Genomic DNA, 72,089 nt, shown 5'->3' on the forward strand with positions numbered 1-72,089 from the left:
CCTGCTGCAGTTTCATCGTCTTAAAAAAGAGTGATCTGCCCAACTTTACGAAAACCTCTCCTCGAGTATAAAAATGAGTTTACGAACTATAAATAGGTTGAGTGATGGTGGATAATGTACAAAATAATACCATCGTCTACAGAAGGCCATAGTATAAAGAGTCTTTTAATAATGTCTTGCCCTAATACTTTTAAAATATGATTCAGCATAGGAATATCTATGATATGGAAAACTTTGCAGAACCACATATATTGAGTAAGGTTAAAGACCATTGCACATATGAATTTATTTAGACAATGCTTTCTGGGGTCAGTTTCATCTCTCTGCTCCTATCACATGCCTGCATAAGCAAATAAAATTTCCTAGATATATCCACCTTGATTGGTCTTTGCTGGTCTGTGTGCATTTGCATCTGTCCATGAATGAGTCCATTTCAAGCACATGTACATGTCTGTGCATGGGTAGAAAGATAAGCTTAGCAATTGTGTGATTTGTTTCTGCTTAGGCAGTAAGTTACTAATCTCCTGATTGGAACCAGATTTGTATGAATTAGGAGTTGAAATTGGAACAGTCACTGCTGTGTGCAGGATGTAAAGTGAATAAAATGAATGGGGTATTAACCTTCAACCACTGAATATTAATCAGCTTTTCATAAGAAAGAAAACACAGAGCTTGCCACACTAAATATTTTCAGCGCTTATTGACAGGATATGATTTCTTTTCTCCCTTAGCCCTGTTACTTCCAGGCAAGGACCTGAACACCGGACAATAGCCTGCTTGACCCAGACTGATGTATGATTTGAAAAACCCCACGTACTGTGGGTAGGTCAGACTCTATGCATGTGTGTCTTTCAGTCACTCCTACGAACACTGGCCAAACTAAGCCCAAAGGAAATTCACAGAAGGACCATGGACAGGAAGCTCTGATGACCACAAAATGAACATGTAAATGAAATACATTTCCCATTGTCCTGAAATGGACTTGCAATTGCGGGATGACTCTGGATGTTTGGATGAGATCTTCTTCTATGCCAAGGGGGATTAAAAAAGAGAGGGAGTCATGTATGGAATCATGGAATCTGGGTGAAAACAAACTTGCAATGGTCTTGTGTGTGTGTGTTTTTTTTTTTTTTTTTTTAATTTTTATTTATTTATGATAGTCACACAGAGAGAGAGAGAGGGAGAGAGAGGCAGAGACACAGGCAGAGGGAGAAGCAGGCTCCATGCACCGGGAGCCCGACGTGGGATTCGATCCCGGGTCTCCAGGATCGCGCCCTGGGCCAAAGGCAGGCGCCAAACCGCTGCGCCACCCAGGGATCCCTGTGTGTGTTTTTTTAATGTGGTATTGTAATTGCTTTTATGTGAGAAAGTGAGGTCTTGGATATAAACCTATGTAATGATAACAAAGCGTATTTATATCAATATCTATATTTATGCATATCTATCGCCATAGCAATCTTATGGACAAATAGAAATGTACATGTAGTATATTTACATAATGTCACTAAAGAAGGCAATGGATTCTTATTTTCTGAAGGTATTTTGAAATGACATATATTTTATTTAAACATTACATATCTATATCAGTAAAACTACGTGCGTAGTACTACAGAAGCATACATTTCACGTAGCTAGGTTTAGGTAGAAATTGGGCACAATGTTAAAAACTAAGGAGGGTGAAAGGGGAGGGGGCAGATTTCTTCCATATCCAGCTCAGGCAAATCCCTTCAAATATTTCTCAAATATTTTTGAACATATTGAAATATTTTTTCATTTATTTGTAAATCAGTAGGTACCTCTCAATCTCAAACATTTTAGCATAGTATTAAGTAAATGATTTTTCCCCTTGGTGATCTATTTTATTTTATTTCATTTCATTTCATTTCATTTTACTGTATTTTATTATTTTATATTGTTTTTCCCTGTAGGTGAGCCTTTCTCCGTCTATACCACCTAGTTTAGACCTGCCCTCATATGCTGCCTGCCAATAACCCTTGATCCAGAACCCTGAAGTAATCTCATATGTAATGTCCCATTTAGCATTTATATAATGAAATCATTTTACTCCTTTTCACTGGCAATGACACTAGAAACCCATCCATTAGGCTAATTTCACAAAGGTGCTGATGACCAATAATAGCTTAATAGGTTTCCTGTAGGAGGATTCTTTAGAATTCTAAAGATACTTCTTGCCCAGTCCCATGATTTCCAGCCCTTAGTTATTCAAATGATCAATCTAGGCACCGTTGTTAATTTGCAGAGAAAGTTAAAAGTGCTAATCAGCTAACCTGAAGGTAGGGGGAATAGCCTGGATTATCCAGATGGGCCCCTGGAGTCATGTGAGCTCATAAAAGAAGAGGAAGAACATCAAAAGGAAGAGATGCAACAGAAGAAGTAAGCACAAGAAAGCAGGTCAAAGGGGGGGGGGAGGGCTAAAACGTGAATTTGGACTTGACTTGCTGTTGCTGGCATTGTAGAAGAAGGAAGGATGCTGGGAGTTGAGTGCTGCTGGCGCCCCCCTGCTGACAGCCAACAAGGAAACTGGGGCTGCAGTCCCACAACCCTGAGGAGCCGAATTCAGCAACAAGTGCATGAACTTGAAAGGGACTCTTCCCCAGAGCCTCTGGCGAGGAATGCAGCCCTGCCAACACCTTGATTCGAGCCTAGTGAGACCCATGTTGGACCATAACCTCCAAAGACTATGAAGTATTCATTTGTGTTGTTTAAAACCACAAAGTTTATGGTAACTTCTTATAGTAGCAATAGAAAACCAATACAGGCAACCCCCAAAGACCCCTGAGCAAAAACCTGATTAACCCAAATGAATCAATCTCAAGAGCACCCCAGAAAGGCCTGAAAAGAAAAAGATTGCTATGGATAGGGCATCCCTAAGTCTCATTGCTAGATTACCTGTGTTTACAATTGCCTTTAAGAGATCATAGTTCCTCCTCATCTATGGAGGAGCTCGTTACAGCATGGTTAACTTTTTTATAATAAAATGTTGACCAAAAGACCTGTGCACAGGTGACAAAGCAACAATAACTGAAAGTAAGAGAAAATCCTTAATAATGAGGCCACAAGAAAGTACGTTGTGATAGTACATGTAAAGGGAATATAGTAATTTACCTGAGTTTTTTGTAGCCCAAGGCATGTCATCAAAAGGCAGTGCTGGTTGTCTGACTCAGTGATAAATCAGACCAAAAAACAAAAAAACTAAAAGAAGGAGAGAGACGAAGGGAAAGAGAGAGAGAGAAATAGATATCCAGATACTTGGAACAAGGACTTTGGTTTAGATTACTTTAATTGATGCTTCCATAATTCTGTATTGCAATTTCCCCCAAGATCTCCTGGCCACTTCTTAACATCAAACAGCCCTGGTACTGACAAGCCTGGGTCTGCCTAAGCAGATAATATCAATTTGTAATCCTGGAAGGCAAAGTGAAAAGCCCTAGGAAGAAAATGGAGTGACTCAGCATGCATATTGAGAATGGAATCCAGAAACTCAAGGCACAAATGCCCAATTACGCGAAGGGAGCCTTATTTGGAGCATGTTAGAATCCTTGCCCCCTTCCCACCCATCTGAATTCCATTGGCATTGCTAGCATCTTCTCTTCCGTCTACTGGGTTTCTCCCTTTCTGTCATCCTCAACCAACAGCCAAACATCTCCAATCCCCAAATCTTGAGGCAAATAACTGTTGCTGGCCACTGGGTTTCAGGATTTGACCACAGACCCAACCCTCTTCCCAGCCATCTCATTGAAACATCCAGAGCTGGAGGGAGATTCAAGTGGTTTCTGCTAAAGCAGTTCACGAACATCCTGGTTAAAGGCTACCCAGCACATGGAGGGAACCCTAAAAAAACGGTAGAATGGTTGATACAACATCTTAGCTGAGATCATAAAGATGTGGAATGCCCCTCCCTTCACCTTTTAGAATGAGATCCATAAAGAAGTAAAATGATCTGGAAGGCATCCTTCAAACACGATGGATGTGAAATGTCCACTTTCGGCATTTCTATAAATTTTTAAGCTTTAGCCAAGGATTTGCATCTCAGTCTATGAGAACACTTAAGTCTCTAACTGAGCTTGAGAAAACCCTTTGAACTGATAAGGAGAAAAGAAATAATTTCATACAAGGTCCCTACAGGAAAGAGAGAGAATGCACTGGACAAAGAGTTGGAGTCGGGATGCCTGGGTGGCTCAGCAGTTAAGTGTCTGCCTTTGGTCCAGGGCGTGATCCTGGAGTCCCAGGATCGAGTCCCATGTCAGGCTCCCTGCATGGAGCCTGCTTCTCCCTCTGCCTATGTCTCTGCCTCTCTCTGTGTCTCTCATAAATAAATAAATAACATCTTAAAAAAAAAGAGTTAGAGTGACATCAGACACACTCCAACTTATCCCCCTACACTGTCTGCTTCTAACATCATCTAGTCTCCATCAGTTAGAAGGACCTGCTAATGGAGGAGAAAGAAAAGGAAGGGATTCTTGATATTTATGTATTTGTGGCCAGAGAAAGCCATGCGAGGCTCCTGGGATGCCAACATCTATAAGCCTCTGATCCTCTCGACTTTGATTTGATAGTCTTTGGAAGCCAAAAGTAAGGACAACCCCCCTAAACAATGACATTGGCTAGCCCGAATCTCAGCCCTCACTCTCCACAACACTGGACATAACAGTGATCTCCAATGGATTGCTACCATTCTCCATGAGTTGGCACAACAGGATATAAAAGTGTAACCTCTTGTCCCCTAGACTACCTCCTTGTGATATCATTTTTAGAGCAACATTTTTTTCAGTGGCTCTACAAGAGTATGGAAAACTGCCAGCTTCAAAAGATAATGGATTTCCTCAAATTGGGAAGTCTTCCTCCAAGTCCAGAATGATTATAGAGTGAGCATGTTCTATCCTTGGGAGCACAGGGCTTAGAAAGGGGAGGGAGTGAAGGTCATGACCCCTCTCCTACTACTATACAGTCCCATTCCAGAAGTAGAGTCCTAGGATGATTAAAATACTGTTTTTGCAGCTGTCACGCAAATGCTATTTAGAATTCGTATTCTGTATCCCAGGATTTAATGCAAATTGTCCACATAACGGAGGGTCAAAATGATAATTTAGATGCAATTAGCCAGATGTGTTGGAGTGAAATTTCTCCACAACCCCCCAAAATTATCTGAATAATTTACACACACATAATCACCTTACTCCAGTGGGAAAATAGTATGCCCTTGTTTATTTCCCCCAAATACCTAGAGTTTCCAACAGTGTTACATCAAGAAAGTGCCAAGTCCAGGGAAGCAAATAAGATAACTCTGTGAGGCCAAGCTGTCTCCCTTTTAAATGCAGACAGAATTAATTTGTTTTCATTAACTCCTTATCAAGTTACCTGACTTTGATTCCCAGCACAAAATGTATTTCAAAAAGGGGGGTGGTGGTAGTGATGGTGGTAGATTTTCAGGAAATAGCAAGTTCTTTTTCTACTGAGATAAAAATCATTTGGCAAGCCAGGGTGAAATACTTCTGGTTTCCAGTAGAAAGAGAGAAAAAGAAAAAGAAAAAGAAAAAAAAAAAGAAGAAGAAGAGGAAGATGCTAATGAACCACAGAAGAAAAAGAAGGAAGTACTTTTTTTTTTTTTTTAAATAAGACCTTACTTTTGAAAACAGCTCAGTTTGCAACCAATTTTTGAAGAAATGTCAAAGTGATTCCTTCGGGAGCTATGTCAGGGCTAAGCCAGGCTGTAGGAGTGCAATAAAGTGAGCAATTCAGATGACTTTAATTAAAGGGCCCAGGACCATCAGCACTGACCTTACAGACACAGCCTTTTATCTCCAAAAAGGATGAATCTGGTAAGAGCCAGTAATACAGGGCAAAGGGATGGAGCCTTGGAACCTGGGTGCTCAAATGCCTTGTGAGAGTAACTGTGTTGGGGGGACAGCAGGCTGCTCCTTGGGAAAGCAGTCTGTTTTTATAATAATGCATTTGAAAGAAGAAGGGGGCTAGTGGGGGAGGATGGGACTCACAGATGTCTTCAGGGTTCACTTGCCCTCTTAATTGTAAGGAGCCTTTAGAACCCTTGGCCTCCCAAGTGGTCACCCTCCTCCCATGCTCCAGGATTCAGATGCTTATGTGAGAAGAGATGTTCATCAGGAAGGTCTGGGAAGGAGGTAAGAAGGGAAGCTTGGAGCCAGGGTGATCCCTGCAGAGGATCAGCCCTTGCTTGGAGCCACGTTCACACCAAGAACAGCAAGACCCCTTGGCTCTGTTCTTAAATGAAGACAAGCCAGACATCAAAGTTGCTTACAAACCTGCCCAATAAAAGCAGATTAGAAGCTATCGGTGAAAGAGGTCATCAGCCCAACTCCTACTCCAGTGAAAAAACAGGTCCTCATCAGTTGGGACTGAGGTGGGAGACCCAAAGCAAGGACTAGGAATCACAGGGTCTGGAGGAGAAGAGGGGATTGTGGAATGTTACTGTTTGCATTTGTCCAAATCCAAGAAGGGGCTACCAGCTTTTTCTCCCTTCCTTGTGGGAGGGATTAAGACAGTCGAGGTCCCCAAACACTGAAAAGATTATAGTCCTCTCTATCCCACTGTCTGTCTTGCTATCTTTCTATCTGTCCTCTGTCTGCCATTATCTATCTATCTTTCTTTCTTTCTTTCTTTCTTTCTTTCTTTCTTTCTTTCTATTTCTCTATCTCTCTATCTCTCTACCTATCTATCTATCATCCACCTATCTACAAAATTGTGATTGTCAGGCTATTCCCCAGTATGGTGGGTTTTTTCTTTCCATGCACATGGTGGTATTGCCAATCCCTACCTCCCTGAAGTCAAATATGCCATGGGATTTGCTCCGGCCAATGGAATGTGAGTGTAGGAGACGCTAAAGATGTTTTCAGGCAGAGTACTGACTTTAATAGCCAATGCGCAATTGCCCTTGTTGTCTCCCCTCTGCCAGGAGGCCAGGGCTGCTCTGGTTACCATCCTGCTTCCCAGAGCAAAGACAGAGTGGTGCAGAGCCACCCCACCTCAGTACTCACAGCCCCTGCTGGCTGACCCACAGCGAATGTGCTATACAAATAAAAAATATGTCTTTGTTATTTTCAGCCACGGAGATTTTGACATTGTTTTTTTGTTGAGGATACAAAAAAAATATACAATAATAAGAAAGAAGTCTGCAAGATTTCCTTCCCGAGTGACTACTTTGATAACTTGGCACTTCTATGAAGTAATCAAATCCTTTCAAGAATTTCTCTCCTTTTTATGCTTATGCTATTGCAGTGGTGTGTTAAGTATGCGCCTCATCTCTGTTGAGCGATCCAATCCTTCTCACATAGAAACTCTGTCCTGCGGTAAGCACAGCAGACCTCACGGGCTTTTTATTTTTTTAATATCAATTAATTAATTAATTAATTAGTTAATTAGTTAATTTGAGAGAGAAGGGAGAAGGGCAGAGGGAGAGAGAGAGAATCTTCAGCACACCCCAACTGAGCATGGGGCCCAACGTGGGGCTCCATCTCAGGACCCTGAAATCATGACCTCAATCAAAATCAAGAGTCGGTTGTTTAACTGACTGAGCACCCAGGGGCCCCTCACCAACTTTTAAGTACTACACTGAGATCCCTCTACTGTTATCTGCCAGTCACATGTCCTTGGAGAGTTTACTCAAACTCTCTAAATCTCAGCTTCCTTAGCTAAAAAATTAAGATTGTAATTCCTATCTCTCCGATTTATTGTGCCACTGGGAAAAGGTATACAACTTGTAGTGATACGCCCATTCTACACCCCCATGCTCCCTCAGAAGCATTTACCTTCCATAGAATGGGGATGACAATACCTCCCTCCCTCCCACCCAGTAAGGAAATTGGCCAACCTAGAGCCCTTACAGTAAATCCATAGCTATTGATATAATCACTATGATCGCCATTATATTAATAAATCACATGGGACCTAATATGTATTCAATAAATCTTAGCTGCTTCCCTTGCCCTTCATGTTTAGGAGTGGGGTCATTCAGAATAGCATTATCCATAGCTAATCAGGAGGGTGGCCAACAACCTAAAAAGAGAAAAGAATTTTTAAAAAAAAGAGTCTCTGCTTTAGACCCATTTATGACGAGACATGTCTGGATCCTTAGGATGCCAGGTTTTTTCCATTCTGCAAACACATGGCTTCCATTAGTTGACTGATACTGACACATCGGAGGCTTCCAAAGTCCTCTGGGCCTCTGATGAGTGAAAGGTTTGCATGCCCAACAAGGAAAAGGCAGCCTCTGCCGGCGTGAAAATGCTGCCAGGGGTGGGGCAGTGGAGGTGTTGAGTTTAGGTAGGAGACCAAATCTGGCTCTGTTTTTAATGACCATCCTGTCCACACCTGAAAATAAACTAGCCACACCTGGTGAGATTCCTAACGCTCTGGAGCTCCAATGTTGATGTCAGTGTGCATACAGGGCCTCCATTAATCAGAGTGAGTGTTGTGTGGTGCGTGCTCACCAGGGGCTGCAGAATAGTGAATAATTTGCAGTGTGCACACACTGTCTCTCCTGAGCTTTCTCATCCAAAGCAAACCCAAGCTCCAGTGTTATGCTCCTTTTAGTTTGTGTTCTAAGTTCACTGTTGTTTGGACTTAGGAACAGTCCTGAATTCTAATTAGTTTGCAGTTGGAGCCTGCATAATGGTAACTCTATCCTTTGCTTAGCCGTTATCATCTGTTTCCCGTCTTCAAAGCTGCATGGTCCATTTTTGTACTGCACAATAGTGATACTCGCGATCTTGTTTCTTGTTTGGTGTCTCACAGCAACAAGTTCTATTTAAAAAGTTGGTGGCATCGTTGATCTGAGAAATTTGGGGCAATTCTCTGCTCTAAATTGCATACCGAGGGGATGATTCCAAGAAAATAAGCCTTTTATTCTCTATTATGGAGAGGATCTTGATTACACTTAGCCAGGACAGACATGTTACCTCTCAAAATATTTGCAGCTTCAAGCTGTGCAGCAAAGGTGAGCAAATAAAAGTGTAAGGAAGGAACAGTGAAGGTACATTTGCCTAACACTTCAAGCCAAGCTTATGTTTTCACACGTATCAAATCACTGGATTCTTTCAACAGCCCTGTGGGCTAGATGAGCAGTTACTCTTCACCCATCTTAGGCAAGCCGGGACAACTGGTCACCCTACAGAAGGTAAGTACTTTCTCCATCCCATTTTGCAGATGAATGAACTGAAACTTGAGGAGTCCCAAGGTCATACAGCTAGCCAGGCTAGTGGGGAATTTTATTTTTTATTTATTTATTTTTTTTTTTAGAGAGAGAGAGAGAGAGAGCACATATGTGTGTGCATGTGCATGCACTTTTGGGCTGTGGTAGAGGGGCAAGAGGGAGAAAGAATCTCAAGCAGTTTCCATGCTCAGAATGGAGATAGAGCCCCAATGCAGGACTCTGTCTCATGACCCTGAGATTAAGAGTCAGGTGCTTAACTGACTGATCCACCCAGGTACCCCTGGGCTTGTTGGGATTTTTAAATCTATGTTTTTAAACCATTAGAAGATACTAGCTAAGAAAGAGCTTCTTCCTATGGGAGGAATTTGTAGTACATCCGCAAAGGAGTGAAGTTAGCTATTGTTCTCCTTATTAAATAGGGCTTAAGGGCCATATGATGGCTCAGCTGGTTAAGTGTCTGACTCTTAATTTCAGCTCAGGTCATGATTTCACGGTCTTGGTATCAAGCCCTGCCTTGAGCTCTGTGCTCAGCAGGAGTCTGCTTGAGATTCTCTCTCTCTCCCTCTGCCCCTCCCCCCACTCTCATACTTCTCTTTCTCTCTCTAAAAATAAATAAAGCAATCTTTTTTTGAAAAGGGTTTAATATTGTGCTAAGCTGTGTTTCTCTGTTGTTGATATTATTCTTATTTTTCTATTCTGTTGTTGTTATACTTCCAAGTGACTTGGGGCAAAATCTGAAATGTTAATTAATAGACTTAGTTTGTAACCAGTTGTCATTCTATCTTTGAGGAAGAAAAGACAATAATGTTAACATTAACAACTACTCCAAGAGTTGACATCTGATTCATTAAGAAATGAGTTCTATTATATTTTTTTTCTATTTTCCACTCAAAAGAGATCTTGACTAGCAGGGACTTTCTGTGAATTCTAATTTCAAAGGGCACCAGAGACTCTCAAAAGACATTATCTTAGCTCCTATATACTTCCCAAATGTATTTTAAAGACACATTACCTATGATATTGTCTCTATAAAACAGACTCAGAGTGGGATCCCTGGGTTGTGTGAACCAAAGGTGTCATGACCTCAAATTATAAGAAGGCCCAGGAAGAAAGTTTCCTTATGGAAAAGGATTTTTCAGCTTCCGAAACAACTGTCCATAAATGGATTTACTTAAGCAAAAGCTTAAGTACATTTCAAAAGAAACCAGTGATCATGGCTACAAGATGAGCGATACATAAATTTAAGGGGTACTTGGGGACTCTCTAAAATCCCAAGGCAAAATTGACTTTCTTAATTTGATAGAGGAATAGGTCCAGTTGGGAGCTTTGGCTGAGTCTGTTTTTGATGAATCATTTTATCTGTGGACATGCCTTATAAATTAAAACTTACCTAAAAAAATAAAATCCCTCGATGTGAGATGATTAATGTTTCAAATCTGGTCATTTGAAAATCACAAAAGGTTGGATGAAAGTGATACTGTTTTGAGGATTTTACGTTTCTTTTTAAAATTGCACAAGTTGCCGAACTTATAAAAAGTCTTTGATTCAAATAAAAAGTGAGGGCTTTTGGAGAGAGTCATTTTCTTTGTTATCAGATGCATTTTAGTGTATAGTTTTCCACTCTGGCATATGTGGATGTCTAGGCTTGCTTCCATCAATTCATTTAATCTCTGATTCATAAAAAAGCATGTTTCCTGTTTATCTTTGTCCAGACTGAGTGCAATCTGTGCTTCCTAGCTCTTCCAACAATCCCAATTTTCCAAATTTCATATCAGAATGCATGTGAGGGGGCAGCCCTGGTGGCGCAGCGGTTTAGTGCTGCCTGCTGCCCCCGGTGTGATCCTGGAGACTCGGGATCGAGTCCCATGTCAGGCTCCTTGCATAGAGCCTGCTTCTCCCTCTGCCTGTGTCTCTGCCTCTCTCTCTCTCTCTCTCTCTCTCTCTCTCTCTCTCATGAATAAATAAATAAAATCTTTAAAAAAAAAAAAGAATGCTTGTGAGGCACGGTTAATCCATGGTTATCTTGACAGATTGGGAGCTGCATATCCACAGGGAGAAAATTAAGTCACTACTCCCAAAGACACCCACTTACCAAACTCTAATTTCAAAAAGAAAAGATCAACACTTAATTTACTGCAAGTGAGTGAAGAGGGGAAAGAAAAGTTAATACAAATAAGTGCTGAGCTACAAGTTTAAAAATGAATAGAAGAAATTCTCCCAAAACATATAATTTTCATATATAAGCTAGTTGCTGAACTGAAGAAAGATTAGCATTCAACACAAGCTCACTTGAAATCAACCCAAACCAGACAATTGAACCATATTTATTACATCCATTTCTTGAAACTAAGAAAATTCATTGTGCTTCAGGGAAACTTTGATAGGCAACAGTTTGACCACAGAGACCAAACATTTTAATGTCACATACTCACCAAGTCAATATACAGATGAGAACATTGAAGATGATTTTTTGTTACTACTAATAGTCCTCAGTTTTTAATAATTTGGTCTAGAATTCATAGCGATATCACCCACTTCATTTGTATCCATCATTGCACCAAAGAGATGTCCAACATCTAATATATAAATATACAGACAAATAAATGATTTTTATGACCACAAACATTTGTTTCCCAAAACATTTGCAAAATTCTTTTTGTTAGTTTCTTGATGTATATTTAGAATCTATCCTACTCCAAATCCTTAACCCTCAGAAAATCAAGACTTAGAGAAATTAGTAATTCTCTACCCTCACCACACATGCATACACATGCATACAGCAATAACTTCTGCAAATTAGTACACTGAAGAAAAGAGAGAAAGTACAGTCTACTACATGAAATAGCTCACTTAAGTTCACTGTTCATGGGGAGCAAAGTCCTAAAAAAATAACCCCAAAGATAATATTTTTGGTTATTCATTTGTTTTTATTTCCAATTCCTCATCACTTAGTTAACATTGGTCTTTTTTAAAAAGACCAATTTATTTGTGAGGCGCCTGCATGGCTCAGTTGGTTAAGTGTCTTACTCTTGGTTTCGGCTCAAGTCATGATCTCAGGATGCTGAGATGGAGCTCTGCACTGGCCTCCATGCTGGATGTGGAGCCTGCTTAAGATTCTCTCTCTCCCTCTCCCTCTACCCAACCTCTCTCCTCACCCTCCCCACTCAAGTGTCTCTCTCTCTCTCACTCTAAAAAAAAAAAAAAAAAAAAAAAAAAAGCAAAAGAAAATAAGTTATTTGTGAATAGGAGTAATGAGTTGGGAATTGAATTCAGGTCTGGCCATTTTACCTGAGCAATGAAAACATAAATGCCATGGAGCCAGCAAAACTGTCTACCCCCTGGCAATTCCTTTGTTTCCTCCTGAGTCTGTCTAATTATACAGTAATGCTGAGTATTCTTCATTTGTAGATTAATTAGTCGGTGCCTAAGCAGTTCTTTGAACATAAAAGGCAACATGTAAATCTAAGTGTAATTATTCATCCTCAAGCTAATGATCATTTAATTAGTGTTTTCTGCTGGCTTAATGGTCCATAAAGAAGAGGGTAATTTGGGGAAGGGGCTTCTAACATTGCTATAAGAGAAGTTTAGGATTGTAGCTCTAACTAGAATGAAAAAACAATATTCAACATTTAAATGAAGCCTTTAAAATTAGAAGTGAATTGAAAATTGACTCCATCCTCTCTCTTGGTAACAGCCAGGAAGGAACTGAAAATGAAGCATATCATTTGGTTCATTTGCATATTTCCAGAATTCAGAGTCACAGTTTGATTTGGGCTAATCTGATATTTTATGGCAAAATCAAAGACCTACCTTCAGGTGAAGTTTATAGAGCAGAAAAGAGGTTCACTGTGGGGTGTTTGTATGTTATGAAGATTCTTTTGCCCTTTAAGTAAAATAGGATTCTAGTTTCCTAAATAGGAGATCATGTCCAAGTCATCAGATGGGGATGCCTGCTTTCCAGTCAGGTTATGATCCCAGGATCAGGCCCCATGTCAGGCTCCCAGCCCAGCCAGGGAGTCTCCTTCTCCCTCTGCCCCTCCCTCTGCTCATGTGCACGCTCTCTTGCTCTTTTTTCAAATAAATAAAATCAAAAGAAAGAAAGAAAAAGAAAGAAAGAAAGAAAGAAAGAAAGAAAGAAAGAAAGAAAGAAAGAAAGAAAAGAAAAGAAAAGAAAAGAAAGGAAAAGAAAAGAAAAGAAAAGAAAGAAAAAAGGAAGGAAGGAAAGGAGTCATCAGATCAAGCTAAGTGTTTTTGCAAAATACCCACGTCAGAACTTCTTACGTAGTTTTCTAATTATTTCTCTCTGTATCTCCACTACTAGATTATACACTCAAAGCCAATTTTGTTGTTGTTGGTATCAGCAATATCTGTTTTTCTTCTGCCTTGTTTTAAAAAGATTCAGGCCCTCTGAAGACTGACGTTTTACTCACACTGAGATATATTATCTTTTATTCTCTTAGGTGATTTCAGGGGCAAAGACCAAGATCATGCAGATGCTGTAGGAGTTGGTGGTATTGTAGTGAGTCAAAAAATAAAGGAGGAGAGAGATTAAGCCAAGCAAAACCCTTATCGAGTCTTTTTTTTTTTTTTTTTTGGCCTTTTTTACCTTTCTATTTCCTGCCTTATCAAGCCAATAGTCAGCATTCCTTGAGTGAGTGAATCAGCGAACAAGTAACAACTAAAAATATACATATACAACAAAACTGAACAAACATGCCTCTGGGTATAAAAGCTATTCATGTAAACTTAAACAAAATTCTATGACAAAGAAATTGTGAACATCTCTGTTACATGTTTTTGATCCAGAGGTCCCTGTTCAGATACTGGGTCATTAAAACATCATAAAGAGATTATCCAGACAACATCAATTAACCTGGCACTGCAAGCAGCTATATTGGTCTAATTGATAATCTGCATCAAGGGACTTCTTTATCTTTTAAAATTTCTCTTAGACAGGGAAGGTGCAGGGGCAGAAGGAGAGAGAAGCAAACCCCTCTGAGCATGGAGCACAACCCAAGGCTCGATCCCGCAACCCTGAGATCATGACTTGAGTCAAAACCAAGAGCCAGATGCTCAACCAGCTAAGCCACCAGGTGCCCCTCAAGTGACTTCTTTAAGAACCACAGTTTTCTCAGGTATGAAATGGAGCACTTGTCAGTTAAATGGAATGATCACAAATCTAACAGAAAGTAATTATTCAGTAAGTGTCAGCTCTTGGGATCCCTGGGTGGTGCAATGGTTTGGCGCCTGCCTTTGACCCAGGGCGCGATCCTGGAGACCCGGGATCGAGTCCCACGTTGGGCTCCCGGTGCATGGAGCCTGCTTCTCCCTCTGCCTGTGTCTCTGCCTCTCTCTCTCTCTCTCTCTCTCTCTCTCTGTGTGTGTGACTATCATAAATAAATAAAAAAATTTTTAAAAAGTGTTAGCTCTTTTAACATCAGTTGAATTTTCTTTTTACAGAAACTTTGATTCAAAATTAAGTAAATAGAGAACCTTGCTGAACATATGTGTTTCTCCATTGACAAGAATTTCCTTTGTCAACTGATAAATCAAACAGCACGTATGTGACATTGGTAATTGTATTACTGATACTTTGTCGTAGTAAGAGGCACACCCTAGGCTTTGTACATATTCAAAAGAGTTTAAAAATTCAGAAGCAATTATAAAGATACAAAATTTATTCTAGCTTTTCCTCAACAGAAGAAAAGTGAGAAGAACGCCAAAAATTTAACAGTACAATAAACTACAACATACTTGGAGGGACTATAATAATAATGATGCTATTTGAAATTTTACTTAAAAGAAAGACATTTAAGTAATAAGTGAGAGATAACTATCCTAATGTGCCCAGAAATCCACTCTGCTTTTTGGAAGGATGTTTTTCATGTTCCTTTTGCAACTCCTGGAAGAATCTCTCAATCCAATATCCTCAAAAATATCCATATATCCATCAGACAGCACAGAAGTGTCAGAAATTCCTTATCCATGAGGCTGGACATAAATACAGCAACATGCATTTGATCAGATTGAGAAATAGGTATCCTAAGAGGCTCTATTATTTATTTTTTTTAAAAAAGATTTTATTTATTCATGAGAGACACACAGAGGAGGCAGAGACACAGGCAGAGGGAAAAGCAGGCTCCATGCAGGGACCCCAATGCGGGACTCGATCCTGGGACTCTGGGATCATGCCCCGAGCGCCAAAGGCAGATGCCCAACCGGTGAGCCACCCAGGTTTCCCCTAAGAGGTTCTGTTAGAAAGTCCTTGCAAAGGATGAGCACACAGGATCTATATTGGCACTGGAGCCCGAGGTAAGGCATGGCATTCCCAAAACACATTCATCCTGCATTCTCGTGATAAGGGTTTTGCCTGGCTTAATCTCTCTCCTCCTTTATTTGTTGACTCACTACAATACCACCAACTCCTACAGCATCTGCATGATCTTGGTCTCTGCCCTTGAAATCACCTAAGAGAATAAAAGAAAATATATCTCAATGTGAGTAAAACATCAGTTTTCAGAGGGCCTGAATCTGTTTAAAACAAGGCAGAAGAAAAACAGATATTGCTGATACCAACAACAACAAAACCCACTTAATATATTTGATGAATCTCAAGAGAAGTGCTAACATTTTTCCTTTTCTGAATATCAATGCTTTCTGTTATTTCCTAGAAACTATGAGGATCTTAAAAAAATCCAAAAACAGAACAAAATTTTTATCACTGAGAATTCTTCTATTCTGAATTTTTTCTCTTTTTTTTTCTTTTTTTTTTTTTTTTTTAGAAAAGTGGAAAAATAAAAACAATACGCAACAAACAAATGAACCTGTACAAGAGATGCTGGATTCTACAACATTTACCGCTTGGTAGAGCCAGTTGGCAAAACAAGATAAAATACACGAGTGCCTGTTTACGGAAGTTACGGGCATTATGAAATGTATCGCTTGCTTTTAACATAGAAAGCCAAGTGAAATAGGGTGAAAACCTAAGCAGATCATACTCAAATAATTAAAATACAAATGTATTTTCATTAAGACCCTGATTCCAGACGGCCGCCCTCACTGCCCTCCTCCCCCTTTTATGGGAATCTCTGAAACCATTTCGCTTGGGGGAGAAAGTGGATTTTAGCAGAGTGAGGAAGAATGCCAAACATCCATGGCAACTTCGAATTTTTCCACTTTCTTTACATGTTCAATTGAGACGTTCATAAAATTATAAATGAAAGGACACATTATGAGCACTTTCTTTGAAGGGAAAAAAAAAGGGTCTTGCCTGGAAGTAAAATCTTGGAGTCTGTAGCCTTCTTCTGCAGAGAACACTTGGGAGCTTTCTCTGCCAACAGCGGGACCCCTACAAGAGTTTGCCTTTGCCTTCAGGATTCAAGAAGGTGGAAGCAATTGTTCCCCTGACTGTGGGTGAGGCATGGAGCACCAAGAGGGGGTTACGAGCACCGGGCCTGGGCTGGTGTCCCTCAGGGACTGAGGTCAGTATGTCTGGGCGCCTTCCTTCCACCTCCCTCCTCCCTCCTTTCTTCCCTCCCTGCCACCAGGGATTCCCTCCTGTTTACATTGGGGAGACTGCAACTTCTGTTTCTTAAACATTTAAAAGAAATTTAAAAGCTTATAAAAAGGCTCTTAAGATTTCTTGGACACCGAATGCCTCTTACAGAACAATATTTTGATGAGTTAAGTGTAAATGAATCAGAAACCGACGTATTAAATTTCCCTTGACATACACATCAGTTTAAAAAATTAATGGAAAAAGTGCCCAGGGCTCAAAATGTTTGGGGTTTCCTCAAACCCAAAATGCTTGAACGTAAAGAGTGGAAATCCATTTGAACCAGTCAGGTTTGCTGATTTTCCACACCCGCCCCCACACCCCCAGAGCCTTAGTAATGAAGGAGGGAGCAGCAGGTCCTGGTGGTGCTGGCTGGCTGGGGACATGTCACCTTCCTGGTCATCATGCTTTGGTTGGGGCAGAAGCCAACGACTGGGCTGATGCTGCAAAGATGTCGAGCCACTGTTCATGGAGGCTGATGCTAAAAGCTGGTTTCAAAAAAGAGACAAACAGAACTAAATAAACAATCACAGGAGATCATATATCACTGATGAAGATATTTAGATTTGAACCAGCCCCAGAAAACATAACGTGCTGCAATTTGTCCTGCAGACATTAACTCAGTCCTGGGTCCTGTAACTGCGGATCTCATGACTTCTGATGGCAAATGGCACATGGGTCAAAACCTGAGAACACTTAGAGTTTTGCCGTTTGGGTTGTTTTTTTTTTGTTGTTCATTTGCTGGTTTCGATACTGATTGTACATCCAAGGAAACACCCACAAGAGCAGAAATAACCAAAAGTCCTGAAACCAGCCTCAATCCCTAAAGTCATTGTTCTTCAGACTCTTCAAATTAATTTTTTCATTGCGTTGGTTTTGTTTTGTGAGTGAACGGCCACACTAGGTGTCAGCTAACGGAAAGGCTGAGCCAGGTGAAGAGGACACATGCTGTCCTCATGGTCATGGAAGCAATCTGATCGCTTTGGGGGGGGTGGGGCGGTGTCACAAGGAAGTCTGTGTTGGGCCACTTTAGCCCTGGCACTAATCATAGAGCCCAGCAAGGGGGGATCATGGCTTTAAGCTCATGCCTGGCCGTATCTCATGGTAACTCTCACTCCACAAAAACACGTGAAAGCCCCCTGTGAACCTCGAAGAGCTCTCTGCACATAGCTGCCTTTACTCTTATTTTCAAATTGACCTCCTTTACCCCTTGAGGAGCCTTGGCCATCCCAAGTAGTTCTACAGAAGCCTGTAATGACCTCTACTTCGGGAAGAATGGAAATACAGGAGGGGCTGTCTTCTGGTAGATATGAGCCTTGCTCATCCTTCCTCAAAGAAGTTCTCTCAAAACCTTGGCAGGGTCTTGGGGGTTGGGGAGACAGTATTTAGAGAAATATACCTTTGGAAGGCAGTGGCCCGCCTTATTTCACTCAACGTAGGTGCTGGGTAATGTTGTTCAGTGAGTGAGTGATGGGAGCAGAGGATAGTTCTCTCTTCCCCAGCGAAGTTGCATCTACAATGGAAAGCTCCAAGAGTTACAGGAGTAACAGCTTCGGGGACGCAGCAGACACAAGAAGGCTCAGAAATATACGGAGGCTCAAGGACACCCAATCACAGTCTTATTTCCTCTCCCGTGAGATCTGGGGCATGGAGAAAGTGTTTGCAGCAGGGAATAGGACAGACATGAGAAATGGCCCATTCCAGCACATTCTCTCACCCACCTTTCCCAGCTGTCCCACCACAAAGTGATTCCTTGTCACCCTAAATGATTGAGAGCAAATAATTCCCCCCAGGCTGGGCTTCTCTTGCTCCACCTGACAGTTCAAGATCAAGATGTGCTCCGCCGTCTCAGGTTTGCTGAGTGTGCTATTATTTGCTATTATTGCTAATATTTGGGTGTGCTAGGGTAGATGAAGGGGCTGGAAAAAAAACAAACAAACAAAAAAAGGATGCAGTCACCAATGTTACCAGGTGATTGGTTACTTGATTATGTGCAAGTGTGGAGGCCAGTAGTGATACCCCCACCCCGTACCCTAAAAGCTCTGATGCTGGCTCTGGGCATTTCCCCCCATGTCTTCGTCCTGTGTTCAGGGGAACCCCATTTTAACATGAGCCAAGACTACCCCCTCCCCATCCCCTAGGGGACATCCCATGCGGGTGGAAAACAAGCAGAATAAAACAAAAGAGGGGTGCCTGGGTGGTTCAGTCCGTTTAGCGTCTGCCTTCCGCTCAGGTGCTCAGGTCATGATCTCCGGGTCCTGGGATGGAGCCCCACATTGGGCCCGACTCAGTAGCCACTCTGCTGCTCCTTCTCCCTCTGCCCTCCCCCCTGCTCTGTCTCTCTCAAATAAGTCAAAAAGAGAGAGAAAAAGAATAAAACAAAAGCTCCACTTGAGGACCTGAAGATAACCTGCTGGCCTCCTAGCTCTCAGCCAGCCCTGCGGTCTACCAGATGGATTGTGGCTGTATTTGTCCTTGCACATTCAAAAGGTCACAGAAGAGGCCCTTGGGGGGCTCAGTCGGTTACGTGTCTGCCTTCAGCTCAGGTCCTGGGATCGAATCCTGCATCAGCTCCTTGCTCAGTGGAGAGCCTGCTTCTCTCTCTGCCTTTGCCTCTTCCCCCGGCTTGTGCACTTGCTCTCTCTCTCACTCTCTCCAATAAATAAATAAATTCTTTTTAAAAAAAAAGTTGGGGGGGGGAGGCCACCAAGATGAGGTCTAGAAACTCAGCTGGTGTTTGACATCTTTTGGGACGGAGACCCACCCTCCCCCCCCACTCCCCCTGCCACCCCCAGGCCGGGACCTGGTGCACAGACCGGATGCCCTTTCCCTTCACCATGGGGCCTATGGCTCCACACTGCTCTCAGTGCTAAAGCAAACAGTTGGAGCCGATGTGCCTCCCGGCCTTGGTCTTGCTGCCGCCGATGGGCTGATGGGCAGGACACCACTGCCAGGGCCTCGCTGCGGGTCAGAGCTGGTGTCCTGGGGCCACATGGCAGGGGTTCTTTCTTCTTCAGGTTTGATCCATCCTTCCTTCCGCCGCTCCCTGGCAATCAACCACCAGGACAAGGAGGGAAGCAGGCAGGAGGGACAGCGGGAGACTTCCAGAAATCTCTTTCCTCCCTTGCCTTCCCAGGTTGCCCGGTGCTGACCCTGGAGACTTCCACCTGCCCCCAGCCAGGGAGCTGGTTACTGGCCCGGAGCCCTCCCAGGCACCACCCCCGTGCTCGCTTCCTCCTCTTCCTGCCCCCAGCCTCTACCCCCCAGCCTCCTGGGGCTTCACAGCCAAATTCCTCATCTCAGGAAGAACAAGATGGAGCTGCCTTTTAGTGAGCTTTCAACGCTTCGGTCCACATCCCCTGTCGCCCCCAAACACACAAACTCAAGCAGTTGCTTTCCTTGGTATCAATTGTGAATCTAGAAGCCTGAAGGTGGTTTCAAAGAGAGCACGTGACATAGGCTTCTTTCTGCTAATAAATAATATTTGGGTGTGCTGGGGGGGGGAGTGTCCTTTGAGTTATATTTTAAAACTGGTTTAAAAAAAAATTTTAAATGTTTAAATGTGCAGTCTCTTCACCTTCCTCTGGAGTCCAACTGTGCAAATCCTAAAGTTGCAGCTTCTGCGGTTGATTAATAGAGCAGGAGAGGAGATCCACCCCCCCCCCCACGCTGCCTCCCTCCCCTCATCCACTCACCCACCCTTTCTGCTCTAAATTATGCAACGTTTCCTCCTTGCCAGCCTCTGCAGGTTGCAAGCAAAGGCTGCTGGCCATCCTGGATTATCAGGGACACACACACCCCTACCTGCATCCTGTGGCTGCGTGAGACCCCAAGCAAAGGCAGTGGTGTTCAGAAAACGTTTGTATTTTGTTCCTTTTTGCTTCTTTTATTGGAAGAATCGTTAGGGCTGGAAGGCAGGTGCACACCTGTGGCACTTGGGGTCTTTTACGAGAGTACTTACAGTGCTCGCACTCTACATGGAATCTGCTCCCTCACTGCCAATTAGTTTCACTCTGTTTCAGGGTCACAGATCATACCCCTAATCCCGGCCAGTTGTCTCACCAATGGGGCAAAAACGTATAGAGGGCCAACATAACCACTGCTTCTGGTGGAGAAAAACAACTCCAAGGGCATGTCCCACACAAAGCAGACCGTGGTTAGAGGCAGGCATAATTGCAGTCACTAAATTAGCAGGGATCTCTCAGCCAGGGGCTAATCTAAGCCAGACCTCATATAATGTCAGGCCATGAGCACATCACAATTGCAATTAAAAAGAAAAGAGAAAAATCGCCCTCGCTTCCCAAATGTTTATTTTTTAACATGGCAGGTCCTTGGTAATGGTATGAGATATTAAGGCATCTGAACAAGCAAGAAAAGTAATTTGGGTTAACCATCTTTGAAAGGCTAAAGGATTTTAAACGCATCTCCGGGGTCAAAGCCCTTTGCAGGCTCCGTCTCTCTGTCTGACATCAGTCACGTCTGTCCCAGCTTATCTGCTACCTGTTGGTTCTACCTAAGATCTTCCATCGTGCATGGTCCTCCCGTGTCTTCTGCTTCATCTGGACCTCCTGTTGCCTTCCCTTAGGTGGTTAACGGAGCCCTCCAGGTCCCCCTAACAGGCCACAGACCTTGACCGCTCCAAGTTGGATCTCTTTTTCTCTTTTTAGGTTCTCCTAATGTCCATCAGGACCTGCGCTTCTAGACTAAGCCCTAACACAGAGCCATTAACACTCACTTTCATGTAAAGGCAAGAATCGAGTTTGGAAACCCCAAACCAGTGTACTTTCTCAATGGGAAGGGTATTGAGGGAATTTTTTCTCCTGTGACGAACATGTACTACTTCTGCATTCAAAAAAATATATTTTTAGTTCAATTTCAAAATCCAATATACAAACATACCAAACTGCTTCTCTTGACTTTTTAAACTCTTTTAGCATCCCACAACCCTGGATTCACTAGTGCAATTTGTCTTTGAATTTGCCTCTTAGGTTCTTAAAAATCAAAGTGGATATCAGAGACTTGTTGTGTTTCTACAGGTCAAATCATATTACAATGTTGCCAGGAATTCGTTTGTATGGGTGAATGGGAGGCCTATCTTTCACAGTTTTCTTTTTGTTAGGGACTACTGCCTTGATAAAACGTGGGCCTTTTCTTGGCTGGGGGCCTCATAACCCCTCCGGCCATTTTACAATGAATTTTTAAAACCTCAGCCAAGCATTGGGCTCTATTGGGATTTCACCTTTTTAAATTTTGGAATAAGTAGTCTATCAGCAGGACCATGAACAACTTTTGATCATATACAGAAACCCATTGTAATAGGATTTTTTTCTGTGTTAATTTCATGATTTAATAAAGACACTTGGCACATAAATAAGACTCTCATAGACCAAGCATTTTTAACAATGAGAGGATTAAGATCAGCCTATCGGGGATATTAAGAAAAGTGTCGTTTCTAGCTTTAGTAAAACTCTTCCATCTGTTTAGAGGTAAATTCATTATTCCTAACTAAAAACCCTCCTGAAATAGATGTGGTGAAAAATGTTCTGCCCCTGTTATGAGACTTTCCAAACAAGCCTAAAATTGCTTAGAAACAAAAGGCAACAGGAAAAAGAAAGGACCATGTCTCCAGATAATGAGGTCCTGCCTTTGTGTTTTATCTGCAGAACAGCACAGTTTGAAAAGTCTGGATCCCATTTCATTTGAACTGAACATAAATGTAGTGCCTGGAATTCTCCCAAATGAATAAATTCTTTGCCGATAATTTTTAAGTGAAGAAAGATCAACAGGATAGGGGCATGAGGGAGGATTATAGGCTGCAGGGTGTGTGTGTGTGTGTGTGTGTGTGTGTGTGTGTGTGTGTTTGTGTGTGTTTGCACTGAGCAGGACAATTGGGACAATTCTGGACATAATTATTCTCTTCTTTCTTTTTCTTTTTCTTTCTTTCTTCCTTCCTTTCTTTCTTTTGATCTGCTACGCTGAATTCTGCATTTGTTGGAAAACCTCAGTAGATAGAGTTATTTCCTGTAAAACACCCTTGCTGACTATTCACTCCTGTTAATTCCTGCTCGGCTTCCCTCTACCTTCCTGAGGACAGCAGCACGACCAACCTCCCTTCCTTCCATCAGCTTCTGATCTTCTTTCTCTGTTTCTATAGGCTGGTGTCTCTCTCCTGGATGGTGGCCAAAATGACGCCAATTTATGGCGGGTAAGAATACACCATGGACCATTTCTCTCTTTAATTTTCCTCCATTTGGTGAGGTCTTGCTGAGCGCAGTCTGCAGCTTCTGTATTGAGGAAAGGGCAAAAAGCCATAGGATCATCGCGTTCACTCTTAGGCCCAAGGTCACCAAAGGAAGAACTGAATAATTTGTTTACATAAATCTTTCCACCGATCCTTGAAAAGTCCTGCAGTGAACACAATTTTCTTTCGGTGTTAATGTTCTCATGAAGCTTCTTTGTTGGAAAAATGAAGGGAGAAAGAAACAGCCGTTGGGTCTCCTCCTTCTTTGACCACTGGTAGAAAGGTAGAGAAAAAGAAAGAAAATTAACAAAGAGAGGACACACGTCCCTCCTCCTTCCTTCCCCTCTCCCCATCCACAGGCAAAATCTAATAAAGATGATTAAATTACATGTCTTTCCTCCCATTGAAATCCACTGCACACTATTCAAATATTAGAACTCAGGAAATAAGGCAGGACAAGGTCCCTCATGAAACCTTAGAAGGCAGCACAGGGGTCTGAGCTGGAGGTCTGCCTGGCTGGGCGGCTCTAATTAAGAAATCACCCCGCTGAGCAGAACTTAATCTAAATAAAATATAAAAAGGAATTCAGTGAAAACCATTACCTCCTCCCCACACACCTCACGTCCAGAATCTCCATCCCTCCGTCTGAGGGACTTTCCCTGCCAGGACTGGAGACTTCTCTTTTGCTCTGTGTGCCCCCGGCACCGTCAAATATAAAGAACCCCCTCCTGAAGAGGAAGCTGGGTCTTGTGCCGGCCTCTTGCTGCTTGGCCAGACTTTCCCAGGGCCACAGGCAGGTTTAGTCAATGTTGTTTTGGTTTAGGGGAATAGGAGATGGGTTTGATCAAGGATTGATTAAAGAGTGGGACATCTGGCCAACTTCTCCAGCGTTACTATAGCCAACTGCCAACCCACAGCCTCTCCGTAGGTGGCTGAGTTCTTCCTGCCTATCCATCAGCTGCTTTTGATGGAGTGGCCACTTGAGAGCAAAGACCAAGGCTGTTTAACTTGGTTTTTTGGTCGGTATCTTTGTGTTAGTGAGTCCTTTTAGCTGCACTGAGTCAGCCTCAGACCTCTGCGTTATCCCTCCAATAGGTGACACCTGGTTAGCCTTATTTCCATCTACACTCCATAGAAACCTATTTTGTATTCTCACCATTGGCTCCTGAAAGTGGATGAGTCTCTCTTACACATCTGTGACTCTGCATGGGCTGCCCCCCATCATGTCTGCCCCAAACAGTGATTCCTCAATAGTTGAAAACCTGTTGTAAGAACCAGATCCTCAAAAAAACAAAACAAAACAAAACAAAACAAAACAAAACAAAACAAAACAACAACAACAAAAAAGAACCAGATCCTCTCCCTAGAGGGGAAGAAATGCACATATGCATATAAACACAGGTTTGGAGAACAATTTCAGGGCCACCTTAGCCCCCTGAGGAGTCCATGGTCACCAATTTAAGGACCCTTGAGAGAGACTGTCCTTTCTCTCTTTTCACCCCTGACAGACGCTCAAAGATTCTTTCCTTTGACCAAACTTGAGTTAGACTCTTCTGACTCTTCTTTCTGACCAGGCCCCAACCTTGAGCTCTGTCCTTGGATCATTCAGGCTAGTTTCAGCAGGAATCCTGCTGGATCAGTTTTGCAAAAATCTCCCACCCTTGATATCTGATCAAATTCCTCATCCTGTACCCTAGATATCTTATCACCATGGCTAGCTTTTAGCAAAAATCCTGTAGTGTTGCTTTGGCCAGAATCCCCCCAGTCTTGGTATGTCCTCCTACTAATTTTCCACCAAGGGACCCCCACCCTGCTCCTTGGCTGTAAACCTCTGCGGGCCCTTGTTGTATTCAGAGTTGGGTCCACTCTCTCTCTCTCTTGCTACAAGATCTACATTGCAGCAGTCTCTCTTGCTTAAAGTCTTCCTCAACCATCTCTAACAAGTGCCATGAGTAATTTCCTTTCTAACACCTCCTATATCAGGAAAACCTTCACTTATCCTCAAGGAGACCTCCATGAAGTCTTTCATCACCAACCCGGAAGCAGTTATGAACAGAACCTGTGTGCTCACGGTGACCCTGGTATATACGTCTAGAATATCATATATCACAACACAGTAATTATTTGTTTATGTGTCCATCTTTCTCCGGACTAGGAGTGGGCAAACTTCCTCTTCAAGGGCCAGACAGTAAATATTTTAGGCTTTGTGAATCATGTGGTCTCAACTCTGCAAAAGCAGTCATACACAATATATCTATTAACAGGAGTGGTTTGTCCCAATAAAGCTTTATAGGCACTGCAATTTGAATTTCATACCATTTTCATGTATCACGGAATATTATTATTCTGTTGTTTACTCTTTCAAACATTAAAAAAATGTATAAACCATTTTTATCTCATGAGCCACATAAAAACAGATGAGGGGGGAGGCAAATTTGACCCACGAGACATATTTTGCTGAACCTCTGTCTAGGCTACAGAGATGCCTTCAAAAGTAAATCTTATTCACTTATAACTATAGATCCCATTATCTAGTCTCTCCAAGGTAATTTATCTTTGAGTTTCACTATCTACCACTAATTGATACAAAAATAAGTGAATAAGTAAACTACTAAATGAGCAAATGATTAGGAAAATTTCCTTGAGACAAATATTGAATAGAGTAACCATAAATGTTTCTTTTAGGACCCTGGTGAGGTTCCATGTTTCTTCATGATTAGGGACATAACACCTTAAGTGCTTAGCTACCAAGGCTCCCGTCACAAATTCTGAAAGTCTAGGATTATTCCACAAATCACTGGGGAGATGCCAAAACCTAGTGCAGTCCAGTGTAGTCAGAAAACACCTCCTTTTATTTTATTTTTTTAATTAATGTATCTATTTTAGAAAGAGAGGGAGTTTACTAACACATGCATGAGTGGGGGTGGGGGTGGAAAAGGGAGAGAGAATCTCAAGCAGACTCCCTGCTGAGCACAGAGCCCCACATGGGGCTTGATCTTACAACCCTGAGATCATGACCTGAGCCAAAATCAAGAGTTGGACGCTTAACCGACTGAGCCACCCACATGCCCCAGAAAATATTGCCTTTTAGAGATAAGATTCCTTCCACCACTCCCTGTGTTAACAGGATCACAGCTTCTTTGAGCCTCTCTTGAGCAATCTCTTAACCTTTCTGTAGTAGGCAGCTTCTGGCATAGCTTCCAGTGATCACCCAGCTGGTATTCAGGCTTCAGTGTAATCCTCTCTTTTTGAGTGTGGGCTAAAGCTAACAACTCACTTCTAATCAACTGAATACACAAAAAGGATGGGCTGTCATTTCTAAAATTATTTTCTATAAGATGCTTTGTTTTTTGTTTTTGTTTTTCTTTTGTTTTGTTTTGTTTTTTGTTTATTGCCTTCTCTGCTTGCATACTTTGGTGGCAAGCTGCTGTGTTGCAGAGGCCTATGTGGCATGGAACTAAGGGTGTCCTTCAGCCCACAGCTGGTGAGAAATTGAGACCCATAAGGACACATCAAGGAGCTGAATACCTTCCAACAACTCCATGGGTGAGCTAAGAAATGAATCTTCCTGGGACACCTGAGTGGCTTAGCAGTTTAGCACCTGCCTTCTGCCCAGGGCGTGATCCTGAGGTCCCTGCATGGAGCCTGCTTCTCCCTCTGCCTATGTCTCTGCCTCTCTCTCTGTGTCTCTCATGAATAAATAAATAAAATCTTTAAAAAAAAAAAGAAATGAATCTTTCCATAGTTGAGGCTTCAGATAGGACCATAGACCCTAAATCAATACTTTTCATTCTTACAAGAAAACTTGAAGCCAAGGATCCAGCTAAGCCATACCCATATCCATGATTTACAGGAATTGTGCAATGATAAGTTCGTATTATCTTAAGCCACTAAGTTTTGGGGTAATTTGTTAGGCAGTAAGTACCTATATGATAATGGGATGTCATATAGATGTCATATAGTAAGTACCTATATGATAATGGGATGTATTATTTATTCCTTTTCCCCACCAAAATGCTAAGCTCCCCAGGGCGGGGGTCAGTTACACATCATACTCTTCTTGGCCCATAATACAAACTTATCAAATGTTTGTTAAATTGCCTTATATTTTGGGTTTCATTGAATTCAGTCAATTTAATTAAACAACCATAATAATATTGAAATCTATATCAGCAATAGGACAAAGCAGAGTGCTGGTTATGGCAGAAAGTTTTTGAAAATCACGAGGAGAAAAATATTTGGATTTGTACCCTTTTGTTACCAGGTTATGGCTTAAAGACTATCAGGGTTTTTTTTTTTTTTTTAAAGTTTTCTATTTCCCTTTGTTTTTTTTTTTATTTTTTTTTATTTATTTATGATAGTCACAGAGAGAGAGAGAGAGAGAGAGGCAGAGACACAGGCAGAGGGAGAAGCAGGCTCCATGCACCGGGAGCCTGATGTGGGATTCGATCCCGGGTCTCCAGGATCGCGCCCTGGGCCAAAGGCAGGCGCCAAAGCACTGCGCCACCCAGGGATCCCTATCAGGGGGTTTTAATTCATTTTCAAAAAAGTGTTCAAAGTGGGTGCCTCCTAACTACACAAAAGAGATCTTTGCCCTCATTGACCTGGCCATACAACCTGTCCATTGGACAATTCCCTTGTTCCACATTTTACATGGCCAGTGAGAAATACTATGAAGTGAGAGGAAAAGATGGAACTAGAAAGAACTGAGAAAAAGGTGGAAAAGTGGAAAGAGGAAAGGAAAATGAGCAGAGAGAAGAGAAATGGTCAGAACACCCAAGCCAGAGGCAGAGAACCTATTCAAAAGAAAAAGTCAAATTTTCCTGTCTCTAGTCATAATAAATATTTTGACAAGGAGCTTGGCATTTATCAAAAAGGAAAAAAAAAAGAAGAAGAAGAAAAGCAGAAGTTGTCTTCCAAAGGACCCAACACTCTCAGAATTCCATGACCTAATCCTGTGTGGTTGTAGCACCGAGACAGCCTCTCTTGTCTAAGTGTTGTGGCACCGGGGCCTCTGTTTCCTCAACAGCACATGCCATGCCACTATCAGACTTAGGAGTAGAGCACTAAGGATGTGGGGGGACAGTCTGGATACCATGCCTGGAAATGCATTTTTAAAATCACTGCAGATTCTTATTCTCTATCTTACTGGTTGCTTATCATAGCAGTTAAGTCAACTTTTCATGACTTTCGTAGACATTATATAATATGTTCTTCCCCTTGCTCCTATCGCCAGCTGTTAACCAGTCTCATCCCAGAATGGGACGGGGTTGGGTTAGCTAGAGCGGGAAAACTTTCATGCTGGCATGTGAGGGAGCCAATTCCCAGCCACTGAACAAACCTAAATTTTCTGCAGTTATCACAGGACCAATAGATCTCAAAAAAGAAACCTTAAAACTTTCAAAGGCCGAAACAAGTTGAGCTACTTTAAGCCCAAATGTTCTTGTCTATAAAGCAGGGACAATAAGAGGGTTCACAGGGTTACTCTGAAAATCAAATATATGTAAAAACCTCAGTCTGCTGCAAGGTTACTGAGCTCTTGGCATTTTGGGTGAGAAAATTCTTTGTGGTGGGGCCCTCTCCTCTGCATTGTAGAATGTCTAGCAGCATCCAAGCCTCTACTGGCTACATGACAGTAGTCCCCACCACATGCCACCATCCCTCTATCACAACAGTCAAATCACCCCTGGTTGAGAACTGCTATGCTAGTGCTTGGCATATAATGATTGTTCCAGAAATATTAGATGCTATTTTTATTATCATTAAAATTATTACCAACCACAGCATCAGCTGGCAAGGGTAACAACAGCTCCTCTCTCTCACTGTATCCTTGAAATAGTTGCTGTTTTTCTTCCCCCTTCGAAAGAAAGAGCTGAGAAGAGGCAGAGCCATTAAGTTGGTAACAATCCAGTAGGAAACCTACCATCAATCTCCTATGAAATCTTTTTTCCTGGAAAGAAAAAGGGCCACCATCTTGTGCTCCAACTAGGCAGATTCTTTAGCCTGACAGTTTGTGAGTCACTGCAGATTCTTTCACTGGCATAAATACGCCAACTGTAGGCACTGCTGGTACAGTTGACTCTTGAAAGAGCTCTTGGAAGTTTCCAAAAGTACCATAAGAAAGAGAGGAAAGAGATGTTCAAAGAGAACTGTCCAACAGAAGTTACTCCCTTTGCTGTTTCTTGTGGTTTTGTGCTTGTTTGGATTCACAAGTGTGTGTGTGTGTGTGTGTGTGTGTGTGTGTGTGTGTGTGTGTGTGTGTTTGCCCAAATTGTTCTTGCAAATTCTAACAGTTTGCTTTAGGTGTTTTGATACCACACTGTTTTGAAGGTACAAATGTTTATCATGGCATGTCTTGTGTTAAGTGTACAAACTGAGAGGTGAGTGTTGGTGACTGGACGGAGTGTAGTATTCCTCAAAGTTTTAACCAAATAGATGTTAATAGCACAGGAAAGTTGCAAAAAGATTTCTGGGGGTCTGGGAGTGGCCAGCTGAAAAAATGAAAATATGTTCCGCCTCTTATATTTATGTTTAAAATTCATGCACCCTTTACTTTCTATGCTAATTTTTTTTTTCATTTGTTTCCAGGTAAAATTTGTAGATGGACTCTCAGTCTTGGGCCTTTATTTTCCGGCAGCTTTTCCTATTCCCTTTTATAAAGCACGCACAGTGCAAATGTAAGTGCAAATGTAAGATCATGGCCTTGGAATCAGATGAGCTTACCCCCAAATTTGTTTTAATAATTGTAATTAAAAAAAATCCTTAACCTTGCAAGTTGGATGTAAGATCTGAGTAGATCCTACATCCATTTCTTCCTCATTATTCTTCCCTTCCTTACCACACAGCTTCGCTCTTTCTGTCTTAAGTGAATCTTCCCCCCACCCCGTTCCCACCACCCACCTCCATGCTGACTTCCTCACTTCCCTCAACATTCTGACCAGACCGTTCCCCTTCCTGGAGCTCTGTCTATCCATGTCTTTCAACTTCTTCAAAAACTGTCTTGAATCTACACCACCTGTGAGGGTTTCCAGGTTGAATTACATTCACAACAGCCACTCATCTTGCACGTGTAGCATGCCTCGACAGTTGAAGACCTCAACACAGAGAAATCCTTCTTGAAAATATTTATTTCAACGTCAACTTTACTTTCCTCTTATTTTGAATTTTTATTATTTATTATTTAATTTATTTGCGAGACAGAGAACAGGAGCAGAGGGAGGGGCAGAGGGAGAGGGAGAAGCAGATTTCCTGCTGAGCAGGGAGCCCAACATGGGGCTCAATCCCAGGACCCCTGGCCCATGGCCTGAGCCAAAGGCTGATGCCTAACTGACTGAGCCACCCAGATGCCCCAATTTTTATGATATTTTTAAATCTAAGAGTGATTAGGAAAAGGGTGACATCTGTCTGCATCTAATGAGTATGCTTGCATTTTCCAAATAACAAATTCCCTGGCAAATAGTAGACTCCATATTCATGTTTTACAACAAAAATATAAACAAGAGCTATTTACAGTCTCTCTTAGAACCCTAATTATAAGCAACTTGAGGACAAGAAACTTATCCATTTTCCACTTATGGTTGAACTCAGAGGTTTGGACATTTAAGACCTTCAAAAAATTTATGTTGAATGAAGCTAAGAATAAATGCATTATATGTTTCTAGTTCATTTCTATGCGATTTAGTTGACCTAAATGTTTTGGCAAAAGCACTTCTTTACGATGCTTTGTCAGTATTGTGCTTGTACAACCTGTGTGTCAACTCGTGGTTATTGGTTCATCCTAGGCACACTGAGTCCCCTTTGTTCACACTTGACCTCAACCACATTCTTCAGCACACCAAGCAGAGGGCTTTGCCCACAGTAGGTAATTTAGAGATGTTATGGAATGAATGCTATATGTTGCATCATACAAAGAACAGAAGCAAAAGAGTTTGGGGAAAAAGTAATCAGTAAAAATATATAAGAGCCATCTTGCCCCCAAAACATGCATAAGGTTAGATTAAATGTTCATAGAAGGAGGGGAAACCATCTGATCAGGAGCGGTGGGTGAGTTTGGCTGTGCAAATACCGCTGCCTGGTTGCACTTCCCAGGGTGCTGGGTTGATGTCTTCTGGAGTAAGAACTAGAGCGTGATGTCTTTTCCAGGTACTTGTGCTTCATTGACTCCTGGCTCCAGGCAGAGGGAAGGTCAGCCTATTATGAGGAGACTGTGCTTGCTGGGTTGTCAAGCACTGAATGAAAAATCATAACTGTGTTAATAACGAGGGTGGCCACAGGCCAATGCCTCTGGACTTTTCACTTACAGATGCTATCAGAATTTTCAAAATGAAGACCAGTGGACAGTCACCCAAATTGGAAGTGATAACAACAACTGAGGGCACAGTATGCTGGTTGATAGAAGAAATAGTGGGAACTGAGATCCCAGTGGGGACCTCGTAATTGTTAGAACCTGAAATTGTGACTTTGTCTAGACTTAGATACTGGGAGCTTTGAGTACTTTGCCACTGCTTACTTCCAACTAGGAAATTAGAAAGCAACACGTAGAACTTATATAAATGCTGGGCATTACCTTTATAAGGAACAACAGGTCACATGGAGCATTGTTTCATAGACCTCCCTGGACCTATTTTAATAGCCTCAAGTAATTATCTTGTGATATCTTGAAGTCCATTATGAGTCGGCTAAAAACAACACTTAATAGTCTCCCTCTTTTGACCCGTTAAGTATACACGTGATCCCCTACTCTCTAGAACCCATCCAGATACAACAAGAAGACGATAGTGTTTCAGTGAGGCATTTGATACACCTTTGATACAGTCATGAGACTGTATCACCTGCATCTTAATAAAACTCAGTTACGAATATGTGATAAATGACTGAAAAAATCTTCAAATGAATCTCTCAATCCAGGCATGACCAATTTTTTTCCAGGAAGAGCGAAGCTGCAATTAGATGGGAAAAAAAGCTCAAGGAAAAAATCCTCCCATTAGTGAGACTTAGTCTAACAGGAGCTACAACACAGGAGGTAGTCCAGGCTGACCTTGTCTGTGGCTGAGTCAAGACACTCAGCCTGGCATCCATAAAGTGGGTCCCATGGCACCTACCATACGGTGTTGTTGTAAAGGTCAAATGACATAATGTATGCAAAATGACTCATCAAGTGCCTGGTATACAGTAAACATAAAACAAATACTTGACCCATGGGAAAATCCAACATCCGATCACACTCTCAACTTAAGACCCACATTTGGACTCAATTTCCATTATTGGCTCTGATAGAAAACTGCTAACCAAGTGGGCCAAACCTTCAGAAAGCCAATGGAACTTTCCAGCAAAGCCAACCTACCGCTCGGGGAAGATGATGAACTAAGACTTTGCCGCGCGAGTCTAAGCAATGCAGGGCATGCTCCCCATAGGACTTTTAACCAACTGTGATTTGCCTCCTGCATTTTTCCACTACCCAAGTTGTTTCCTTCCCTTATAATAACTGTCCACTTGGTAGCTTGTGGCCAGTGGGCTAAGAAACAGAAGGTGGTTGGTGTCAGGCTCTTGAGCTGCCAAGTGCAGATATTTTTCTCAGGTTTCTGGGTGGGTTTTTAAGCCAACAGCCTTGAAAGGGAAGCAGAGCCAGCATGCCACAGGCATCTGGGACACAAGGCCTACACAGTATTTTTGAAAAATCAGTATCGCTCACTGACGATAAAGGGGCATTCACTGTGGGCAAAGCCACTCCACAGGAGTGGGTGGAGCTGGGGCTACCAGGCAGGCCTCGGACTGAGTTAGCAGCCAATTTTCTTTTTCCACCATCTCTAGGGTTGAGTAGGTGCCAATACAGCTAAAAGCTTTTGGAGACACCCATAGGCACAGATAGTGAGCCCCCCATTCCCCCCCAACTCCCGTCTTTTCCATGGAACTTAGCAGTAGCTACCAGGGGCGTCATCGCAGAGCGTTAATTTTTTCCCTTGCCTGGTTTCCCACATTCTGTGACCACCTCAGAGTGTGCCAGGGAAAATACTGAGAGCCTAGGTAAACGAAGGGGAACCCAACATTCACCAGTCTGGCCTTAAAATAGCCAGCGGAACGCCCCCATCCCAGAGAGTACACAGGCAGTGACTGTTCGCTCGTGTGCTCAGAGCACCCGCCCACCCCACCCCACCAGCCACCCCGATTCCCGTGAAAGCCTATCTCAGAGAGAGGATGAAGAAGTAGCCAGATTGCTTGGCTGTCTCATTCCCTTTGGGCCCCGTGACTTGGGTGAATACTAATGAGCACACAGTGACCTGATGCAAACCAGTGCACCCACTGGGCAGGGTGGAGACCTGGGTGGAACAGACGTCTGGGGTGGTGTAGGGTTGGGCAGAGCAACCAGGGAGAGCCAAGAGGAAGAGTGCTCCTGGAGGAAAGTGGAGGCCTTAGGAGCTGCAGGACACACCCCGGGGCTGCTGGCCAGCCTGGGACATAGCTCCACAACTTGCCACCGTGTCGCAAGGCTGTGTACTCTGGACGGAGCGCCTATGGTGGGGAGGGGCCCACCAAGAAGGGGCATAGAGTAAGAAAGGGAGAAGATACCATGGGGGGAGGATAAGGGAGCGTGTACAGCAGACGCAGCAGGAGCATCAGCTTTCTAATGTTTTCTAGATGCTCTCCGTGCAGTTGCCAGCTTGAGCAGAATGTCCGGTTAAGTTTGAGTTTTAGATAAACAACAAGTAATTTTTAGTATAAATATGTTCCGTGTAATGTTTGAGACATAATTATACTAAAAAATATTTGGTGTTTATTTGGAATTCAAGTGTAACTGGGCGTTCCGTATTTTATTGGCAACCCTAGCGCCCCCTCAACTAGAATGAAAACCGCCAAGGGCAGAGATCGTTTCTGCCATAACCTCTCTGCAAAACCCAACGTGGTCCACTCCACGGGCTGCTTTGCTATGTAATGTTGTCCAGAAAAGCACACGCTGCCTTGGTGCTTTCTGCCCATCAGACTGACCTGACTTTACCTATTATTAGCCATGTGATCTTGGGCAAGTAACTTCAGCACTTTCCTCTATGTTCTCATTTGCAAAATGGGAAAAATGGTAGTTGCCTGCCTTAGAGGGTTGTTGCAAGGGAATAATACAGGTAAAACCTTTAGTGTGTGCTGGCCTCTTAGAAAGGACTCCATACATGTTAGCCATTATTATTGGATACTCAATAAATAAGGAAATGTGATAGAAAAAAATAAATCTTCTGGATGTTAGAGACGAACCTGAGCTGAGCATTGGGCTTCTTCAACCAGCTTTGTGAGGCTTCAGAGAGACTTTACCTTTCTGGATTCCTTTTCCTGAAGGTTCCAAGACTCTTTCAAATTCTAAAATCCCATAATTTAAATAGATTGAATGGGTGGGAACAGATGAAATAAGAGCCATGTTAATAGACATGTTTAAGGGGGTTAGAGAGTAGAAGCATGATGGGGGATGTTTCACTGGCCACATAAAAAGTCTGTCCCCAAATGCAAGACTGGCATTCCCAAGGCTCTGACCATAGGAGTCTGGGTTTCAGAGACTGAGGCAAAAGACAACTTGTGTGAGAGCAGAGTATTCCTGCCTCAATTCAGATTTACACCATAAGGATACTAGTATGAGGCCAAGTGGGAGAGCCTTCCCAGTCGGCAGCTAACCCAGTGATATTAAGTAAATTCACGTTAGCCCAGTGCCAGCACAGCAGAGAAACCATGGCCCCTACCATCCACAATGCCTTTGTGGCCCAGAGTTAGTTTTCAGTGATTTGCAACATTTCCAGATAATTTCAAATCTTACTAGCGACCTTTATAGTTATTTCTCACCACCTCTGGGAAATCATCCCTTAGTTTCAAAGAAAATATTTCCCCAAAAAAAAAAAAAAAAAGAAAAAGAAAAAGAAAATGTTTCTCCCTCTCATTAATTCTGAAGAGAGACCAATGATAGGAAGATATCTTCACACCAATGGTTTCCTTCCACCCGATTCTTTCCTGAAGAAGATGGAGGAGAAGAGAGTTTATTGGCAGCACTACTAACAACATGGACTCACAGCATGTTAGATTCAAGAGCCTTTGGAGAATGAGATAAAGAGAAAATATAATATCCTGTCCTAGAATATTCCAATACATCTGGGAGGCATAATCTTTGTTCAATATAGCAACGACTTCAGGGTCTGAGCATGGCAACATACAGGTGCAAAATATATAAGGCTGAGGGAGTGCGTTTGTGCTGAAACGACAAAGAATGAGCCAAATGGACATAACCAAGTTGTTAGCTTTCATTGGGTATATGGTTAGTTGGGGAAGAAGATGAGAGTCTTCAAAGAATAAAGAATGTTCTATGCAAAGATAGGAGGCTTTCCAGAGCATGCCAGGAAATCGCCATGAGTAGGAGCCTAGTTAAGGAATAAAGCTGGAGACACAATGAAGTCTTCGGCATGTGGGCTGGGCTCTAGACTCATTAAATTAGCTCACAGGCCATGTTGCACCTAGATAATTGGATCACCCATAGTTTTTTCCGTATTGCACTATGAATGAAGGAGCCCCGCCGAAGCATTGAATGGTCCACCAGTTTAAGAACGTTTCCTCTACCAACTTGAAATTTCATCCACGGAATCATTTTGATGGGACGTTGCTGAGGGCACAGAAACTCCTCCACTGTCTATGGAAGGCAGCATGGCAAAGCTCGAGAAGTTGCAAATCACATCCTCTTCAAGTAGTAACTCAACTTTGGGGAATGTATCCTGAAGATACACTTGAATGTGTACCCAAGTTTTTGTTTCAGGATTGTTTACAAGACCAAAACATTTGAAGCAACCTCAGTGCCCTTCACAAGGAGACTAGTTAAATCAGTCATGGTATCAATACATCCACAGAATAAATGCAAAATTAATAACCAATATGGAATTTCTCTAAATATCAAAAATGGAGCCATGTCTAAAACGCATTGTTTAAAAAAAAGGAAAGGCAAGGCACAGTGAAGCCTGTAAAGTATGCTGTCATATTTGTTAAAAATTAAAGGGGCCTCAAAGATGTAGAACATAATTTCCCTCCCCCATTGAGTGTGGGATGCATAACCCCCACACACACACCCCATTGACTTTCTTTCAAAGAATACAGTATGGAAGGAGGAGAAGCAACTTTACAGCAGAGATACCTGGCAAACACTACCTTACTCAGTAGATCAAGGGTCACATCACCAGCGATAAGTTACTTGAACGTCATGTACCCATGATACAATGATGAAATGCACGTCGCCTCGTAGGTCATCGTCCCCCAAATCCACAAACCCTGGCTAAACATGAGGAAAACACCAGTCTGACTCAAATTGAGGGGCATCCTCCAAAATACTTGAGCAGCCCTCCCCCTGCAAAAATGTCAAGATCATCAAAACAAAGGAAGTCTGAGAAACTGTCACAAATAGAAGAGGCCAAGGAGACGTGACAATGGAATTTAAGGTAGTGTCCTGGATGAGATCCTGGAGCAGGCAAGCGACATGGGAGTGAAACTAGTAAAATCTGATAAACTCCGAAATGTAGTTAATGATAATGTTCTTACCTGTGACAAATGTACATAATAAAATAAGATGTTAACAAGAGAGGGACTGGCTGATGGTACAGATTGGAACTCAGTAATATCTCTGCAACTTTTCTTTGAATTTAAAACTTTTCTAACATGAAATATTCATTAAACACTTCACAAAGGTAGAGGTAATATATTTGCTCCCATGTGCACAAAACATGTGTGGACAAAAACAGGCCATAAACTGGCAATTTCAATTGGATTGAATCTCCAGTAACTCAGGAACTGAGAGATTTCACTATATGCACACATATACTTTGAATTAGAAGTCATGCCAACTTGCTGCCTCTTTTAAGATCATAAAATTTATATCTTTACAAAAATAAAACAGAATTTTTCATCCAAGTTAAGTTTGTTTCTAAAAGATAGATGCCTTCATTTTAAAATTCTCTTTTTTGGATAATGCAGTAATCCAATAGCCCCCAAACAATTTATGAACATGGATTTTTTTCTCATGTTCATGTGGTAAGTTGCATGACCCCAAAGTACAAGGCTCCAAGGAGAATGGTTCTGAGGACACAGGAGTTTTGAGGAAAACGAGAACCTTGGGTAATGGTCTAAATACAGGGTTATTGCCTAAGAAGATCCTGGGCACCCTACTGACAAAAGGAAGGCACATGATACCAGAGAGATGGTGGGCAAAGGAGAGATCAGACGCCCATGGGGACATCCATGTCACTTTGTGCCACAAAGACGGATTTTGCTGACGGACAACATGTATGAGTGTTATCCTATATATTGGCAAATTGAATTTAAATAAAATTTAAAAAAAGGAAAGAAGAAAGAAAGAAAGAAAGAAAGAAAGAAAGAAAGAAAGAAAGAAAGAAAGAAAACATGCATGAGATTAGCTCTCCCCCTGCTTCCCAATTGACTGGATCCTATATCCTCTCAGTTCCGGAATAAGCCTTTCTCTGCCTTTTGACTCTTACTCAAGAAAAATATTCTAGATGGGGGGTGGCTAGCCTCTGAGGGACACTCTAGGCCATTCAAGAGCTGACTCGGCAGTCATTCGTTCTGTCCCACGCCTTTGCTCTTCGGTTTCAGCCACCACCTGGCAAAAACCAATGGGAGGTGACAGTGAAGTGAATTCAGATTTGACCCCATGAGAGAAAACCAGGCTCTTCAGGTCAGGCCTGAAACCCGTCAGGATGACGGGTTTCAATGTCACTGAGCCAGCTGGGGGCAAGGTGCCAGAGGACCCCCCAGCCGGAGAGGCAGGGAAACGGTTAATAGCTCAAGGTGATACATTAAACCCCAGATCTGGGGCTGAAATTTGGCTGATCTTGAAGTCAAGCAGAACTGTCGGAACCTGGGGAGGCGTTGTCACTTTTACTGTACTTTTCCACACGTATTTTTATTTATTTATTTATTTTAATTTGGAAATGTTCGTGGGGAGCTGGAACACTCAGGCTGGAGAACTCCCCAGGGTCTGAGAGGGACAAATCTGTGTCTCTGCTTGGATCTCCATCCAGTTCAGACCAGCAGCTCCCAAGGGCATCAGCCACCAGTGGCGGTTCGGTGGCCTCCCGAGGCCAGTCCCCGCCCTCGGCCCCCACCGCCCGTCCCATGGACACATGCTCACCTCCTCTTCTTTTCACTGCCCTCTGGTGCCAGCGTGCAAGCTCCTGCCAAGTTACACGAACAGTGTGCTCCATCCACCAGCCACTACAGGCTCCTTGTTATGAAACCCAGGAGTCGCTTAACAGGGAGCAGATGGAGAGAGGCACAGGATACCCCCAAAGTGGGCAGGAGGGGAACCCCGGGCTGAGAGGCAGAGTGGAATTAAAATGCTCGCGCTCACCCCAGTTGATATGCTGGTGAGGACCCTGCTTTCCCAACGCCTTGCATGTGAACAACCAGCTCGTGGAAATTCACTAAACAGAAATGGCAGGCTGGGGTGTTGGAGGTGATCGTGTGCTCCCTTCTGGGGGGGGGGGGGCACAGGAAATTAGCACCCACGGTGATGGATGTGCTGCAAAGTCGGCCTGCCCTCTGGATCCTACCACCCTTGAGATTCTTGCTCTGACCTTCTGACATATTTACCAAGTCCTTGCTTTCTCAATTATGGGAGAATTCTCATCACAACTGAACATTGAAACATTTTCTGCATCAGAGGACACGTCCCCATCCTGGACCAATGCAGGGGATGAGTTTCACTCCTCAGAGAGCTGACAACCTGACTTTAACATTGCAGATGGACGCATTGGCCGCCCCCACCACTTACATGCACATGTGTGTGCACACGCACGGTTCATTCTGGGGGAATGTCTCCACTTAACACCTCTACTCTGAGTTTGAGTTAAATATAATCTGTTCTAAAGACAACAGAACAGTTTCAGCTGTGTGAAAAATGAGTAGGATGCAGTGTACACAGGCACGGAAATGCGCACGCACACACCCCTCCTCGCTTCTTTCCCTACCAGCAAGAATTGCACCTTGCTTCTGAGGTCCCCAAAGGGCACCGGATCTGATAATCCCCAAATAGCTACTGCTCAATTGGCTCAGCTAAAGTTTCCCTGCAATGTGGCCCAAGCAGTTGTGCTTGGGTCTCGGGCTCCTTCATGACAGCTTGGGGCTAATGCTGTGGGTCATCCATGGCAGATCTTATGCACGCAGTGGAAGTTCCCTGACCTATCCCATGGAATAGTCCCGAAACACAAGTCCCCCATTGTTCCCTGACTTGGGGATGGAGGGAAGGGGGAACATGCACACACACAAAACCTCCCTCCAAAAGATTAGTGCAATTATTAGCCAACAGTAATGGCTATAAGCCAATCTGTTCTCAAATCCTCCCAAGCACCAAGTCACCTCAGAGCCTCTTAAAGCCCCAAACACAAGACTGTGTGTTCTCCTGCGTTTTGCCGCGTTGTTCTTGAAGGCTGCTGGGCCATTGCTTAATGCTGCCCTTACCCACAAGGCTAATAAGCAGAGAAAGAAACAGTGAATAATGCACATGTCTGAGCCCTGGGTCCCTATGCCCCCATAAGTCTGTGAAGGCAGATGTCCGGGGCCAGACATCATTGGCAACGGCTTCACCCAACGTTGTGCTTATTAGAACACAGCTGTAGATTGTGACTTGCGGTTAGTGTTCTTTGTAGAACTCTCCAGAATGATGTGCTCTCTCCCTCTTTCACCTTATGTGAATAACAATATTTGACCCCTGTACTATATCCTGCTGGCCGCTCTAGTCTCCCACCTGGAGTAATGAGTATATATTGGGAAAGGAAATTAAATTCTGTTTGAGGACTTGGTGTACACGTACTTACACTGCATACATATTTTAAACTCTCATCTCAGAGAAAGGGACCTCTTGTGCTAGCCCATATTGACATCTATATGATATATAGCAATAAAATCCATAATATGTATTTTTTCCTTTTTCAAATATTTTATTTATTTGTTCATGAGAGACACAGAGAGAAGGGGAGAGAGATATGCAGAGGGAGAAGCAGGATCCCTGTGGGGAGCCCGATTCAGGACTCGATCCTAGGACCCCAAGACCACGACCTGAGCTGAAGGCAGAACGCTCAACCACCGAGGTGCCCCAAATCCATAATATATCTTGAATAAATATGGATAATGATGAGAGCTATACAAAGGAGAAAATTCTAAGGACAGGAAGGTTGGTGATATATTTACCTAACACCAAAGCAATCGAGGGATTGCATTTAAGTTACAGATACGGTAAATGAGACACCAAGAAAAGAATATGTTGGCTGAGTTCAAAGACAGCTGGTCCAATGACTCTGAATATTCTACTCAAGAGAGTACTTATGTGTGTAAATAAATACAGAGGTGAACACTCATCGCCGGCCGCCCAGACCCTATCCAATCATTCCTTTATTCTTCAAGAGATTACTGAGCCCCTGCTATGTTCCCGGCACCGGTGAAGGCCAGGCATTTGGTGGGTTTCTCTTAGAGCAGCCTTATTCAAAGCCCTGTTGCGTCCCGAGAAACCAGTGCCATTTGGAAAACACAGGTACAGACAAAAAAGTCTCAACGCTGAGCAAACAAAGAGGAAATTTTCTATGTGATGACAAATCGGGAAAGCTTTCAAGCCTCTATTATTCATTATAGAGCAGACCAAGACATGTTAAACTTTGGGCATGTCTATGAAATACATAAATGAGGTATTACATATAACCCCGTTCCTACGAATTAATACCACGTCTTTGCCCCAGAACGCTCTCGGGGAAAAAAACTCTGTTGAAAGATCTAGAGCCTGAGTCTAAATAACCGAGTCACAACGACTCAATATTCTCCCTTATGACTATTTCATAGTTCTGTACACACACCTAAATGGAACCAGCACTACTCCAGTGTTTGTATACAACTTCCATAGTGTATGTTTTCACGCACACATGAACACACACACACATGCACACACACACACACACACACACAGAAGTAGCATCTTTCTTATCTGGGAGGTTTCAGTTTTCGTTAAATTCCAGAAATCCTCCCTTTGTAATAATTGGAAGATAAGCCCCGCTGAATCATTTTCAAAGTTGAGTCCCAAAATGGGGATTAAAAATAAATATAATAATAATATAATAATATATAAATATATATTTTATATATTATATACTTATATTATATATAAATATAATAAATATAATAATAATAAAATAAAATAAAATAAAAAGTAAATAAAATTAATAATAACAATAAGTGGGCCATTTGGGAAGTATCCAAAATCCTGAGCCAAAGGGCACCTGGGTGGCTTAGTTGGTTAAGCACCTGCCTTCGGCTCAGGTCATGATCCCAGGGTCCTGGGATTGAGCCCGGCATCAGTCTCCCTGCTCAGTGGGGAGCCTCTTCTCCTTCTCAGTCTGCTCCTCCCTCTGTGTTCTTTCTCTATATATATCAAATAATGAATAAAATTCTTTAAAATAAATAAAACCTTTAAAAAAATCCTGAGCCTAAACATATTGTATAAACTAATCTTATAAGCTGCATATACTGAACCACTCTTTGGCATTACTCACTAATGAGAAGATCGAAGTGAGTGCAAAGATGCTAGGATGATTTTCCCTTTAGGATGCATAGATCTAAGTCCCTGGTGTCATCACGCTGTCTGTGTGCACTACAGGCATTTTCGTGGCTTCGTAAAGCGGGTCTTTGAAGGATGCACGTCACAGTCAGTTGTGCTCGTCCGCACACCAACACACACACGCACCACTCCAATCTCATATTCCTGTCTCTGCAAAATTGACATAATTTCATTTGGGTCGATTACGAGCTTATATTCTCAGTAATGGTGTTTGTGATCCACGAAGAGAAGAACAGATAGCAGCGCAAAGAATAGCAGAGCCCCCAAACCCTGGGGTCCCCCCCTTTCACCTTCAGTGACTCGTTTGCTCAGGGGCCCAGCCTATAGGAGCCCAGCTCACCAGCACCTGCGTGTGGATGAACTTTCTAGAAGGAGCTCTGGGTACCAACTCACTAGAAGAAACCAGATCCACAGCTGATGCCCACTGTTCACTCACCTAAGCTTCTTGTCTTTTAAACCAGACAGGGCCCACAGGTCCCTTGTGCACTTATGGTGAATCTTGCAAATGGAAAGCACAGGGGAATTACAGAGAAGCTGAAGGCCAAAGGCAGAGGCCCGGCCAGGAGTGAGAAGACTAATGGCAAGAAAGCTTGCCTGTCGGGAGAAGAATCCCTCACGCTGCTCTTCATCCACCCATGGTTGACTGTCCTCCCAAACCAGATGAACCCATCCAGCTCATTGCTACACGTGGCTACAATCCCTGTGGAGTCTGGCCTGCCTCTCACATAGCAGGTGGCCAGAGAGGGGTCTGCTGGGAGATTGCCCCACTAGGACCTAACCCATGACAAAAAAGAGGAAAAAAAGTAAGAGTCACAACTGAATCACCCTCGAAGTTGAGGGCGGGGGAGTCAGATTCAACTGAACAACAGCTTTTCAACCCAGGCAGCTACTTACCTGGATCGGGCATGAGGATTGACAAAGAAAGTCAGGTCCAAATCCAAAAATCCAAAAGGAGCAAATCCAAGGGTCTCTACCCTGCCATCTTGTCCTTTGTCCCTCGGGCGTCAGGTGTGGGTTAGCGGACCCAGGCCGTGGCCCTGATGAATTCAGCAAGGTTCCAGGATGGGTGAAGGGGGTCTAGCCTCATCCCACCACCATCCCTCGGTCCTGGCCCAGCTTTTGGTGCCGCAAGCACTAGCAGCGGAGCGCAGGAGGCTTGCTCCTGACATTGAATGAGCCACAGAACACGTCAATCTGATCTTTTATAGTGCTTTGTTTATTACCTGTGTGCCTTTATTTCATAAGGGAACCGAGAAAGAGAGAGAGAGAGAGAGAGAGAGAGAGAGGGAGAGGGAGAGAGAGAGGGAGAGCAGGCATGATGAAGATGACTATTAGTAGCAATCCAAAGACAGCTTTTCTTAAGCTTCATTCATACCAGCAAAGGTGACCAAACAACCTAGCGATTGTTCTCTCGAATGTCACCTTTAAGCACGGGCCGCCTGGCCGATAAAACTCGGCTCTCTCGTTTTTTGCTCCCGGGTGCCCCTCCTAAAAGAAAAAAAAAATTGCTGTGCTATCCTCCAAATATCTCCAGAGAAATCGAACCAACAAGGAAATCTTTTCTTCTTCCCTCAACCAGCACCACCGCCACCCCCCCCCCCAACTCGTTTTTTCTTTCTTCTTCACGCAGCTTGAACAATTTGGCTCTGTTCTGGTGCATTCCTGCGGCCCATTCTTTTTCAGTTCTATGCAGGGCTGGGGACGGTGGACCAGGAGAACACAGGCCCACATTCAGACCCAGGACGGCCCTTGGTGGGGTGGGGGGGGGCAGGGGGCGGGGAGTGAACCAAATGTACCTATGATTGTTGCGCCACCAACTTAATACCTGGGCAGGGAGACAAAGGCTCTTTAGAAAAAGCCCAGGCTGCTGGGGAACCCATCCCCCCCTTCCCCCCCCCCCCGACCTGAGAGGAGTTCAAAAGATAACAGAAGCTGGAAATAAAGCAGTGACATGATTAAAGTTTCCACCCCATTCTAGGAGCTATTGCGAATGATGACAGAGAATGCACTGCTAGCCTTTACCCACGAACGGGCTCTGCTCATACATGGAGAGTTTTTTTCTCTCTGTGTGTGGGGAGGGTGTGGGTGTGGGGGGGTGGGTGTATGTGTGCATACACACACAGGCATCCAGTCCCAGACAACACACGATCAATAATCTCAGAGCCCTGCCACCTTGTCACACAAGCAGAGGTAGAGCCACTGCTTGGAAAGCCCCTGATTTGAAGGGAAACTACAAAATGAGGAAACCCTTTTGACATGAACCCTATTTTGTTCTTAACAAAGGGTAAGTGGGCATTTTCAAGTTTTTACTTCTGTATTGATTTCTGCTCGGGATCCCAGAATTTGCACTTGCCCATGGAAGAGGGTGGAGGCCTTGCGAATAAGTTCTGATGGTACAGGGAGTGTGTGTGTGTGGTGGGGGGGGCGGGGGTGTGGACTTCACTGCGCTCTAAACAAATCACAGGTGTTTAGAGGACCTCTCTTAATGGGGCGGGTGGCAGGCCAGTTATATGACTTCAGACTTAGGGATGGCCTCCCGGTGGCCCCGAGCTCCATGATCCTGGGTCAAGGTCCTTCATTAAAGAGGAAGAATTTTTAGCCAGAAAACTGCACTGAGAGAAATGAGAGAAAGGGCCAGGCCTAGAAGGTAACCAGGAAAGAAAGGTGAGACAACTATGCACTTGGACCAAACAGGATTTGTCTGTCTTGTCATCAAAACCCCAACCCTCACTTGGAAAACTCTCAATCACAGCTTTACTTTTCTGGTTCTCAAAGAGACTGTAAGCTCCATGAGAACCGGGACTGTACCCCAGGCCTAAATCCCAGCATCGAACACATACAGGTACTGAATAACTCTTTTCGAACGTTGAAAAATCGCAGATTCACAAGGGATAAAAGAAAACAAACATGCGGTGGTATGCTGGAGCCGGCTCATGCCCACTCACAGGGGCTGATTGTTCTATTTACAAGAGTTTTGTGAGCCAGTTATTAAACACAGCCGCTATTAAAAGTGAAATTCTATAAACTTACAATTAAATAAATTATATTTAAAAACCAAGCTAAATAAGCTATCACTTGCCCACTGTTTAACGAAGTCTCACTATTATCTATGGTCTTGAGCTTATTTACATCTGTTGCGTCTATAGGGTGGAAATACCGTGGGATGCTGGCCACTGCCCATTTCTTTCCTACTCCGTGATCGGTGAGGTCACATTTGTAGCTTGAAACTGGCCATGGTGACAACATTAACACCATGGAAATCTAAAAGCGCTGCTACCGATCAGGACTTGATTTATGGTTTTGTAATTGTCTAGACTGGAGAGTGATGAAGAAAATATTTCACACATCAAAGTCTATCGCATCCATAGAGGTTACATTGTGAGGAATAGAGAGAGAGAGAGAGAGAGAGAGAGAGAGAGAGACGCACACACACACTTATGAAATATTCTTTCAGTATTTAAAACTATTCTCTGATTCGGGGAAAAAAATCACCTTTACCATCGACTAAGAATGAGGCCCCCAAAAGTGTCTTCATTCCTTTATCTTATTCCTTAACAAAAATGAAAAATCAAGCAGCATTCATGATGGAAAGAGTATAGGCTGTTTCGTGAAACCACGAGAAGAAAAGTTGGTGGTATGTTTTTCAAGAATCAATGAACTAGGGATCCCTGGGTGGCGCAGCGGTTTGGCGCCTGCCTTTGACCCAGGGCACGATCCTGGAGACCCGGGATCGAATCCCACGTCGGGCTCCCAGTGCATGGAGCCTGCTTCTCCCTCTGCCTGTGTCTCTGCCTCTCTCTCTCTCTGTGTGTGTGACTATCATAAATAAATAAAAATTTATTAAAAAAAAAAGAATCAATGAACTATATGGAATTTGCTGTACAGAGTTTCATCCTTTATGTCGGAAAGATTCCTAATCTACTCGTGTACCTACAAACAGAAGCACATTTTCTTCAGAGAGCTGGTTGTTAAACATTTACCAACACACCGCTGTCCCATAGTGTAACTGCATGTAAGGAAAGGGGGTAATTTTAATGATTTATAGGATGACATAGACGTATTATTACATAGACGTACAGGCATACGTGCACAAGGGTACATGTAACACATATATGTGTTTGGTTCATCGCATGGCTTTGGCTTAATAGAGGTAGGTCACAAAACACTGAAAGAAGCCTGTTGGTAGAAAGATGACGCTGTATGAACTATTCTTTTTATTTTTTTTTAAGATTTTATTTATTTATTCATGAGAGACACAGAGAGAGAGAGGCAGAGACACAGGCAGAGGGAGAAGCAAGTTCCATGCAGGGAGCCTGATGCAGGACTCGATCCCGGGACTCCAGGATCATACCCTGAGCCAAAGGCAGACGCTCAACCGCTGAGCCACCCAGTATGAGCTATTCTTATCTTCCCTACTCTTTATTCAGGGCTGCCAGGAATAAGGCTGTTCAAAGAACAGGCAACGGAGGCAAGAGTCACTCTTAAAATTTCTGTACATCTGGATAGTATTTTACAGTTTCCAAAAGGACTTTCGCACAAAGTCCATCACGAGAGCCTCATGAGGGCTCTGTGATAAAGGCAAGACAGAGCAATCCCATTTTACAGAAGAACATACTGAGGCTTGTAAAGCTTCTTTACTTTACCAAAGCTCTCACACAACTGAGGGTGACTAACATAAAGGTGGAACACAGATCTTCTGACTCCTAGCCCAGTGTTTCTCAAGAGGGGATCAAAATACCCACTTTGGAGCTGAGCTTCTGGAAAGTCCCATCCTTTTTAGACCTGAGTGTAGGCAAGGGGGCGATGCAGTGGGAAGAGAAGGCACTTGTGAAGGTCCTATAGCCAAGCTCAATCACGCTTCCTGACTCCTTGGGCACGGAACCTATGATGTCAGAGCCCTGGTTTTGATCTGTCAGCTGGCTTGGCTCATGCGTAGCCTCTCCAGGTCAGCATCCACCCTGCCAGAGAATCAAACTCAGTGGACAAATAGCTATAGCACAGTCCGGGCCCACAGGCCCCACTGATTTGTATGCTGCTTTTCCTTTTTTTTTTTTTTTTAGACAAGTCAAACCCTTTTAATTTCTTCAAGCAAAATCCTATATGAAACAGCAAAATATAGTTCAGACTGAAAAGCAATTTCTGCGGTTGAATGCAGATAGTGAGAGGGGGGTGGCCAGCTATAGTTACAACTCCTGTCTACTCCTGGGGACCCTTACAGCACCACCAAACAACCCTTGTCTCCTTGAAGCATCTAAAGAAAAATCTACATTAGCATCTAATGTTGATGAAGGCACTGTGTGTGCATGTGTGTCTGTGTATGTATGTCTATCTGTGTGCCTCTGTGTGTGTGTGTGTGTGTGTATACTAGAGGGCAGAGGGCCCCAGCTTCTATATTGTGGGTCTCCTCCTTAAGCTTGGCTAAATACCCCTGGAATTTTCTGCCATTGGCCTCAAAAAGGCAAAAGGAGAGAGCGGAGCCCCTCAGTGAACCGGACGGACAAAAATAAAGTTTCAATCCTATATCGTACCGTAGAAAAGCAAGCAGGCAAATCCAGGAATGCTTTATCATCCCTTTGACATGGGTACCTTCATATTCACGACTTTGTAGATGGAGAAAGTCACGCTTACAGAGGTTAAGTAACATTCTCAAGCTTTTACGGCTTAGAAAGGGGTGAAGCGGAGAGCAGGGCTGGCTTCCCGGGTGGGCAACCGGTGCAATCATCCGGGGAGATTCTAAGGGCCCTTGCTCAGAGTGTGATGTCCTACAGGTGCTTGTTTTAAAGTTCTTAGTAATTCTATCTTTGAATTTGTGTTCCGTAAGTAAAGTCAGATGGAGCGCGTGTAGGGGCTTGGGGCCTCTGCTCACATATGGTCCTGTCTTGGGATGGGTTCTTGTCCACCTGCTTCCCATCCTTGATGCTCTGGGTCTGCCTATCTTCCCCTTCGCCACCCCTCTCCCTGACCACTGCCCACCACCTAGAGCAGCAGGTAGACAAGGAAAACTCGTGTTTGGTCATCAACTTTTGCAACCGTGGCACGTGCACAGAGAGACTAGGTCAAGTGCATGCCCTGTATTTATCCAGCAAGGAAGGCCCAGTCATTCCCATCTGGGGGGTGGAGGGGGGCCTCTCACACAGCCCAATCCAGATTCCCAGCAGGTGCCAGAATGGAGGTCGTGGTCTCATTAAAGCCCCATGCATCGTGTAACTGGACCTGGCTCAGGTTCAAACCCAGATACCTCAATCAAGAGACGGAGCTGTTGACCCCTGTGCAGGATGCCCCTCTTCTGTCCATGAGGGTCAGCACACTTTTATTTTTGCCCAGGCCATTCAGCCAGCCTGGACAGACTCGCCTCCACCAGCATTTCTAGCAATAAGAAGAGGGAGTGCGTGCAGCCAGGAACCATAAGTGCCCTGTTTGCCCTACGCTCACACCTTCTCCCACATATGCCCACACGTGTTCTCTTCAGGTTCCACTGACCGCAGCTCTAGCAGCGCTGATGAGCATAAAGTTTCCCCCAGAGGATAAAGGGCAAGGCTCCCCGGGCTCGTGAAGCAGCCTGCAATGGTGGAAGGTAGTCCAGTGAAAGACAATGCGCGGGCAAGGAGCCAAGAGCAGTTCCTGGAGGTGCCCCCCCGGGACCCGGCTTCCAGGAATCAGGAGAGGCAGTTCTGTGTTTTCTTGGGATGACCAGTATGTGAATTCCCAAAAGGGCAGGAATTCTGACTGCTGTGCAGACAGCGATGCTTACGACATACTCAGGGCACTGGTGCTGTTGGAGGGGTCTACTCCACATGCAAATGTCATATTTCTTAACTCTGTCGCTGGCGTTTGTATCATCTGCAGCACTAGATTTCTTTCTTTTCTTCTTCTTCTTCTTTTTTTTTTTTTTTTTTTTTTTTTTTTGGAGTGAGGAGTGAGGAGGAAAACCCCCATCCTCTCTCTCTGGTCCCTTCCCTTCTTCCCCTTACATCCGTCCATGCAGCAACCAATAGCGAACAGGCCAGGACCCCTTGGCTCCTGAACAAAGCCAAACAGGTGTGAGAGATTAGCTCCCTGGAAGAAACCTCTGTCCAACAAAACAATGTCAAATTCCCCCCTAATAAAGTCCAGAGCTGTAAGCAATTCCCCCTTGTTATTAAGCGGGAAAGAAAACACAGCCTGACTCCTTCCCAATTAGCTCGGAGGACCCTCCGATGAGCCGAATTTAAACCAGAGACCTGCCATGATCTGGCTTCCAGTGCAGACAAGGCCTGCCTTCCCCAACGGATGGAAACTCACTGGCCCAGCTTCCCAGTCATCTTGGCACAAGGGCGCAGACGGCCCCAAGCCCCCACCCCAGTATCCATGGGCTGTCTCTGCCTCTGATTCAAACCATCTTTGCGACTCCCTGCCAGATCCCTTACTTCGACTTTCCATATGGAGGCTTGGTCTCCTTTGCCAGGTTAGTGTTTATAGGGATGGGCTTTTTGACAGTTTCGCTGTCAGTGAGAGAGGGGATGGGATCCCTCCCCTGGACGTGAATCACTTTCTTGTCATCCAAAAGAGGGGAGAAAGAAAGACCAACATCCTGAAGCACTAACAACACACTGGAAACCCCAAAGGGATCTAGCAATGAGGAAGTCTTGTCTCTCCCTCCGCCCCCTCCTCACACTGATAGGTCTGGGGTAGGAAACAGAAAGCCTCCAAGGTGCTTCCAAAAATGGGCCCCACTCTGTTGCTTTGTGTTTACACGCGGGGTTAGAGCAACTCAGACCACTCGAGTCATCCGATCCGCTCCCCCACCCTGTCTCAGACAGCAGTTGGAAGAAGTCGCTCCCAATCTTGAACATCTACCTGAATAGGGGATGTTTAGACAGTCCTCACAGTAAGCCCTCGGGGAAGATTACAATTGCCAGGCACTGTCCTAAGGCTGTAAAGCATTACTTCTCAGAACTCTATAAATTTTATAAATGAGGTTAACGGTTTTTAACAAGTTACTTGTCCAAAACACTCAACTTAGCCACCAGTAGAACCAACGTTTGAACCCAGAGTCTGAATCCACATCTGTGGTAGACTTTTTTGTGCTTTTTGCCAAAAATTCCGCCCCCCTACTTCCCACCCCCACCTCCACCCCCTCCGCCCCCACCCCCACCACTCCCCCACATTACCCCCCACCTCCAAGCAGCTCCCCCTTCTGGGGACATGTTGGGATTACATTTCCTGGGAGCCTCAGGACCAGCTCTGGCCAAAGAGTTGTGAACGAAAATCATGTTTCTCACTCTCAGGGCTGGGCCAATGTGTGTCTCCCCAGAAGGCACTGTTCCCTCTGCTGTGCTTATTGGCAATGTTCCGGAGAGTTCTGTCAACGTGGATCCCAGAATATGGATACAATGACAAGGGAGCAACGCTCTCAGCTTCTGGCAATAGATATGTATCATGAGTAAACAATAAACTCTAATTGTTTTCACCCATTACGATTTGGGGCTTTTTACAGAAAGGTATAGAAGGTGGTTAGTTTGGGAGGGAGCCGAGGGACAGGGCATCTGAGTTCCATTTCCAAACTTGAGTACCTGTTACAAGGATATTAGCCTTATAATAAGGTGATAAATACTGTTTCTCGGGGGTTGCATTATCTGTGTTTTATTTTACACAAAAGGTATCTGGGGGCTGTTCGTTACCACTGATAGAAAACAGCCAGTGCTGATCGATACACCATCATGACCCTGGTCATGAAGTGCTTTCTTGAGTCTCAGTGATCCCCCTTCTGCTCAGACGTCAAGAAATTTCTATCTTCTGAGCTGAGAACTGAAACTTTTGTTTTTTTTGTGTATATGTCTAAGTCTACTCATGAGAAGGGCAAAGAAGAAACATGAAGGAGAACATGAAATGCATTACCTGGGCCAGAAAGTCTTCCAAGGGTCGTCATCCAGAATTTCCTTAGGAATTGCCAAGAGCCAAGACATGGCTAACTCTGAATTCAGGCATCTAAATAGTGGACATCCCATGAACCTTCTCTCTGGCCGTGTGCTTCTCTCTTCTCCAGCAACCTCAACACAGCCTCTTGTGGCCACTTTAGCCTCTACTGTGTGATATGCTCAACTGTACACACAGAGGGAGGCAAATACGATAGCCTCATGGCACATTGAGGCAGAAGGACTCATCGGAGGGAGAAGACGTTCTTAATGGTCTTCAATTTGTCCCTGTTGGCAAATACCCAAGAGGTGTTCAGAGGAATCTCACCTAGAGATCAGCTGGTGTACAAAGGGCAGAAGGAAATTGCAACGCCTTTCCACCGTCATGACCCTAGCTCAAACAATGCAAGCATCTGGGCTCTTGCAACATCTGGGAGCTTGGAAATCCAAAGGGTTACTGAACAACTCCTTACACCACCCCCTCCCCAACCCGTGTTAGCCGGAGAGAAGCAACATGCTTCCCCCTGGAAAGCCATTGTGGTGTTTTATAATCCATTCTCCTTCTATCCCCCCTCCCCAAATAAAGCCATCACTGTGTGAGGAAGTGACAAGGGCTACCAGTTAGGGGTGCATGGGGGCAGAAGGCTGTTTTTTAAATTTATTTTTGTTTTTATTTTGTTTTGCTTTTTTAAGTTACTGATCTACTAATGTGCAAATGCTTTCTGCAGGTTCGATGTATTTTAGAACCCCCGCCCTCTTAAAAGGCAACTCCCAAACAAAACCCCAGATTCGTACCATGCACCTTCAGGCCAACTGTTGAGTATTCACCCCAAATTCAGCCCTTCCAGGGCCGTCTGTTAGTGCTCAGAGGCTCTTGACAACAACTGTTTCCCAAGCTCGGTGCTTGCTGATCTAACCTCATTAAGCCAACGCACAAAGTCTATGTGATTGATTTATCCCATATAATAAAACCAGGCAATTATTCATTGGGACTACCTGGCACATGATCCAGTCCCTTCTGTAAGAGGTAGCAAACCAGCAACATAAGAAACCACCCTGCTATTTGGGGAGAGAGAAATTGCTAATCTGTGGTTGTCATACTACAAATGAATTTTCATTACAGTCTGCGGCAACACTAAACTTCAAGGACCTGTAATTATAAACCATTGATTTTTTTTTATTGTCACCTGCTGAAAGCCAAAGCATAAAACATTATCACTTTAACACCACCGTTCAGCGGGGTGTGAGCCCTCCCGCTGTAAATACAGGTGGCAGCAGATAGGTGCATAAGGGAAAGCAGTGATGCCCTCCTCACCCACACGCAGAAACTAGCCCACAAGAAGCCCACACCAGGGATGAATCATTTACAAAGGGATCAAAACGGACTGCTCTTTCCAGGCACAGGAAAAGTCTACCCTTTCTCTTTCATGGCATTTTTCTCTTTTGGCCTTATTTGCAAGAGATTATGCAAGCTACTGGTAAAGGATGCAGAGTTGGAAAGCAAAATTCTTATGTTTGCCTTCTGAGTCCACAAGGTTGGGTGACTTCGAATGGCCATGCCTCAGTTTCCTCCTCTTTAAAATAGGAAGATGAGTAAGCATATCTACCTGCCTCCCAGTGTTTTATGAGAACTAAGTGAGCTAATTCATGTCAACCCCTGGAAGGACACCTGCCCAGAAGAAGCATCCACTGCACGCCACCTATTAGTACAACATGAATGAAAGTATGGGTGACTGTCGTTTCTTGCCTGTAAGCCACTTGTTAGTAGAAAATTTGCTTTAGACATCTTTTTTTTGATATTTAGACCGAACTCATTAAAGGCAAATTCTGATATTTTTCCATCACGATATCCCATGGGCCCAATGGGGGTGCCTAGCACATAGTAGGTATTTATTGCAATGCTTATAATAACCAGAAATGCTTATAACTATCAGAAAATCTTACAGAATGAACAAGTGAATGTTGAAAAATTATTTTTATCCACTTTTCCCTTAAGTGGTGATGTGCCCTATTTAATACATCATGTTGATGAACAGACGGAGACTTAGCGAGGGGAGGGGTGCTCTCCCAAGCATGAGGGGAGGTGAGGACAGAATGTGGAATTAACAAGGGAAGAATCCTGTTTGCTTAAAAAGGTGCTATATTCTCCCCCGGTGGGCTATCTTTGGGTGTATGTGTTTGACTCTGGGGACCACATTTAAGAGGGGCCCCAACAAACCTCTGTGTTTGAAGAGGTGACGAGGATGTTAAAGTTTCCAGAAAGCATGCGGTATGTGGTAAACCAATTGAGTGCCGGAGAAGGGAAGACTCCTAGGGAAGCAGAACTGTGTTCAGGGTGCTGCAGAATTCGGGACAACGTTCTCTGTCACCCTCCAGCTACAGTGGTCACTAAGTTCTGTGACCCAGCCTCCAAATATTTATTGAATTCAGCGCTGCCTCAGCCCCAAACTCTTGGCTCTCCTGTTCAGTCAGAAGTTACACTGCTGATGCCCAAACATTCCTCACTTTAATGGCTCCTCTTCTGAGCAGCAAAAAGTTCAAAACCCCTGGCAGAGAATCCAAGGTCCACATCAGTCTCGCTCCAGGCCAGCTTTCCAGAATCACACATCCCATAACACACCTGTAACAGAAAGCAGGAGATATGGATGGACGATTCTAGCTGGGAGAGGGATGATTGTCTTTTCCTTACTACTCAATGCACCCTCAAGGCTCAGTTCTGAGGTCACATCATCACCTTCCACCCCACTAGCAGAACTAAGTGCTCTTCCACCTTTGCTCCCATGAACTTTGGGCATCATACTCTGTGATCATTTTCATTGCTCCATTCTGAACCCCTTCAAGGCAAATCCCGGACTTTACTCAGCTTTCTATTCCATGGGCTGAGCAGCATACCTGGCACATTGTAGGCACTGAACAAATATGGAGTGAATGAAAATTGGAGGTAGTTTCCCATTTAGTACAAGAAAGATGTTTTTATTACGAGAATAAGCCCCAAATGGAGAATGCCAGACAAGGACAGAGACCTGTGATTCCCACGCAGGAATATTGTAGAATGCATTTCCACATTAAGCAAAAGGTTGAACCAGAGAACCTTTAAAAACTTTTATCAGTCTAGACTTGAGACTCAGGGATACTATGATCCTTACAACTTCAGCTCCAGACGTTTAGCCAGTTCCCTGGAAAGAAAAAAAGGGACACATAGAAGTCTTGGTCCTGGGACTTGCGACCTCATAGAGGCACTTCTCCAAGAAATGGAGAGTTTTGACTTCAATATGAAAGTTTTAAACTCTAGAGCAAAAGAGAAGAATAGTCTAATAGTCTAACAGTCTGGAATTTCTAAGACTTTTCTCCAAAAAGATCCAAAGCAATGAACTTGCTTCCTATGTATAAAAAAAAATGACTTGATACCCTATGTTCTCATAACTGAAAGAGGTAGGGGGGCAAAACATGGCCTTCTAGATGTGTCAGGGTTGCGATAAGTCATGTTTAAACTTTACCCAAAGTGAAATAAAGTGTCAACAGAAACTGCTGCCCAAACTCTCTGATCAGGTCAGGCAAACAACCAATCGAAAAAAATCAATCAAATGTGAAAGATGGCCTAACGGGTGGGAATGCTTAACTCTGTGATTCCCATAGGAGCCGGGTCTATTTAGCATGTTTCCTGCCAGCTGCTGCTACTCCTCATAGCCATGAAATCGCTAGAAGCATATCAGAAGGTGTTGTTTTGTGAGCTGGCTTGGCCATGAGCAGGCTCAGAACTTGGCGGCATTGGCCAATGATGCAAAAAGGATGCTAGGAACGGTGGGGTCACCTTAGCCCCGGAGCCAGTGCTTTGGGATGAGAGGTGATCAAAACTCCAGAAGGGAATGGAAAATTTGATCTCGATCTGGAAGACAGCAATTGCTCAAGGAGGTTGGCCCTAGTAGGTGGGAGAGAGGAGCAAACATTTTTAAGTCAATGTGACAGAATGACAGCAGGGTGTTTCCACGTGGCCCATGCAGTTAGAAACAGACTGCATTTCCCCAGGGGTAAGGGATTGGCAGGAACCAGACAGTGGCTCAAGCCCCCAGCCAAGTAGACTAGGGTTTAGAACAGGGTTTCCATTATAAGGAAGGAGTGAAGTATAAGTCAGGAATTTGGGGAACAAAGGTTCAATATTAGGGACAGAATAAGTAAGGTGGAATAAAATGGGTTTAGTGGACAGGAAGGTGTTTGGGTCTCACCACCCACAGTGAACCTAATTCTTGACCCCTAGAGTAGATGGAACTCCTAAATTACCTCTAGCTTATCAAGATTGGTTCAGGAACCAGCCGGGCTGATCCTCTGGTGGTTTCAACTGGATAAAACTAGAAGTGGGCAAGGATTTGACATGGCAACGTGCTCACACACCTTCCAGGTCGGTGATAATTGACTCCAGAGCACGCCCTGCTCCCCACCCTCTTGTATTTTAACATGACCTGAGCCTCGAGAGGAGTATAATGAAGTTGCACAAACCAATCAGAAACTGGATTCAAATAACAGCACTGAATGTGGATGAAAAATTGGTATAAATTTTTTGCAAGGTAACTTAGTGATCCATATTGAGATCTTAAAAAAATGTGTAATACTTGAACCAAATAGCTACAATTCTAGGGCCTTATTCTTCAGGGGGAAGAAATGCATTAAAGATGGAGAAACAGAAAAGTAGATGTCAGGGAAACACTGGTGGAAAGAATAATGTTTTGAATGTTTACCACTATTTTATTAGAAATTTTACATAGATCATCTCATTTCATCCTCACAAAGTCTAGAGGATTGGGACAACGGTGCTCATCGTAGCATTGTCTGTAAGAGTGAAAAATTGAAACCAGCTTTCTTGTGTAACTGCTACGAGTACCATTATGCTGTACCCACATAATGTTTTACCACCAGACCCTTAAAAACTGTTTATATAAAGAATTCTGCACTGATGGAGATAACACTCAGGGTACAAAAATGAATCAAAGTATAGAAAATCATATATGTAATAGAATTACCAAAATACGTCTATACTTTACTCCTTTGTAAGTGTGCATGTATGTGATACAGTTAAATGCTAATGTATCCACATGTATATCAAAAAGCCCAGTTATAAATGGGTGGTGGGATCATGACCGGAATTTCCAGTGTTTTCCAAAATTATTTGGAAATATTCCAAGGTACGAGTGGAATATCTTCAATAATCAGTCCAAATATTTAATGGAAATAGCGTATTTACCATGTGTTTTCAATGCTAATATATGAGCACACCACTCATTACTGCTTGGCTAAAATACCAACATCAAAGGAATCATAGAGGCCATATTTGTCTAATAATGACAGATGACAGACAATTGAAAAATATCTAAGTGGTGTCAGTAACTACTCTGCTGCTATCAGCCTTAGAATATACTCAGTATGTTCTTATGACAAACAATATCACTAGGAGTGTGACCCCCAGCATCAGCCAACATATACTCCGTGTTTTCCCAGCCTGAGAAGGGCAGGGACCTGCTAACATTCTTTGATATTGAGAATACTTTGGGACTGGCTTAAAAAATGATTAAAATTATATATGTGTTACTCCCATATTAAAAAAAACAAAAAAACAAAAAACCCCGGTGGTAAGTTATAGTTGCGGTGTGTTTTGTGAATTGATGGCAGTCCTCACATCCATAATCCTAAGATAAAAAGTGTCATAAACATTTTAATAAGAACATATGGTAGGAAAATTTGGTAGAGCCAAGCCTTTGAAGGGCGCCTTTGTTTATCTAAAACAGAGTCATAAAAGGTGTGTGGAAGCCTGAGGAGATGAAAACAGACTGTGGTTCATCACTGAGAACCCCAGGCCCAGCCTTATCCTTAAGAAATTAGAGGGAAGGGCGGAGGTGGGTAGGCTCTCTAGCTTCATTCGACTCTTCTTTCCCTGATCAGGAAGGTGCCACCTTCTTTCCTTCTGTTAAATTCAGGAGTCGGAGGAACAGCTCACCCGTGCCTCATCTGTGGTCTGGGACTCTAGAAGTGCTAATAAGGCACACCTAAAAGTAAATCATGTTTAATGCCAGGGACTTAACTGGTTTGCAGTTTAGCAGCTATAAATCATGAATATTCTGAGATAATTCAGATGGGTTACTTTTTCATTATACTCAAGAGTTTAAAGTGAAGCAAATATAACGATGTTATCTAGAGTATTCCATTTTGCTAAATATTCAGGAGTATTTCCAAGAAAGATATATAATATTATATAATATGTATAATAGGTTGTTCAGAATATTATCAGCAAGAAGGTGGCTATTGAGTAGATGATTGCCTATGCACAACAGCTTGAAGACGGATGAGAGATGCCCATAGTCAAAAACATTTTCTTCCTATAGGTGATATCACACCTAGTGCTCCACCATTGGAAAAGTGGACTAAGCATTATTTTTTTCCTCAAGAACTCCATTTAAAAATGTTAGTAGTGGGGATCCCTGGTGGCTCAGTGGTTTAGCGCCTGACATTGGGCCAGGGTGTGATCCTGGAGTCCTGGGATCGAGTTCCACATCGGGCTCCTTGCATGGAGCTTGCTTCTCCCTCTTCCTGTGTCTCTACCTCCCTCTGTGCCTCTCATGAATAAATAAATAAAATCTTTAAAAATAAGTAAATAAAAATGTTAGTAGAGTTACTAATGATGGCACAAGGAGTTGTTGACACTGGTCGTGAATAAGCAATTAGATTGCATTCTCCCATAGACGTGAGGATCCAACGTAGCCAGAATATTGCTCAGGGAAGAGGGGGGAAGTGTCCAGAAGAAAAGAAAGCACCAACAGGACTGTGAATGGTGGAGGGGAGTAGATTATGGACAGTAACATCGAAAATTGCATAATTCATAGTTGCATCTTGGATGACCCCAGTTTTGGAGCTTCCAAGCAGAGGGACGGATGAAGTGGTCATCAGGGCCCCTTCTGTTTTAGGGTCTCCTCACCTAGTTATCATATCTTTGGGGAGCCTCTCAGTGGCCTCCTTCTCTCTTTCCACATTTGTGAATAGAGATGGGATTGACCAGAAAATGGGGAACATCTTTTTGAAGTCAGCTTTGATAAAAAGAGGTGCTTCCTTTTACTCCACAGCCACCCAGCTTGTTGGTTGTAAGATATATATATATATAACTACAATCCTATCCTATTTAATCTTATATACCAGAGTCCCTCATTGATTTTAAACCCAGAGCCAACAAAAATGTATGTCCCTTCTTGGTCTATGCAGCAACTGAAATAATAAAAAGACATTTCTCATGACTGGGAGAGGTCTTTAAGGAAGACCACTGGCCAAAACCTCAGGAGCCATTTGGCTCTCTGCACCTGTGATCCTAACTAGGAGATCTGAATAACATTAGTAACCAAGGCATCATCTCTGTGTCTAACTGCCTGATAGTATGGGCAGTTATCTTCTTCACAGGGAACATCTTAGCCTACCCATGGCAGAGTAACCAAAAACCTCTCCATGATTCTCCATGGTATGTTGCCACTGTGATCCCTGGCCGTGTTTGAGGAGATATAAAAGACCGCGTGAGGACTCTCTGGTCTCATCCTGGTACCACTTTGCAGAAGGCTCATCTAAAGTTAGAACCTGTCTAGGTCTATTCTGCAGATTCAGCAAGGTACCTGTTCCTTAGAGGCCATAAAAGTCAAAGCTGGAAGGAGCACAAATGACCACCAACCAAACCCTCGTTTGACAGCAAGTTGAGGGGGAAGCTCATGAGCTACTTAATGGCAGAGCCCAGGACAGAGGACAATAGGATACTCACAGCCAAAAATGGACTGATCAGCTTCACCGCAAGAAGGAAAAAATAGTATCAAAATAAAAAGAAGCCCCAAAGCAATGACAACCAATCCTGTTTGTGTGGTTCTAGTTTTCTGAGGTATAACAATAACACTCTCGAAGATATTTTTAAAGTATTTTAACTTGACAAGAGGAAACATATTCCACAGATCCTTTTTTTTTTTTTTTTTTTAACTTCAAGTATTTATAATGGCAAGGCTTCGGTCACTCTAAGAGTACCAGACAGACTGGTGGGACAAGTGAAAGCCGCAGTTGACTACTATCCAGCCAATCAGATCTCCCCACTTCCAGATCCTTTCCCCTCCCCATACCATCCCCTGCTGTCATTTATCAAGACTGGCCTGGTCCTGTGGAATTCCACTCATTCTTCACGAGGGCTTTGACCTCCTCCAACCAAACAAGCAAGGTACTTTCTGGGAGAGTGCTAATACCAGGGCATGGGGGGTGAAGAGGCGGAAATAATCGATGCTCTAGGACTTTCCCACACTTAGTGGAATCAATTTTATCAGTGTTTAGACACTGGGTGTCAAGGCTGGTCAGATGGAAGCCAAAGGTTGTGTGGAGGAGGGAGGCTGAGAGGAGGCTACTGTTAGTTTAAATCAGGACTGCTTCCAGGAAGTGACAGATTCCAGTGGCCAGCTCATTCAGAGGGACGTGCACACCCAGATGCTGTGGATCCTTCCTCTCTAAAATGTGAAGAACCCCCAAAATGCCCTGGACACAAAGGTCCCGAAATGTCCTCTCTATCTTGGAAAGCCACAAGGAAACATGGACTGGTTCTAGAGAAAGGCAGATGCCAAAGGCATTGGGATCGAGGTCCATAAGTAAATCAAGGTTCTCCCCGTGGCTGCCCTCTCTCAATTATCCAAGAGTTAATTACCCCCATGATGTATCTTCCAAATCAGCTGCGTTTTCTCTTTCTTTGGTCGCTCTCTGGTATAGTGATGATTATTGCTCTCATCAGAGGTGAGCAGAAGGTGAAGCCCAAACCAGTCAGGCTGCTAGCTGGTGGCATGTTTGAGCAGAGAAAGAGGTTGAAGTTGCTGCGTTAGTGGAGACTCTGAGCTTCTCATGCTATCATCCCTCCCACTTCCTCATGTGTGCCAGACTGTTCTACACCTCTGGGCCTCTGTTCATGGTGCTTCTTCTTTCTCCCTTGTCCTCCCACCGAGTGTCCATTCTTGTGTCAAGACCCAGATCCTACCTTCTCCCTGAAGCTGTCTCCGATGTGCCATCATTAAGTTACCTCGCCTCAACTCTGTTCCCACTCTGCCAGAAAAAAAATAATAAAATAAATAAAATAAAATAACTAGATTAACACAAAAAGTTAATCTTGGAACTCCCCTAAAAGCAGGTTCATCTTTATCTAATTTATCTCTCATGTTGGGGCAGCATCTACTAGACATTTCAGGATTATTTGATAAGCACAAGAATCTGTAGATTTATATTACCAAGTTTCTCTCTACTCCTTAGAATTCCAGAAACCTGAACCACAAGCAGGTGCAGATGCCTCTCTAGACCAATACACCGATTTCTCATGAAAATGATGTTGGCGTGGCCCTTCAGATAGTCTGTTAGTTTCCTCTCTGCCAGACCCCAGAAGGCAGCTCAGCCCAGGAAGCCCAGTTCTGACTGCGGTGGAGTTTCTAGTACCTGGATGGCTGGACAAGGGACACTGGCACCACCACCCACAGCTTGGCATGCCGCAGTCTCGCTCTTCCCACACCAACCCCACTCTCTCCGCCCCAAGCAAGAAGACTGTGCAAACAGGAGAGAGGGCCCAGGAGTTGTGAGGTCCCAGTGACTCACATGCCGGCTCTGGGCCATACCTACATGACCGGGAGACTTCCCATTAAGTCAGCCTCTTCCTGATACCAAATGTCCCTACTGGTGACAGATGCATCCTCTGGTATTCTGAAAGTGTCCTACATACCTGTGCGAGGTAGTAAGCCATTTTCCCCAAGCTCTAAAACCTATATTCTGCTTCTGATGCTAAAGGAACTCTGCGAAGGATATTTCCTCTTTGCTCGCTGCCTCTTAATAGGTTCTGTCAGTAGGGACATTGGAGAGAGATTGAGGGCAGGAGAATGGACAATGCATTGCTCTCACCCTTTATACCTGCTATTCCTGCCAATGCCACTTCACACCAGCCATTGATGCAGGCTCCACCCCCCAGAGTCAGTCTAAGGAGCTCTTCCAGAAAGACAAACTTCAGCAGGGCAACACTACTCTTTCCTCAGGAGTCTGAAGTACTACCCCACAGGCCTTTCCTTCAAGCCCCTCAGATGCCATCAGCAGCCATACAGAACTTCCGTCTCAGGAGTTCAAGCCCCAGTTCCTCTGGACCCTCCGTCTGAGCTCTTCTTAGGCTCCACAACCCTATTGTCATCTTGTGTTTTCCTATTTGTTGAAATTCCGCATGTGGCTTCTGTTTTCCTACCCTATTCTTAACAAATACAATATCCCAAGAGTCTTTATGCCTGTTGCCCGGGGAGAAATCTGAGAATCAACATATTTTTTTTTTTAAGATTTTATTTATTCATGATAGACCCAGAGAGAGAGAGAAGCAGAGACATAGGCAGAGGGGGAAGCAGTGTCCTACTAGGGAGCCTGATGCAGGACTCATCCCAGAACCCCAGGATCACGACCCAAGCCAAAGGCAGATGCTCAACCACTAAACCAGCCAGGTGCCCCAACCCAACATAGTCTTAAACACAAAATGGCAGCAGAGTCTAATAGAGAAAATATTTTCACTATGGATTGGATACTAATTGCCTGAATAATCGTAAACAAGTCGCATAATCTTTTTTAGCTTCTAGTCTTCAGACCCTAAGTGGGAGCTCAGTTTTAAAAATACAGCAGATCTATAAAGAGTCCATGTGAAGGAGATTCAAGGTTTATGTTAGAAAGACACCATCATCTGCTCAAAACTACTTTTAATATCAACAGGCTGTAAAGACACTGGTTTTGGTCTCAGTAGTCTCTACAAGACAGCTCCTCCCACCTACATCAACCACACAGGAAACATTCCAGATTTGCTGCTTTGTGAAAAACTCACACCTTGACAGGAAGAGGTTGAGATCTACAATTTCCTTTATTGATAAGAGCACAATCACCTGTTTTCAACTTAAGATTTTTTTCTGGATGTTGCAATGCCAGGTTGACCATCCTCCCTGCTGGGAGACGTTAAGCGTTGAGGGGTGTCTCTATTGAGGAAAGGGTAGGAAAAAGAGAGGAGGGGACAAACAGGGTGAGTTTAGAAAGACGGTGTTTCTTTCATATTTGGAGTCATGCCAAGATGTTACAATCCCATGAAGAATGGCTAGATCTGGAAGAAACTTGACGGATTAGTGGGAAGTGGGGGTGAGGGAAAAGACGGCACCATCAATTGCCTAAAACTGGCCCCAAACACGTTTCCTCATTGTTTTGCCAATGGGTTTTGCAATAAATTGGAGGAAATTTGGCGAGATATTCAACCAGGGCATGGACAGCGTATTGGGACCAAAACAAACAACCGTGAAGAACTTGGCAGTTTCTCATTGGATGTTTCAGAAGTGAGTTATGAGACAGTGAGTTGTGAGTTACTTCTGAGAGGTTTACATAATAAAAATTAAAATAAGGCCAACGATGACAAGTTTTGCTCTTCACGCTGGAAGTCAAATGTTAAATTGGATATTCATTTACGAAACACAAAGAATTCGAGAAAAAAAAAACAGAATCAGATCAAATATTTACGATCATTTAAGTCAACACACCAAATGCCAAGAATTTAGTCCAGAAAAAATTATGAAAAAGAAATTATCCAGGACTTCTATAAAGTAACCTGTGGGGTTATTTTTTTGTTTTGTTTTCTGGAGAGATACATCTCTGAGACCCAGCCATTGCTGTATTTTCTTGAATGACTGTTTATGAATGAATAGAGATTCTTAATAATTTGTGTGCTATGAAACCTTTTGGAAATTGGTTAAAGCCTATAGACTTGTATGTTTATTTTTTTAATTTATTATTTATTTTAGAGACACAGAGAGGGAGAGAGAGCATGAGTGGGAAAAGGGCAGAGGAAGGGGAAGAGAGAGAATCTCAAGCAGACTCCCCACCGAGAGGAGAGCCTGACTCAGTGCTCTCCATGGAGCTCGATCTCACGACCCTGAAATCATGACCTGAGCCGAAATCAAGAGTCAGATGCTCAACCAACCGAGCCACCCAGATGCCCCTAGACTTGTATGTTTAAATGTATAACTTGAAACACATATGATTATTAAAAAAATAAATTATATCAAAATATGGCTATCCAAGTCCTTAGAAAACAAAATTGTCTTATATGACATATATACTTCTTTATTTTTTTTAAGATTTATTTATTTATTTATTCATGATAGACACAGAGATTGAGAGAGAGGCAGAGACACAGGAGGAGGGAGAAGTGGGCTCCATGCCGGTGGCCCAACGTGGGACTCGATCCCGGGACTCCAGGATCGCGCCCTGGACCAAAGGCAGGTGCCAAACCGCTGAGCCATCCAGGGATCCCCTATATGCTTCTTTATTAATATATCCAATAACGAGGTCTGGGATGAGAAAAGGCAAAAGTTACCTGATCCTTAAAGGACAAGTTGACTTGGCCAGCTTTAGAGTGCCAATGACCTTCAGCTGGGGGAAGCAGCCAATCCCAGATGACTTCTTGTGGAAGGAGCCAACAAAGCAAATGCTTTGACCTCACTCTTCTCCCTTCTTTCAGTTTCCTGCCAGAGTTCTGTGCTGGAGGAATCCAATAAGAAGCTGAAGGGCAAAAAGACCCACTAATGACCTTCCAAGAACATGGTGGACAAGGGTAAAGAGCTACCTGGAGAGACAAACAGAAGAAATCCAGCATAGTATTGAAGACATTTCAAGCTCTGGTCCAAAGCCCCCTCACTTCTCTCCAGCCCTCACTCACGGGTACCCTCCATTATGGAGATTCCAAAGTCCCAAACATACCAAGTTCTTTGAGTTGTCCATACTTCAACATAATCTAGACTAGTATGCCATTAGCCTCTTCCCCTAGTTGAGCTCCTAGTTGAGTTCTTACCAAGTCTTCAGGATCAGGATCAAGTGTCGCGGGTAACCCTGGGTGGCTCAGAGGTTTAGTGCCTGCCTTTGGCCCAGGGCGCAATCCTGGAGTCCCGGGATCAAGTCCCACGTCGGGCTCTCGGCATGGAGCCTGCTTCTCCCTCCTCCTGAGTCTCTGCCTCTCTCTCTCGGTCTATCATAAATAAATAAATAAATAAATAAATAAATAAATAAATAAATAAATAATTAAATGATTAAATGATTAAATGATTAAATAAATAAATAAATCTTAAAAAAAAAAAAAAGGATCAAGCGTCGCCTCTTTTGGGAAACCTTCTCCAATATTCCAAGGCAACATTTGTCAATGCTACCTGTGTGTTTCTTCAGAACATTGCATCACTCCAATATTTCCCAAATTACTTCCCTAAGAACATGGGTCCTAGAAGGTGTTATCAGGTGGAACATGAAATACCAGTTCACAGGGGATCAGTGTTCCATGAAACGTATTTTGGGAAATAATACTTTATTCCACTGCAGCGGTTACCAGGTTCCTTTAGACTCTTTAAAAAAAATTATTTATTCATTCCTGAGAGACACAGAGAGAGAGAGAGAGGGAGAGGCTGAGACACAGTAAGGGGGAGAAGCAGGCTCCATGCAGGGAGCCCGACGTGGGACTCGATCCCGGGTCTGCTGGATCAGGCCCTGGGCCAATGTCAGGCGCTAAACCACTGCGCCACCCGGGTTGCCCTCCTTTAGACTCTTGGTAGAAATTTCCCAGAAGGAGTAGACAGGTTTATTTGAAGAATAATCCAGATAGCAGGAGAGTGAGAGGAAAAATAGGAAGAGTTTGTGTCTTTGTTGGGCAGAAAATGTATTAATTCTATATGCTGTGTGAATACACATGGAACAAGATTCTCCCTCTAAATCATAATCTTGTCTTCACATGATACACACTGAGGCCCACATATATTTGAACAACAACAACAACAAAATGCTAGTCAACATGCAACTTTAATCAGAGCAAGAAGCTTAAGCCAACCAGTTTCTAAGGAGTAAAAAAATGTTCCAGACCAAATGGGACATACAGGACTCAGAGAAATGAGGACAAAACCTGTTGTTCCTAGTAGCTATTCAAGGGGAATATTTTCGTTTTCTAAGGATTACTTTTGGAAACATCCATTTCATGTTCATAGGCTTTTCTGCTTTCTTGGGATAAAAATCTATTTAAAAAAAAACAGAGATATTTTTGAAAAACTTTAGGCTGTTTTAGTCTAAAGAAGGATGTTAAAAAATAAAATCTCTCCTCACCCTCCCCAACTTCCATGAGGAAAAGGGAATAACGTCACCATGGGGTAAGTGTGACCGCTGCAGAGTGTCACTAAGAGCGGGTGGAGTGGAAGTGGTAGAAAGCTTGAGGTCCTTGACTTTGCACCTCTTCCCTACTAGACTTGTATCTTTCAAAACCTTTTTATTTCTTGTCCCTAGTCAATTGACAGGGGTTGTTTGTGATGGTTCCTAACTCCATGATGTTCTCACACCACAGAAATGCCCAACTCCAAAACACCAGTAGAGTCTCAACCTACTTGGCCCCTCGTTGACACTATTTTTCATACGCTTCTTTGTCCTTAAGAAATTACTTGATGGCAGTTCAAGTAGAAATGTTCGTGATAACCTGTGGATGTTTTCTTTAGCTCCTTTGGTGGATGTTATGGATACCGCGCCTTTGTGTCAGGGGAAAGTTTTAAATCAGAGGTGATTTTCAGGAAGTGTGTCCCTCAAGCAACCTGGAAGCATGACTTTCAGACCTGTCACACCCAGTTAGGATCTCCATCAGTGGCTGCTCTGGTGTTGGCAAGGTCCTGAGAGTGACCTGTGCGACCCCCTCGCTAAACTACAAAAGTAAATTAATTTCTTCCAAATGCCATTCCTTACATTTGGCTATTAGGACCTGAGCAGTGCAGATGCCTGGGTTAATTGAAATGAAAACCATTTTTCTTGAGACCAACTCATAATTTCAAGTCTCAGCAGACTCAGCAATAGTTTAACCTCCTTTCTACTCAAGCTCATAAATAGGCAATGGATCTTCAGAGGGCTGAGTAGGCATGCACATCCCTGTTTATAAGAGGAGACAAACCAGAGGTAACGTGCAGTAATGAAAATCCTCTGAGGGGACTGAGCACTTAGATCACTCAGTTCCTATAAGCAGGTCCTAATTTCTCTGCATCTTGGATTTTTGACCTGTAAAACACACTGAGCAAAGGTGACTTCTGAGCTTCGAAACGATGTGACTACAAGAAAACCTCAACAAGGCTGAGATTACCCACCCCGTTGGTGCTGGGTCGCCTTGCCTCTCTTCCCTGCCTATTTATGCACCACCAACTTTATCTCACTTGCATGTGATTTAAATTGTACATCTGGGGGCACCTGGGTGGCTCAGTCAGTTAGATGTCTGCCTTTGGCTCAGGTCACCATCCCAGGGTCCTGAGATGGAGTCCCGTGTAGGGACTCGCTATCTCTGTCTCTCTCTTAAATAAATATATACATACATACATACATACATACATAAAATATTTTTAAAAATTTACATCTGGGTCTCTTGGATCATTCATCAATTTTTTACTGGCAGAAATGGTGACACAACCAATACTTGGAAAGTCCAATATATCAGCCTCAAGAATGGAGTGTGTTGGGGGCAAGGGGTGTCAAATTGCCTTTCTTACATGATGGCGACTAGAGTTACAAAAAGTACAATTGACTTTTTGCCCACTACATTACCTTTCACTCAGGACCAAAAAAGATATAAAGACTAAATCTCACTTGCATTTATTTTCTTCTGAATTAATATTGCAAAGTATATCAGTGGAATGTTTTTTGGAATCAAGTAACGAAATTGCTTTAAACAGTAGGGACACCTCAAGAAGTCATGAGGTAGGCGGCTCCAGGAAGGATTAATTCAGAAACTCAGTAGTTGGCTTCTCTCAAAGTCTCTTGGCTTTCCCTAATGGTTGCCGTTTGTCTGTAGCAGCTCCAAACATGAATTCCTATAAGGCAACATTCAAGACAAAAAGAAAGAGCCTGTTTTGATGAATCTTTTTGTGCAATATTTCCCCAAAGCCTCTAGCATATTCCCAGCATCCTTCATATGCTAAGATTAGATTGCCCACATCCAAGCTTATCACTGGAAAGGGCAAGTTCAAGGGTCTCGTGATTGGCTTAGATTAACCAAGGACCCTCCCTTAGCATCCTCACTGCCCACCTTCCCTGACACACTGCTTCTCTGAACCTGAATCAAATCAGAGTTCTCTTAAGAAGAAAAGGCAATATATTTCATTGTTTTGTTTCATTGTTTTTTCATTGTTCATTTATCTGTCTGAACACATATTATATAAACCTTCTTAACTGATGACAGATTACACAGTTACCTGTAGTGGGAACACAAATCTGCTGCCTATATGACAGGTGTGTGGGAGATTATTTTATTATAATTTAATATGAGTTTACAGCAGATTCTCCACTTATTTCTAACTTCTTTGTTTGTTTGACTATATTTGGGTATTAAAATCCTAATGTTCTTACCAAGTTTATTTTTATCCCTCGGATCACTTTTTTGGTAGCCATGATACTGAATTGCCAAGCAAAGATTTCAGTGGTTACCATCGAGTGTCTCAAGGCCCAGTTACCATTGATAACTGGCAAAGACATCAAGAATCGCTGAAATGAAATGAATAGAACTAAGCTCAGGTTATAATGGGCAGAATGGCTTGTGGGTGTGCATGTCTATGTGTTGGAGCAAGTGTGTATACGAGGGTGTGTATTATTAGCTGACAACACGACCGCAATATGATTTGTCAATATGGTTCACGACTTAACTACCTGCTGTCCAGTGTAAATGCACTAAGCCCTCACCAGCACCCCTGAACTCAGGAGTAGTTTAGATCTTCATAGGGACCAGCCAATATGTGTAGTCAGCCGTACATAGCCTTACTCTGATGCCGGAATCAAAACCAACTTTAAAGAAAAGGGGTAAACATATATTTAGAGGACACAACTCCAGAATCAAAGAAAGATTCATGCCAGCTGAAAACACAGGTCTGACGTGGGTGGATGCCAGTTTTTACGCTCCTTTGTTCCTTTGTAGAAGCCCCTCTATCAGTACCTGTCACTCTCTAGTCCTCAGTCATTGCGTGTTGACTCCCAGAGAGCCAGACTTCTTTTCCAAAGTTCCAAAGCAATTATATGCAGTTGGTATCTCAACTTTTCTCCCCCCGACCCCATCCAAGCTTACCGATCTTGCATCTTATTCCACCGTGACCCTGCTTGAGGAGACACCAATTAGTCCTGATGATGGATGGCATTAAATGTCCGCGTAGGCCCAGGGTCAGTGGCAACTTTGAGACGACACTTTTGCAAAGAGGCAGCTGCTGGCAGGTCATTCCTGAAAGGGACAACTCTCTGGGAACACTGGGGGGCATCTCAGCATGGGAGGCAGGGAGCTCTATTTGGAACAGATAGCTCTATTTGGAACAGCTCTATTTGGGAGACCCTTCCCAGATTGGACTAGGGTGACGGCTTCTCGGCTCAGTGTCAGCTTCTAGCCGGTTCTGACCAGGAGGACAGAGATTTGGTCACATGGTAGTCCTGGGCTCATGTCTGTCCACTTTTAAAATAACCAAGTGATCCAGCCTCAGAACCTAAAATGCAAAAGGCTCAGAGTAAATCCCAGACTCTGCAATTCACTCTTCCCCCACAGGCCAAACAAGAACTAATTTTAAACAAACCACCATGACCAAGCCTGGGGGAAAGGCCCAAATGCTAAGCAAGCCGGCAAAACTGCACACCCCACCCAAATTGTTTACTCCTCCCCGAGCCTTTCAGAGACAGGACGCTGGCCTGGGGTTTGGGATGCTGTCCATTCCACCCTGAAATTCCCTTTTCAGGTTAGGATTAGGAAATCCTTCCCCACACCGGTCCCCACCGAGCCAGAAGCTCCTACCTTCATCCTTTTTTTCTGTTTGTTTTCATTAAGACTCAAGTCTAGATTCCTATAATAGATGAGCTGAAAAAAAGATTTCAGCTAAAAATTATCCACATACGTGTATAAATCATGAGTTTCTATGCCAGTCAGGGTTAGCCAGAGAAACAGAACCAATAGGACATTAATATATTATTTATTTATATATAACATTTACTTTAACTATTTTACTACAGAAATACATAGTTTTATCATACATATTATATACGTGTATGTATAATAATCATAAAATATTTTTACATAATATGTGTGTGTATATATATATGTGTGTGTGTGTTTACAGATAATAAATAAATTTATTTTCAGGAATTGGCTCATGTGATTATGGGGACTAGGAAGTCCAAAATCCATAGGGCAAGCTAAAAACTCAGGGGAGGGGGCACCTGGGTGGCTCAGTTGGTTAAGCCTCCAACTCTTGGTTTGGGCTCAAGTCATGATCTCAGGGTCGTGAGATGGAGCCTCACGTAGGGCTCTGCACTCGGTGAAATATGCTTGTCCCCTCCTTCCATATACTCTCATTCTCTCTCTCTCTCTCTCTCTCTCTCTCTCAAGTAAGTAAGTAAATACATAAATAAAATATTTTTTAAAAACCCTACTCAGGTGTGGACTGATTCTGCAATCTAGCAGCAAATTTCTTCTTTTCTGGGAAACCTTAGTTTTTGCTCCTAGTCTTTCAACTGATGAAACACGGCCCACCCACATTATGGAGGTAGCCTCCTTTACCTTCAGACCCACAGGTTGTAAATGTTAACCACACCTACAAAATACCTTTGCGGCGTCTTTAGACTACTGTTTGAATACATTGGTCAGTGCTATATCTTTGCCAAGTTGACGTGAAAGTAACCATCACTGCTTTCGATGGCTTCGTTGGCATCTGAACCTCTGCCAAGTTCTTGTGTTATCAGAAGCTTTGGGATTGTTCAAAACTTAGCTAAGTAATGCCAAAGACTTTGTCAGCCTGGGGTATGCGGGTGCCAGTTCATGCCACTCCAGGTAGTGCCATCTCTGACATGCGGCGGGGGGGGTCTCAGTTACATGCTTGTATGACGGGTTAGGCAATTTTCAGGCTATTTAGCAGCATTGTTTGACTGATGTTACTTTGATGAAATGAATCCTTTACCAACGAGGAAAATTCCAGGCTCAGAAAGGTGTTTGAGGTCATACAGTGCTTTCAAGTGGAGGAACAAGTCTGAAGCAGACCCTCCTAACTCCAGAGGCCTGGACCGTGTCCTGTAGAACAGCATCTCCAAGACCCCCCACTGGATGGATTAGAAATTTCTTCCTTCTTTCCCTTGTGCCCTTTCTTCATTCCCTGCACTCTTCCCACCTGTCCTCCTGTGTGACACTCATCTCCTCTGGCCGCAGCCATGAGCTGGGAGGTTTGCAGCATAGGAGGAAGGGGTGGATAAAAGGGAGAGGCGGATAGAGCTGAGGTGCTGAGCAGTCTCAACTCACAACGAATCAAGGCTAAATTTTGAGCCACAGAGTATGTTTTTGCCAAAATTTACAATCTGGCTCGGAACAGGTTTAAAAGGTTACCTCTGGCCAAAGAGGTTCTAGGGCATCCAGCACCACTCCCAGCTGCACTTACCTGGATCAGGTTTTGATGCCAACATCTTCTGAAGGCCAAGCTGGAAGAGACCAAAGAGGCCGCCCACACCGGCCCCTGTCTCCAAGACCAAGTGCTCATCACCCGCTAAGAGCTTCCTCCAGGCAGAGTCCGGGCCTCACCTGAGGCATTCGCAGGCCCCAGTCACTGCACATAATAATGTCTCTGCAGGTCTCGTCCTCCCCTAGCCTCAGGAAGGACCTGCAAATCCACTACACGAGCACTACTGAGTCACGCCACATGCAACAGGGTTGAAAACACTGCCCCACGGGAAGGCTAATGGAAAGAGTCTGCAGCCCTTGACCAGAAATGGTTGCGTTCCACACATGGCGGGCAGCTTCCGTCACAGCTTTTTCCTCCAAGTGAATCAACACAAATGAAAACTGGCTGATGCTCTGGTCCACCAGAGACTGGAGAACAAAACCGCAAAATGGAGACTGCCCAATTCTAATTTAATTCCGAAGAACAAACAGAGAATCACTCAGCAGACCTCAAATCCCCAGTCAGAAAATTACGCCCAGGGAGCCAACAGTTTTATGGACCATCTACCCCACCTATTCCCTCTGGCCACAGCACGTAGATTAAAAATAGCTCAGAAAGCCTTGCTTGGTGAGTGACGGTCTCGTTATGACATTGTTGTCCATGTTGGCCTTGTACTTTCTGACTGAAAAGTCAAATGCACTGTAGAAAGCATTTATTTCACAAAATAAATGTAGTGCTTGCATTTTGTGTCGCTCCTTCATGTCACTCAAGATCCTACTCAAATGCCACTTTCTCAGAGAGATGGTTCCTGGCGCCCGCTCTACAATGGCACCCTCTACCACCCAACACTCGCTACCCTCTAGGTGTGCTTTATTTTTCTTACTGGCATCATATCACATATTTGTTTGTTTACTTTTGATCTGCCTCCCCTTCTAGAACGTGAGCTTTATGGGGACAGAGACATCGATTAATTTAATCATGGCTATGTTCCCAGCATCTAGAATAGTATCCAGCACATAGCAGGGATTCGGTAAATATTTGTTAAATGAATGAAATCAGTGAGCTGGTCCAAGGATCAGTCGCTCAATAGACCATGCTGAGAATAAGCAGTCTTGGGGCTTAGTGGGTGAAATTTCTTTTATTGGAGAGAGACTCTCAAAATTCTTGACCTTCAGCAATTCACAGCTTCAAATCCCCTGTGTTATGTTTAGACGGGTATTAGGGAATATCTGGCTTAGAAGTCCAAATATATGGAAGTCCACATGACAACAGGTACTAGCTATTGCTAATAGTATTAGTGTGAAAAATTAACAAAAACATATTATTTCATTGAGTGCTTGGGTGAAGTAATGAAGCACCGAGGGTGCACATCAGGAGGTGCCAACCGTGCACCTATGTGACCCTGAGAGTGAGTGTTTCCTTACATTTTGTTCTCTACGTATACTGCTTACCTCACCATAGTCCTGGCTCTGCAAGAAATGACAAGCAAGGAAAAGGAGTACAAAAAACATTTTTAAAGAAGTTGGTCTCGTGGTGTAATGATGTCTATTGAAAACACATCATTCTCCAAGGAAATGTGATACAAGAGAAGAGCACGGCCCAATACAACAGCAGTATCAACATTCAAATTTTAGCCACCGTAAGGATTCCTGGAGGTCTCTGGACAAAACTTGCATTGGTAAGGAGACCAGTGGTCCTCAGAGCTGATCTTCAGTCGTAACTTGAGGTTCCTTGGGCTTCTACCTGGTATGTCTATAGGCTCATTCAAATGCACGTTAAGGGGCAGCCCCGGTGGCTTAGCAGTTTAGCACTGCCTTCAGCCCAAGGTGTGATCCTGGAGACCAGGGATGGAGTCCCACATCGGGCTCCCTGCATGGAGCCTGCTTCTCCTTCTGCCTGTGTCTCTGCCCCTCTCTCTCTCTCTCTCCGGGTCTCTCATGAATAAATAAATAAAATCTTTTTTAAAAATGCAAGTTAGTGGAGGAGAGGTCTTTTAGATACACCTACATAGACCAAATTTTATCATTGGAACAAAATGCACTGGTAAGTGGAACACCAGTGACATTATACACCAAGACTTTG

The 72,089-nt window shown here is 43.5% G+C and overlaps 1 long non-coding RNA gene across 1 annotated transcript; it reads right to left on the reverse strand.

Moving 5' to 3' along the window:
• Positions 1-21,053: 21,053 nt before the first annotated feature.
• LOC129511869 (uncharacterized) lies at positions 21,054-42,779 on the reverse strand. The gene is made up of 2 exons (XR_008664930.1): positions 42,521-42,779; positions 21,054-23,273 (listed from the first exon to the last, which is right to left on the reverse strand). It is a non-coding gene; the product is annotated as an uncharacterized LOC129511869 (long non-coding RNA).
• Between the last annotated feature and the right edge of the window lie 29,310 nt (positions 42,780-72,089).

Source organism: Nyctereutes procyonoides, unplaced genomic scaffold (genome assembly GCF_905146905.1).
Source record: "Nyctereutes procyonoides isolate TBG_1078 unplaced genomic scaffold, NYPRO_anot_genome, whole genome shotgun sequence".
Lineage (NCBI taxonomy): Eukaryota > Metazoa > Chordata > Mammalia > Carnivora > Canidae > Nyctereutes > Nyctereutes procyonoides.